Raw genomic sequence first — 70,509 nt, forward strand, 5'->3', positions numbered from 1 at the left:
ATATTTCTGCAGCTTGATAGAAGGCCCCATCAGTCTTCTCTTCTCCAGCCTCAACAGGCCCAGTGCTCTCAGGCTTTCCTCAGATGAGAGATGCTCCAGTCCCTTCATCATCTTAGTGGCCCTTTGCTGGACTCACTCCAGTAGCTCCATGTCTCTCTCCTACTGTTGTCCAAAATCTGGCTTCTGTTACCCGGTGTGCAGGCAACCAACAGACACACAGGGTCGAGATATTTGTTTATTTCGTTTCTGCGCAGAGATGGGTGCTAGGTGGTAAATCCACAAAGCTAGCACACCTTCTCCCCCTCTCAGTCTTGATTTATACACACCTTTCAGGGGGTACTTTATGCAAATCTTTCTATTGGTTAGAGTTTCATTACATCAGGTAATCGCTCTGCGCTTGCGCTTTCACATTCTTGTTAATCAGCACAGGAAGCGAAGAAGAGGCAGTAACATCATTATCATGCCATTTCCATTCATTATTCATTTAGGGGTGTGTGGTTTAACATGTTAATAAGCCTTAACGAACCTAAGGTCACTTCTGGGTTATTCTGCCGTTTTTGTCTTTCCTACCCTTCACATTCTTCAAAGCGCTGTGGTTTCATCAAGGTTATTTAGCCGGAGTGGTTATCCTTTGCCGTACTGTTTTTCTCTCTCCCTTGTCCTTGAGTCTTGTTAACTATTTGCAAGGTTTTTTTCTCACAGTATTTCTCTAACAATACTGGGGAGCCCAGAGCTGGATGCAGTACTCCAGGTGTGGCCTCCCCAGGGCTGAGTAGAGGGGAAGAAGCACCTACTTCAGTGCACTGGCAGCGCTCCTCCTAATGCAGCCCAGGCCTCCATTGTCCTTCTCTGGCACAAGGGTACCATGCTGGCTTACAGTCGGTTGGCTCTCCACCAGCACTCCCAGGTCCTTCTCCGCAGAGCTGCTTTCCAGCAGCTTTGTACTGTGCTGCTGCATGGGGTTATTGCTCCCGAGGTGCAGGAGTCGCTACCTCCCTTTCTTGAACTTCACGAGCTTCCTCTCTTGCCATCTCTCCAGCCTGTCGAGGTCCCTCTGAACGGCAGCACAGCCCTCTGCTGTGTCAGCCACTCCTCCCTATTTTGTACTGTCAGCAGACTTGCTGAGGGTGCACTCTGTCCCCTCACCCAGGTCACCGAAGAATAAGCTGAACACTACTGGGCCCAGGATCGATGCCCGGCAGACCCTGCTAGCTAACGGCCTCCAACTAGACCTTGAACCACGCATCATCACAGGCCTCCGAGCTCGGCCATTCACACAGTTTTCAATGCATCTCACTGCCTGCTCGTCCAGCCCCTGTACCTCCACAGACCCCCAAAGGCCTCCAAACCCTGCCCCAAGGTCGTCACCGTATCCACACCTTCCCCCCAGAACCTCTCCCAAAGCTCCAAATGACCCCCAATTCTGTTCTTTTCTTGGAAAAGGAGTCAGGAATGGAGCTGGAACAAGGAACGTGACACTGCTTCCACTAACTGAAAGAAGTGATTGTAAAATCTCCTGCCCTAAAACTCCCGGACAAGGAAGGCCACTGTTCAGTAAGGATTTCCACACCTGCTGATTCTGTGCGAGCAGCACTGCTACCAGTGGCGGTAAGGGGAAAGTGATCGCCAGGAGCATCGGCCTGGCCTCCCCTTTGGGGCTAGAGCAGAAATTCTACGGCTGTGAGAAAGACACTTAGCAGCAGTCTGAGCAATAACCGTCTTCAAGACTTTTACCTTTCAACGCACCGTTGCAACCCAGTCTGCTCAATTCCCCCTAAAGCCGCTAACGTCAGGGGAATGAACAGGCAGCAGAGTATCATCCATCCAAGTGGCAGAGTAGGCACCGATCTTAACGAGCAGGGGGTTACTGTGCCCATGTTACAAGAAGCAGATCTTCCTGTGCATGTCTGAATTGAAGGGCAGAGCACAGCTATGCCAAAAAAAGTGGGCGCAGGAGGCTTCTGCGAGATGACTATCTCGTGGCTCCCTTGTCTAACTTCCCTCTTGCAGCAAACCCAAATGTCACCATAGCTTCAGAAGGGGGGGTCGGCGGAAGCGGTGTTTGTGGCTTGTGTATTCTCATGTACCTTGCTTGTGTTCGTCTTTGTGTTTTTTTTGTTTTGCCTCACGCTTTTGCAGGGCCGTGGCTTTGACTATGCCTCCATCAACAAGCACTGGCTGACAAAGTTATAATGCTACAACGGAGACTCTTAGGCACGACCGAGGAGCTCAGAGATGCAGCCCGCCAGAAGAACATGGCCCAGGAGTGGGGGCTAGCCTTGAGCTATAAGCACAGACGCATATGGCTCGTTCTGTCAGACACGCGGAGGCTTTCTCTGGTGGCAGAGCTTTTAGCTTGGCTTGACACCCTGTAGCGGTAGTATTTTTGTATTTATAAATTGAGTTAATCGTAGGCATTCAGAACATCAGGCAACAACTGCATGCTGCTGTGAAGAACTAGAGGCTACCACCCTCAGGCCTTTGTAAGTTCTCGTGGGTCAAGAGCGGCCAGCAGAGCCCAAGTGCCTCTGGAAAGGTTCTCTGCATGGTGCTGATGAGGAGCCTTCAGCCAAAGGCACGTTGGCAGCATCCTTACCGCACCTGTGAGTAGTAAGGCACAATTTGTGGGCCAGCAAAGGAGAGGGGGAGCAGTGACGGGTAGCCCAGGCAATATGGCCTTGTTATGGCTAGCAGGGCCACATGGCCGGTGTGAGGCCTCTCCTGCCTGTTTGGAGCTTTGTTTTGGTCTGTTTGCCTGAAATAAGCAGTAATCCCTGAACAACAATTTTCATGCCCGGGTGACTAACTTGTCACTAACCCGTCTCTGCTCTGCTTCCCTTGGTCTAACTGCGTAATGCACTACCAATACGTTGGGACCCCAGCATAAAATGACCTGCAGCAGTGCTTTGGAAAAATGCTCAGAAATGATCCTCAACCGGTGACCTGGGCAGTTGGCTTCCTTTGCAGATTAAACCTCTGAGGGTCAGCAACTCAAAGACAAGCAGCTCAACCCGTTTTGTTGATTCCCGTGATGCTGTTTCAAGGAAGAGAGCAAGTACAGAAGGGGTCTGGAAAGGGGAGCAAGCAGGAAAGAAACGAGCAGTGGAAAAGCTCAGCGTCATGACGACTGAAGTTGTTAAAGGCTGAGAAGATTGGGGATCGGAAAGGCGATAATGCACAGGCAGTAGTAAAATACTGTCACTGAACACAGCGTTCCTCCGCAGTCTGGGTCTCTGCATGCACCCTCGCTCTCACGGACGCAGACACAAGGGGAGCTGTGGGGATATGGGCACGCAGGCCCACAAGCAGACTTTGGGCATGTTGGTGGGGCAACAGCTCTGCGCGCTCAGCAGGTGAGTGGGGATGGAGTGTGGGGACGGTTGTTATGAGCTTTCTGCTCTGGGGCAAACAGGGACAGAAGGGAAAGGGAGGAAGGTCTGAGAGAATGCGGAGTGTGAGGTGTTTGTCCCCCCACAATGCTCCTGAGCTAAGGCTACCTCCTCCTCCTCCTCCTTCTCCTCCTCTGGGGGTTTACACAGCGATGCCTACGCACTGTACCCATGGCACTGGTACCCCACTGGGATGGGAAGTTGCCATTTGGACTCTATTCTCCTTGCTGTAGGCAAGAGGAGTGCAGTGTTCTCTCAGACCAACACCAGATACCTGCAAACCTTGACCCAGGGCCCTCCAAACACTGCCCCAAAGTTCTCGCTGGCCCTCCAGTCCTGCTCAGGAGTCTCCAAAGATCCATGAACAACGGTGGTGTTGTTTTTGCTGTTTGGATCTCTGAAGTGACTTGTGCCTCGGTGCCTGATAGGGCAGTGCTGATTGCATGGCTGCTGTTGGTGGTTGTGAGGTCACTTTGACAGCAGCACCTGACAGAGCAATTTTGATCATATGCTGCTTTTAGGGGTTGTGAGGTCACCTGTGCCTCAGTGCCTGATCAGACAATGCTATGTCCCGGCTACTTTCTGCGCTTGTGAGGTCCCTTTTGCCTGAGGCCCTATTACCAATGCTATGGCCATTGCTGCTGGTGGTACTTGAGTCTGATAGGCCAGTGCTGTAAGTAGGATTGTGAGGTCACTTGTGTCACAGTGCCTTCGTGTCAAATGCCAGAGCCCTGACTGCTGTTCGTGGTTGGGAGCTTACTTCTTCCTAAGGCCCTGATACATCATTGCCAGGTGCATGGCTGATGTTTGGGATCGTATGGTCACTTTTCATTGCCTTACAGACCTCTGCTCAGACCCTGGCTGCTGGGAGTGATTGTGAGGTCACTTGTACAGTGGTGCCTCCTAGGGCAGTGCTGGTGGTGGTCTTGCTGTTTGGATCTCCAAAGTGACTTGTGCCTCAGTGCACTGAAGGGATTGATTGCACGGACTCCTGATAGGTTCTGATCAGAAGACGTTTATCCCTATCAGAAGGCAAAATATATGTATCGATACAGCAAGCACGAGTTGTGCACGAGACATACACAGCGCAGTGATTGGATATACAGCGACAAGCACGTGCTCCAGCTACTAAAACGATTGGTTATATCCCTTGATACAATTTTCTCACAAGCAGACACCACGGTTATCTGCTTGGCTCATATTCTGCATTCTTGTTCTGTTTCTCACAGCACACCTGCTTCTAGTCTCAGTTGAAGGACAGGTCGCCTAGCTCAGTGTCTAACAAACCCCACAGTGCATGATAGGGCAGCGCTGATCGCATGGCTGCTGTTTGTGGTTGTGAGGTGAACTGTGCCTCTGTGGCAATGGAGGCACATACAGGGCAATGATAGGCCTCATGGCCTCATAGGCTGGCACTATTGATATGATGGATGTTTTCCTTGGGTGGTCACTTCTGCCTTGGCCCTACTTCCCCGTGTTATTGGCATTCCTGCTGTTAGTGTTTTTATGTCACTTGTGCCTCAGTGCTGAATATGCCAGTGGTGGTCATGTTGTTGCTGGCTGCATCTATAAGACACTTGTTCCTCAGTGCCTGATAGGCCACTGTGAGGTGCACAGCTGTTGTTTGTTCTTGTGAGGTCACTTCTGCCTGAGGACCTTGTAGGCCAGACCCTGACATATGGATGTGGCTCTGAGGTCTCCTGTGCCTCAGTGCCTGATGGGCCAGTGCTGGTCACATGAGCGCTGTTTGTGCTTGTGAGGCTGTTTGTGGCTGTGAGGTCTCCTGTGCCTCAGTGCCTGATGGGCCAGTGCTGGTCACATGAGCGCTGTTTGTGCTTGTGAGGTCACTTTTGCCACAGTGCCTAATAGGTCAGTGCTAGGCCCATGGCTACTGGTGGTGGGTGTAAAGTCCCTTTTACACTGGTGACTGATCGGCCAGTGCTAGTCATTTGGTTACTGTTTGTGCTTTGAGGTCACTTCTGCCTCTGTGCCTGGGAGGCCACTGGTGGTCACATGGCTGTTGTTTGTTCTTTTGAGATCACTTCCCATGCCTCATAGGGCAGTGACTGTCATGTGGCTGCTGTTAGTGGTTGTGAGGTCACTTGTGCCTTTGTGCGTGATGGGCCAGTGCCAGGCACACATCTGATGTTTGCGCTTCTAAGGTCACTCCTGCCTGATGACCTGATAGCCCCATGGTAGCCCCATGGCTGCTCTTTGTGGTTGCATGGTCACTTGTGCACCAGTACCAGATAGGCCAGCGGCAGGCCCATGGATATTTTTCATGTTTTTGGATCACTTGTGCACCAGTGACTGATAGGCCAGTGCCAGGCACACAGCTGTAGTTTCTGCCTTTGAGGTCACTTCTGCCTGATGCCCTCATAGGCCAGTGATAGGCCTGTGGCTAGTGTTTGTGGTATGAGGTCACTTGTGTAGCAGTGACTGACAGGCCAGTGTTAGGCCCTGGATGCTATTTGTATTTTTTTCCTTAGTGCCCGATAGACTAGTGCTAGGTGCAGAGCTGCTGGTTTTGGATGTGATGTTGCTTATGCCTCTACCTGATAGGCTAGTGCTAGGCATGTGGCTGCTCTGTGTGCTGGGCGGTCACCTCTGTCTCAGTGTCTGATAGGCTTGTGTTAGGCTCATGGCTGATGTTTTTGCTTGCGAGGTCGTTTGTGTACCAGTAACTTCTATGAATGATGAATGTGCTAGGCCGGTGGCTGCTGTTTCTGGGTATGTGTTCTCTTGTGCCTGACAGGGCAGCACTGGACAGCTAGTTGATTTCTGTAGTGGTGAGATCACTTGTGCCTCGATTCTTGATAAGGCCAGTGCTAGGTACTTGGCTGCCATTTTTGGTTGTGAGATCACTTGTGTTCCTTTGCCTGATAGGACAGTGCTGGTGACATAGTTGATGCTTCTGTTTGTGAGGTCACTTCTACCTGAGGCCCTAATGGCCAGTGCTATGGCCGTGGCTGCTGGTTTTGATTGTGAGGTCACTTGTGCCTCAGTGCCTGACTAGCCAGTGCTGCTCAGGTGGCTGGTGTTTGTGGCTGTGACGTCAGTTGTTCACCAGTGCTGCATGGGCCCGTCGTGGGCCTATGGCTGCTGTTTGTGCTTGTGAGGTCACTTGTGCCTCAGTGCTTAATAGGCCAGTACTAGGCCGACGGCTGCTATTTGTTGCTGTGAGATCATTTCTGCCTGAGGCCATGCTAAGGCACTGCTGGTCTTGTGGCTGATGCTTGTGGCGGTGACGTCACGTCTGCCAGAGGCCCATGGATGTGTTTCTGCTTGTGAGATCTCTTCCTCCTCAGTGCCTGATGGGCATGTGGGTGCTGTTTGTGGTTGTGAGGTCACTTGTGCCCCACTGACTGGTAGCCAGTACTGTGAGGTCACTTGTGCCTTAGTACGTGATTGGCCAGTGCCGGGCACACAGCTATAGTATGTGGTTCTAAGGTCACTTCTGCCTGAGGACCTGATAAGCCAGTGATGATTGTGTGACTGTTGTTTGTTGTTCTGAGGACACTTGAGCCACAATGCATCATAGGCCAGCACTGGTCACATGGATGATAAGTGTTGATGTGAGGTGCCTTGTGCCTCAGTGCCTGATAGGCCATTAGCAAGTACGTGGCTTTTAAGCTGACTTCATAGAATCATAGAATCAGTAAGGTTGGAAGGGACCTCTTGGAGATCATCTAGTCCAACCACCCTGCTCAAGCGGGGTCACCTACAGCATGCTAGGCAGGGTTGCATCCAGGCAGGATTTGAATATCTCCAGAGAAGGAGACTCCACAACCTCTCTGGGCAACCTGATCTAGGGCTCTGTCACTCTCACAGTGAAGAAATTCCTCCTCATGTTCAGGTGGAACTTCCTGTGCTTCAATTTCTGCCCATTGCCTCTTGTCCTTTTGCATAGGACAACCGAAAAGAGTTTGTCCCCATCCCGTTGACACCTTCCCTTCAGGTACTTGTAGACACTGATAAGCTTCCCCCCTCAGTCTTCTCTTCCCCAGGCTAAACAGGCCCAGCTCTCACAGCCTTTCCTCATAGGGCAGGTGCTCCAGTCCTCTGATCACCCTCGTAGCCCTACACTGGACTCTCTCCAGTAGCTCAATGTCTCTCTTGTAGTGAGGAGCCCAGAACTGGATGCAGTACTCGAGATGAAGCCTCACCAGGGCTGAGTAGAGGGGCAGGATCACCTCCCTCCACCTGCCAGCAACACTCTTCCTAATGCACCCCAGGAGACCATTGGCCTTCCTGGCCACACGGGCACATTGCCGGCTCCTGGTCAACATGTCATCCACCACAACTCCCAGGTCCTTCTCTGCAGGGCTGCTTTCCAGCAGGTCAGCCCCCAGCTTGTACTGGTGCATGTGGTTATTTTTCCCTCGGTGCAGGACTCTGCACTTTCCCTGGTTGCACGTCAGGAGGTTCCTCTCCGCCCAGCTCTCCAGCCTGTCCAGGTCTCCCTGAATGGCAGCACAGCCCTCAGGTGCATCAGCCACTCCTCCCAGCTTGTTATCATCAGCAAACATGCTGAGAAGGCACTCTGGCCCTTCCTGCAGGTCATTGATGAATAAGTGGAACAGGATGGGAGCCAGTACTGAGCCCTGGGGGACTCCACTAGACACAGGCCTCCAACTGCACTCCGCGCCACTGATGACAACCCCCTGAGCTCTACCTTTCAGCCAGTTCTCAATCCACCTCACAGTCCACTTGTCTAACCCACACTTCCTGAGCTGGCCTAGGAGGATGTTGTGAGAGACAGCGTCGAAAGTCTTGCTGAAGTCAAGGTGCACAACGTCCACTGCTCTCCCCTCATCTACCCAGGCAGTCATTCCCTCATAGAAAGCTATCAAGATTGGTTAAGCAGGAGTTCCTCTTGGTGAATCCATGCTGACTACTCCTGATCCCCTTCTTTTCCTCCATAGGCCTGGAGATGACATCCAGAATGAGCTGTTCCCTCACCTTTCCAGGGATGGAGGTGAGGCCAATGATGACTGACCTGGGCTTTCCGAGGGCAAGGTGAAGTAAGGAAAGAGCAGCCCTCCGTGAGCAAATGCTGCTAGCTGCAGTAGTTGTGTGCCAGGCACTACCTTGGCCTGCTTTGGCCTGTGCTGGGGGGAAATGGCTAGAGTGGGCTGAGCAATGCAGAGGAGGTTTCCCTGTTTGGCTGAGGACCAACAGTGCCTTCTTCCTTCTGCCAGACTGGTGAGGGGAACTCCCAGACACCTGTGTTGCTGGATCATCCAGCAGCTAGCAAGGCTGCTGAGGAGGGAGAATCAGTTTCATCAGATGCCTGCCACGGCTTTCTTTGTCAAAGTGGCAAGCCAGCTCCAAACAGCCTCAGTTGTGGGAGCACTGTGCCCAGAGACCTGTTGGGAAAGGGACACTGAGGCAAGGCACAGGGCCAGGCTAATGCAGCTGGCTGCTGCTGGGCCTTCAGGCAGCAACCTTCCTCCATGCAGAGGCCCTAGCGTGCTCAGGGCCCCCTTGGAGATCTCTGCCCTGCACCGCAGCCTCTGTGCCCAAGTCTTGGATGTATGTAGAGCCCTGGCTCTGGCCACTGAACCCTGATGAGAAATCAGCACCCAAGGCCCTTCTGGCCAGGGGGTTTTGACCTTGCTTCACAACAAAAACGTTGTGTCTTTCCCACAGGCAAGGAAAATGCAGAGCCTCCTCCCAGAAGTCACGGACTGGCTGCAGGATGTTCGCAGGGACATGCACGTGCCTGCTGTTGCTGCGAAACATCCTCAGCTACCTGGAGCAACATTCTCAACTACCTGGAGCAGAAGGGCTCCAACCTGATTGCCCTGCAGCTGGCAGAGAAGCTTCTGCCACAGCTTGATGGCGTAAGGCTCATGGGAGGGCTGTCGCTTTCTGTCATCCTCATCTATATGGGGGCCCTGATGGAGCCACAGAAATTTCCCTCTGCCTAGAGGCAGAGGGACACAAGCCCAAGGAAGACTGTCTTGCTGCTGCTGCCAATCCTCATTCTCCAAGCTGCCTCTGCAGAGGCTTGTCACCAGCTCTGACCTTTGGCCAGAGAGGTGGGAAAGTTGTGCCTGGAGAGCATGAGGCCTTGCAATGGAAAACCCTCTCCTCATGCCCACTTCTGGGAGTTAGTGCTAAGGCCTCCCCTCCTCTCCAACCTCCCTCCCCCCACCCCCCAAAAGACAGCACAGTGTGAGAGCTCTCCATCTTCCTCTTCAAAGACTTGATGGAGATTGTGGTGGGGAAGAACAAAAGGTGGATGAAGCAGCATGTGTGGAGGAGCCTGGTCCCACTCTTCCTCCATATGAGTTAGCAGATCCAGAGAGTGGCCCAGGTATGGAGCAGTGATGTTGGGAAGCAATGTTGACATTCCTTGGGTGGGCATGAGCACCATGGCCAGGAGTGCTCCAAGTGTCCCCTTGAATGCATGTCAGCGTGCGGTCTAACTTCCTGTGTCCCGAAGGACACGGCAGAGCTGCCCCTGCTATCACTGAGGGACAGATGGGGATCTCTGCATCTTCTCATCCAAGCTGCATCTTCCCATTCTGGGCTGGGAAAATCTCCAAGCCTTGCCAAGATGAGGGCACGCAGGGTGTCCTTCTCCAGCTGTGGTGGTATCTTCCGGTCTCCGCTGCTTTGTAGGCCTCTCAGGAAGCCCTGTGTGGTCCCCAGGGTGCAGGATCCAGGCATGGGGTGAGAGACTGAAGAACCTTCTGTTAGCCTATCTGCATGGGCAAGGAGGGCACTGAAACTCTGGCTCACCAATGAACCTCTTGGCTGCCTCCCGCAACGATGCCTCGGGGTTCTCCAAGTGTGGCCAGCTCTGGTGCAGATACTGCTCTGGTCTGCTCCTGTCCCTCAGCAGCTGGAGACAGCACAGGGCAGCTCTGCCCTGTCCTTCGGGACACAGCCTTGCCCAAGGGGAGGAGACTGCATGGCCAGACTGGAAAGACCAGATGGGAACTCTGCTGCTGGGAGCTTGGTGGGGACTATGAGGAATGACAGGATGTGTTTGCCTAGGGCTCACTGGGCAGCAAATGATGCAGAAGAAGGAGAAGGTGCAGGAGATCTGCCATGGTGAGTGAAAGGACCTGGGAAGTGAGCTCTAGCTCCATGCCCTGCCCCAAGCAAGGAGGAAGACCTTGTATCCCTGTGTGGGGAGGCAAGGCAAGGATATCTGGGGGTCACCTGCAGCATTCCAGACTTGCAGCTTGCAGCTGATCCACTTCTGTCCCCTGCTCACTCTCCACCCTGGGGGGGGGGGAGCTAGGTGGGCATGGCCCCATTTGTGGGGGGCTTCCTGGGATCTCTGTAAATATGGGAGCCTGCTATCTGCTCTGTTCCTTTCTCTCTCAGACCTCCAGCTCCTGGAAACTGACATGGAACCCTCAGTGCATTGCCTGGTGATACAGACCACCCTGAACCTAAAACTCCAAGGAAGGCAACTCCATCGAGGTTCAGCTTTGGAGCACTGGGTCCCTGGCTCCAGAGAGCATGGGGGAGGTGTCACCCTCCCACCAGGAGGTGACTCTATTTGAGCAGAGCCATTGATGCAGCTGTGCCAATGCCAGAGTGCTGCACACCACAGACATGAAGGTGTGCTGGAAGGTCTGGGCCATTGCTGGCATCTCCCCCAGCCACAGGACAGCTTGACAACTCACACACATCCTGCCCCGTTATTGTGCTACCAGTTCATCACTTTGTTGTGCTTTCTTCAAAGACAGAGCCCTGTTTCTTCATCCCAAGTGAGTGTTATTTCTGTAGGAAGACAAAGGTGAGGGGGAAAACTTCCTGCATGAATCAGGATTGTGGTGGATGTGGCAGGATGTCCTCTCTTTCCAGCATCCCAAGACAATGCAGAGCAGACTGACACACTCTGGTTTTGCTGTAAAGCGCCAGTTGCTCTGCTGGACTGGAAAACACAAGGGAAAAGGAAGAAAAGTTTGAGCCTCTGCTGCCTTCTCCAGTCACCCCATGGCAAGAGCAGCTCCTGCTTTCCTCAGGGCCTGCACATCCTGTGGAAAGACAGGGGTGGCGTATGCCATGTGGCTGTCTTTCTATCACCACTCTCTACACTGCGCTCTCCCTGAAGCTGCACGTGTTTTGTCTGGAGCGCTCTGCACTGAGCCTGACGGAAACAGGGGCAGAGCACAGTGGGAAGGTCCTGCAGTGAGGCTGGATCCTCTTTTAAAAAAACGTCCCATTATGCCATAGGGCACAAGCGGATCTTTCACCAACTGGCCTCTATCTCGGTGCTGTTGAGGAGACAGGAAGCTGTGAGAGATTCTGCTGTGAAAATTAATGGCTTCTTCTGCCACTTGCTGCACAAGAAAGGGCACAGGGCCTGCCTGCAGCCAGGACACTCTGGGATTTTTGCCTTTTCCTGAGGGCTTCTTTACATTTGCATGACCCCTCTGATGTAGGTGGTGCTCAATGCTTGAACCTCAGCCACTGAGAGGAGACTAAACAAATGGCTCCACAAGTTACAGTCATAAGCAAGACCCAAAGTTTCTTAGAGCATTCAAGGGTGCCATGGAGAGCCGCTCTGGACAAAGCCATGATGGGAGCCACAAGTCCAAGTGCCCCTGCCCAAGGATGGGCAAGAAGTTGCAAATGGCTATTTCATGCCATGAATCCCACTCTTTGCCTGCAGGTTATTGTGCAGCCAGGGGGTCATTCACCCCCTGCTGCTGCCCATTTTCCTCTCCAGTCTCGGAGGGACCACACCTGATAAGCTCATCTTGCCAATACGTACGTACTTCGCAAATAAATGAATATCCTCCAGCTTCCCGTGTTTTTCACAGATCCTCACACACCCTTGTCTATGCCTCTCGTCCCAGTGCAAAGCCGCCTGATATTTCCCCCCAGCCATCAGAGAGCCTATCTGAACTCTCTGGTCCAACCTCTCTCCCGAAGGCTCTCTGCCCCTGGTCCTCTGACTGCCTAAACTGCATGTTTCCTAAATCGATCGCAGGATCCTTTCTGGACGCACAGAGCGAAGCTTCCTCTTTGTCCGCCTCTAAGTCTTCGCAGATAGAAGCGCAAGGGAGGCACTTGCTCTCGGTTTGCCCCACTCATGGGAAGCAGCACTCTGCGTGCCCAGAATGCTTCCCGCTGTATGCTGCCTCATGCGGGGTGGCTTCTGAACACACAGGCATGCCCAACAACAAACTGCGAGGAGCCTTTGCCTAAGAGTGAGGGAAGTGGCTGCGTGTCTGCCCTCGGCAGGCAGAAGCACTCCTGCTGGGCCCAGAGCGCTTGCCTTAGCGCCCTGCTTTCTTTGGAGGCTGGTTGCGTCCAGCAGCACACACAGCGGGAAGGTGCACACGAGCCAGCTCTAAGACTCGATAGATAGAAGCGCAAGGGAGACACCTCCTCTCGCTTTGTCCCGGGCATGCAAACAAGCACGCTGCGTGCCCACAATACTTCCCGCTCTCTCCTGCCTGCCACGGGGCTGCTTCGGAGCACAATGGCACACCTACAAGCAAGCTGAGATGGGCTTTGCCTAAGAGTCAGGGAAGTGGCGAGCGGAACAAGGGATGTGCTGCACATTTTCCCTCGGCAGGCATATTCACTCCTGGTACACTTAGTCGTCTTGCCTTAGCGCCCTACTTTCTTTGGAGGCTGGTTCTGTACAGCAGCACGCACAGCGGGAAGCTGTGTACTGGCCACCTCCAAGTCTTGGCAGACAGAAGCGCAAGTGAGGTACCTGCTCTCAGTTTGTCCCGGGCATGCAAACAAGCACGCTGCGTGCCCAGAATACTTCCCGCTCTCTCCTGCCTGCCACGGGGCTGCTTCGGAGCACGGAGGCATGCCAAAGAGCAAGTTGAGATGGCCTTTGCCTAAGAGTCAGGGAAGTGGCGAGCGGAACAAGGGATGTGCTGCACATTTTCCCTCGCAGGCAGATTCCCTCCTGGTGCGCTTAGTTGTCTTGCCTTAGCGCCCTGCTTTCTTTTGAGGCTGATTGCGGACAGCAGCACGCACAGCGGGAAGCTTCCTGCTTGTCCGCCTTTAAGTCTCGGCAGATAGAAGCGCAAGGGAGGCACTTGCTCTCGGTTTGCCCCGCGCATGGGAAGCGGCACTCTGCGTGCCCAGAATGCTTCCCGCTGTATGCTGCCTCATGCGGGGTGGCTTCTGAACACACAGGCATGCCCAACAACAAACTGCGAGGAGCCTTTGCCTAAGAGTGAGGGAAGTGGCTGCGTGTCTGCCCTCGGCAGGCAGAAGCACTCCTGCTGGGCCCAGAGCGCTTGCCTTAGCGCCCTGCTTTCTTTGGAGGCTGCTTGCGTCCAGCAGCACACACAGCGGGAAGCTTCCTGCTTGTCCACCTCCAAGACTCAGTAGATAGAAGCGCAAGGGAGGCACCCGCTCTTGCTTTGTCCCGGGCATACAAACAAGCACGCTGCGTGCCCACAATACTTCCCGCTCTCTCCTGCCTGCCATGGGGCTGCTTCGGAGCACGGAGGCATGCCAAAGGGAGGAGGACAAAGGGAGGAAGGAGGACAAAGGGAGGAAGGAGGACAAAAAGGGAAGAAGGAGGACAAAAAGGGAGGAAGGAGGACAAAAAGGGAGGAAGGAGGACAAAAAGGGAGGGAGGAGGACAAAGAGGAAAGAAAACCTCCACATAGTCACTGCCAAGTAACAGAAACTCACCCTGGAGAGACACATCCTAGGATTTGTCCAGAGGCTGCAAAACAAGGCCGTTGGAAAAATGCTCCCCGGACAGTGCCACCCAGAAGCCAGAACTGCTCCCTAAGCCTGCACATTTCAGCTTAAAAACCTCTCCCTTTCAGGGCAAGGAAACGCAGCTGACCCTAAGGAGACAGCGCGCTGCGGCCACGTCAGGCGCCCCGCACACAGGCCGCCTCTCGCAGCAGAGCTCAGGCCCGAGTCGCACAAACACGAACCCCTTGGCAAGAGGAGCTGCTCGGCTCCCCCCACAACACCACGAGTCCCAGCTCTTCCTCTGCTACGTTTTGGCCCGCGAGCTGACTCACAGCTCTGCTCAACGGACGCCGAAGGCTGCCCTCGCTTCTGCCAGCAGACTGCCTCGAGCACCGCTCTGGGCTGGTCGCGCCGTAAGAGGATGACGACAATCAACGTGACAGCGCACGAACAGCTGAGCTGCCACGAGCACGTGCTATCCACAAATGCCCTGAGACTACCATTTCCCACAGGCTTCCAGGAATAACTTCCCGCGTGGCGGAGGCACAAGACGCGCTTGGCCTCACCTCAGCACGGCATCCGTTTGCCGAGGTCACCAGCCACAGCCGCCCTCGGACGCTGCGCGGCAAACGCACGGCTGCAGTGGGCCGAGCTCCGCAGGCAGCGTTCACTGCCCTTCTCCACGGTGCCCACGGCCCCTTGGAGCTGGCACCCTCCTCCCACCGGGGCCAAAGGCAGAGGCCCGGACAGGGCAGGAAGCGAGGAGGAACCCTCACCCCACCCCACCCCCTAGAAGAAACCAGCCCCAAAAAACAAACTCATCGAAACAAAGATTTTTTTTTATTTAAGAAAAAAGAGCAACTCGGATGCAGCACACCCAAACCCCACTCTTTTGAGAAGCGCCTTGACCTCAACCAAACTCCCAGAAAACAGGGAGAATCTTCTTTGATTCTCAGGTGCAGTCAGCCGTGCCACAGCAACAGTCCGCACACACATCATACTCCTGCTTCAAACAGGTCTCTAGCAAAGGACCTACTGCAAGGACTATGCCGCAATACTGCACTCGCATCCCTGCCTACACACACACAGCAGCCGCTTCCCTGGACACACACACAGCAAACCCCCACGCTGCACAGTGCCTCCAACGCTCTGGGCTTTCTGCAGCACAGGCAGGATTTCCAAGCTCCTCCTCACTCTGTCAGCACGTGGAAAACCGTACCTTCCTGGCGGCATCCTCCTGACCTCACGACACGCAAAGGAGAGCAACGCTTCAACATTTCATCTCTACGGCCAACATTTATTATCTGCCCCACGCGTTCCGCTGCACGCGAGCCAGGACATTGCACACGAACCACGTAGAAATGCTCCGGGCGGATCCCGTACGCCTTCTGCAGGATTCTCATGAAAATCACGTGGGAGACTTCAGGCTGCGAAAGCAAAGACACAAACCAACGTGTCACCCGCACCGCGCAGGGCTCCCGGGCCGCCCGGAAAAGCAGCACCGCCGCTACCGCCCCGAGGCGAGGGAGCCGCGCGGCACCGCTCCGCCGCGCTCCGCAACCCGAGCGGCGGCACCGCGCACTCTGACAGCTGCGGGGCACCGGCCCCCCCCGCCCGCCCGCGCCGCGGGGGGCCAAAGCCCGCGCGTTGCCTCAGCGCCTGCCCCGCCCCGCCGCGCCGCGCCGCACCTTCGGGCTGGGGAACAGGTCGCCCTTGGCCAGGCTGCGGGCTTCGGAGCCGGCCCGGACGTGGCCGCGGAGGCAGGTAGCGATGTCGGCGGGGCTGCAGCGCCGGAACGTCAGCACCTCCACTGCAGAGCCGCCAACCGCCGCCGCCCTTTGAACCCGGCGCCGGCCCCGCCCCGCCCAGTCGTCACTTCCTCCACGCCCGGACCAATCCCCGCGCTCCGCCCCGCCCCCGCAGCCAATCAGCGGCAGCCGTGCGTGGCGGGACCGCCCCCCGGCCCCGGCCCCCTCCACGCGCTGCGAGGTCCCGGCAGCAGCAGGAGCAGCACGCCTGCCCGGCGATCCCGGGCTCTCCAGCCAGCTGCTTCTCCAGCCTGGAGAGCGCTCCTGCACGCTCCGGGCACCTGGGGAGGCACGCAGTGAGCCCCAGGGAGCAGCTCCGCGCGGTGGGATTCAACTCCGCACCCTGGCACGCGTCCCACCCTGCTTCTCCTCACCCGTCTCTCCCCCTTCTGTGCTCCTCCTGGAGAACCTCCAGGGGAGTTCCCATCGCTCTTCTTTTCACCCACTCATCTTTTGGCAACAAGTCTCCGGGGAAAGGCTCCCATGACCCTGGCCCAAAGGATCTCCGGTGGCCCCCCGACACCGCACCGTGCCCAGCGGCAGCATTACCTCATCTGGAGAAAGAGCGCCGTGAAGAGCGTGCCTGGAAGCTCCCGGTCCAGGTCGGGCTTCTCCAGCTCCGTGCACTGCAGAGGGAAATAAATGAATGAGTGAATAAAGCCGGCTCGCAGAGGCTCTCTCCGCAGAGATCTCCTCTCCCAGGGAGCCGGGGCAGCACCTACCAACGTCGACAGAGAGGGCAGATTTCCCAGGCTGAGGTGCAGACAGGACAGGGCCTGGGCCAGTTCTGCCACGGTTAACGCCCCTCCTCCTCCAAAGGGCTCAACGCCGGAGCTAAGCTGGACGGCCGCCCGCCCGCCCGCTCTCCAGCCGCTCCTCCTGGCGGCCCAGCTCCTGGCAGCACTGCACGTATTCCAGGTAGGACGCGAGGATCTAGAAAGGTCCAGACAGCAGAATGCACAAGACTGGATCTCGCCAGGGTGACTCTCGGGCCTAGAGGGCCACAAACCCCACCGCCACTTTCGCCCTTCTCTTTCACTCGCACGCCTCCCACAGCCACAGCCTGCCCAAGGGTGACAGTCACGACACAAATCCAATGAGAGGAGCAGCCCAGAAGAACAGCAAGCCCCGTCTCCTGGGAGCTCGCAGAGAGAAGCCCCGGGACGGGGACATCCCCGTCCTGTTTGGCCTCTCCTTGCCGGGGCAGACCCTGCGGCTGCTCTTGCCGGGCCGGGGGAAAGGAGCCGTGTCGGACGCGCGGCCGCCTGCTGCGGCTGCTGCGGCGCGGAGAAGGCACTCACGTGACTCGTGTCCTCGGACTCCTCGGCCGCGTTGACCCTCATGAGCGCTGCGAGGAGCGAGAGCCTCCGGCCGCTGGAAGTGTTCTCCAGGCTGAAGAGCTGCCGCAGCAAGGAAAGGCAGCGGCTCTGCTGGAACAGCCAGGGCAGCCTCTCCGTCCTGCCACGCAAGAGAAACTGCTGAGCCGCAGCCGCGAGCCGCGCGGGGCCGAGTCCGGCAGGGCCGGGAAGGCGCGGGGCCCACGAGGCGGCTGGGGCGGGCAGGGCTGCAGGGGCGGATGCAGGAGCACTGAGAAGCACCCCGGGGAAAGGTGACTGCTCGCAAGGACGCGACGGCACTACAGCCCGCGCCGCCCAGCAAAGCCGGGCACCGGCAGCAGAAGGGGTGCTGTGCGGCAGGCTGGCACCCGGCTGCGAGCCCTGAGCTCCCTCCTCCTCGCCCCTCGCCTCTGCTTCCCCCCGGGCCCACCGCCTGCTCCCTCCTGCACACTCCCTTTCCCTCTGCAGCCCGTGCTCCCCGCTAACACCCCTCTGCTCTCACCCGCGCCGTCCCCCTCGAGACGACACAGCCCGCCTCCCCCGACAGCAGCCCCCAGCGCCCTGCGCAGCGTCGCCCTCGCCAGGACCTGACTCTAGCCCTAAGCCTAGGCAGCTGGCGGCCGAGGGGCTCAGCACCAGCAAGGAAAGGGCTCTTTCTGCCCTTCTCTTCCCCCTGAGCTCCTTACCCCGCCTCTGCGGGAGGGCACGAGCCTCTGCTCTTCTGGTGAGAGGCGTGCGCCGACTGCTCCAGCAGGAGCTGAAAGAAGGCGCCAGCCGAGGTGCCTGGGAATTTCCGGCCCAGCAGGCTCAGCGCCTTCCTGAGGGTCGTCTTGGCCAGCTCCACGCGTCCCACGTTGTAGCACACCTGCCCAGGAGAAGGCTTCTTCAGGCGGTGCCCGAGGGCTCCGACTGAGCTCCCACCACATTTCCCGCCCCTGCCCGGAGCGAGGCCGAGGGCCTTGACCGGCTGGGGCCGGAGGACGCGGCGGTCGCAGGCAGGGCTGCTCACTGCGGCCGGGCCTCAAACTGCCAGAGGTGTTCCCCCCGCCGCCCCCGCCGGCTGCCCCACGCCACCACGGCATCCCGCTCCTCCCGCCCCGAGAGCCCTCACGGCCGCCCTGCCGCTTTACCTCCCCTTGCAGGCTCAGGAAGGTGGCTTCTTCAAAGCAGGCCGGCACCGGGGCTTTCTGAGCCGCCGAGCTCCTCAGGGACTCTGCTTTGCGCAGGCTCGTGAAGGCCTTGGAGCAAGCGCACGGAGAGCGGGTGAGCGGTGCTGCGGAGCCCGCCTCCAGGCCCAGCACTCCCACCCGCCTGCACAGCTCCCCGCAGAGGCCGTGCCCCTGCCCCTGCCGATGCCACCCCAGCGCACGCCGCGGGCACGAGCGCTCCTCCGCACCGCCTCCCTGCTGGGGCGCCTCGCGCGAAGGTCCCGCTCCCCTGCCCCGCGGCTCTTGCCCCGGGACAGGCAAGCAGGAGGAAAACCCTGGCTCCGACCCCAGCCCTTCGCCCCCAAGGGCACACAGAGGCCGGTCCTAGTGCAGGGGGGAAATGGGCTTGACCTGGGCAAGGCCACCGAGAGGCCTCCCCGTGCAGCGGCCTCTGGCACGCAGGACAACTCACCAGGTAGTTGTCGGAGACGTGCAAGCAGGCAGTCGCGCTCTCCAGCAGGTAGTAGAGGGCTCTGGCATCGTTGCCCATTGCCGTGTGGTGGTGAGCCAGGGGCACGAGCACCAGCTCCACGACGGCCTTGCACTCGCAGGAGTGCGCGGCCCCGGGCATCCCTCTGCTCTGGCCGGGCACCACAGGCACCTGCTCCGCCTGCGCCAGAAACCGCTCTGCCTCCCTACGCCGAGACGAGGGCACGGAGAAAGAAGAGACACGCTAGCACCCGCGCACTGCCCTGGCCGCCCGCACTAACACCGCGCAAGAGCGCGGCACACGGCCGTGTGCACGGCTGCCTCGCGCGGCTGCGCTGCGTTTCACAGCCTCCCCAGGCGTGGAGAGCGCTGCCCAGTTATTCTCGCTGCCCCACGCGGCAGCAGCCGCGCTCTCGCCCGGCTCCAAGCAAAGCCTGTGCTACTCCTAACACAGGGCTTTGGGGCACGGCGCCTCTTCTTCCTCTGTGTAATAAATTGTAACTCTTTGTTCATTGTTTAGAAGGAGGAATAAGCCGATGGAGGGGGAGGAGGAGGTTTTACAACAATCAGGGTTGAGACATGGTGTCAGGCAAATAAATTATGGTAAGCACAAAAGCTTATATGACCCCTTGTGGAACCGGTGTCGGGGCCCTAGCTATCTTGCAGGACTATGAAGAGCTGAAGTAAGCAACAAGCTGCTCAGAGGTTTTGAAGGTAAAAGGATAAAAAAAGGATAAGCAGGCGCCTGTAATTTTCTCAGAGAACAGCATCCCAAAAGGGAGTCAACACAACAGATAAGCAAACCCCTGTGATCACTCACAAGGAGACAAACCAAAATAAAGAGACAGAAGACGACCACGGCCTTCCTCTCCACGACCACCAGAGAGCTTCAGACGACCCCCCCAGCAACTCACACATGCGCGGGACGCACCGGGAGATTACAATGCAGACTATAAAAAGGGGACTGTGTGTGAAGGAGGCGCGCGCCGTTGGCGGAGCTGAGACTCCCCGGCCGCCCAGCGCTGTTTTGCTTGTGGCTGCTTACTTAATTAAATAAATTGTTCACATGATTTAACAAACTCTCTGTATGAATTGACCTTCAAGAGAGTAACTTATGACACGCAACTGCCCCTGCGACGGCGCCGCTTCAGGAGCAGCAGCCGCTTCCCGCGCAGCGCCGCCGCCCCACCACACGCCCGGCTGGGTCGGGTCGCGCCGGGCGCTGCCGCGCAGGCGCGTGCGCGGCAGCGGCAGCCGGGGCGGGGGCGGGGCCTGCCCGGGAAGGTGCCGCGAGGGGCGTGGCCAGCGCAGCCGCCGTGCTGCGGGGCAGAGGTCGAGGAAGAGAGCAACCATTGGCTGCGGTGCCGCTCTCTGATTGGTGCTCTCCCTGGGGAGGCGGGGCTGGCAGGCTTCCCGCTCGCGGGAGGTGGGGGCAGCGCGCGGGGCTGCTCCGGCTGCGGCGGGATGGTGCTGCGGGGCGGCGCGGAGCCCGGCGGCGGCGGCGGCGGCTGGGGGGGGCAGTGAGCACTGGGGCCAGGCGGCAGCGGGAGGTGGGGGGGGGGAGGGGGTGGTGGGTCACGGCGGGGACTGGGCGGTGGCTGGCGGCGCGGCGTCCTGCAGGGACGATGGCTCCTCGCTGTCCTCCCTCAAGCGCCTGGAGCGCTCGCAGCGCACGGAGCGGCTGGACACACTGTTCGGCTTCGAGCGGCCCACGGAGCCTGGCGAGCGCACGGGCTGGCTCATCAACATGCACCCGGTAGGACTGGGCCGGGGGGGGATGTCACCGGCGGGGGGTGTCACCCACAGGCACCTGGTAGGACTAGGGGGGACAACGATGGGGGGGGTCACCGACATGCACCTTGTAGGACGGAGGGCGAATGTCACTGACGAGAGGGGGAGATGTCTCCGACAGGCACCCGGTAGGACCTGGGTGTGAGGGGAGGTGTCACCAATAGACACCCAGTAGGACTGGGGCAGGGGAGGTGTCACCGACAGGCACCCGGTAGGACTGGGGTAGGAGGGGGCGGGGGGGGTCGTGTGTCGTAACAGGCCATGTGCATGTGCAGACAGAGGTGCTGGACGAGGAGCGGCGGCTGGTGAGCGCTGTGGACTACTACTTCATCCCGGAGGATGGGAGCCGCTTCGAGGTGCATCCCGTTCCTCCAGCGCAGCGCTGGTGCCCGGGCTGGGCGTCCTGCCTGCCCCCACCGGTTTGGCTGTTCTGGGCCCCAGGCATCACCCACAAGGCAGCAGCACTGTCTGCCCTACCCTGGGTCCCCGCGGGACCCTTGGGGGCCAATGTGGGTGCTGCAGAGATGCAGGGATGTGTATGTGGCGCACAAATGCCAGCAACGCGCAGCAAGGGCAGTGCACGGAAGCAAGTGCCCGTTGCTTCCGTTGGGAACCATTGGGTTGGTTTCTCTCCTTGGCTGCAGGGTCGCACAATGTTCACCGGTTTTGATTTCTCCTGGGTGGCCCTGCCCTATAAGCCGTATTTCTACATCGCTACCCAGAAGGCGAGTATGGACTTGGAAGCTGCGCACTGGCAAGTGGGGTCTTGAGTAAACTAGTGGCCGAGGTCCCAGAGACAAGGGCAGGTTTGACTTGAAGGGTCCCCCAGTAAGCTGAGAGGCCTTGTGACCAACCATCTTCTAGGACACTAGTACCAGAACCTCTTGTGAGCCTGTCTTCTCCTCTGGAAAAGTGTCTGGCTTTGTTGCTCATTCTCCAGTTTCTTTGCAGGGCTGTGAACAAGAAGTGTCATCCTTCCTCTCCAAGAAGTTTCAAGGGAACATTTCAGAGCTAGAAACTGTCCCCAAAGAAGATTTGGATCTGGTCAGTATTCCTCTGCATGCTGTACTATTGAATAACCCTAATCTTTCTTTCTTTCTTTCTTTCTTTCGAGCTCAAGTGGAGTAGAAAGGGGCTAAGCAGTAAAGGGAAGCAGTATGCTTACCTTTAATCTTCAAGCACTGTTTGCATTGCATATCATGAATAGGCTAATTATTGCTTATTGATAGTAGTTGCTTGTTATAGTAATAGTAAATAAAATATATGTTCTGCTCCAGCACATAGTCTTTTTCACAGGATGCTCAAGAAACTTCCTGAGCTAGAAATGGTTGGAGATTAAGAGTGTTGTGGCAGAGGGGGATACTATACATTTACTCTTTCTTGGGTGTGTACTGGTGATTGCGCTTGGAAACAGACAACAAGACAAGATGGCCCTTGGTGTGAACTGGCATAGCTCATATGTTCTTCGCTGTCTTACGTGCTTGCTAGCATCTCTTCTCACTCCTAGTCTTTCCATCCAATTACTACCTCTTCTTTGGCCAGTTCTTCCATGTGTGCCAGTATAATTTGCATTTCCAACGCTTTCTTACTGTTAGCAGTCTTCCCCTTTCCCTCATTACTCTTTTCCACCCTTAGCTGGCACTGTCTTGTTGCTTTGTAGCCAAATCACTTGGTGGGTCTTAAGCAGAACTACATTAAGTTATCCTTCCACGTGGTGGAGGACTTGGTGAAGGTGCGGAAGGAGATCTCTCCTGCTGTGAGGAAAAACAGAGAGCGAGACCAGGCGAGCGATGTCTATACGTCTATGCTGTCAAGGAAAGAGGTCTCCTTAGGATGGTTGGCCCATGGGCTTCTTAGGATTCCCCTAGTCACACAGACTAAAAAGTACAAATGAGAATTCCAATCTTCTCTTTGGTTTCCTACACCTGATGTCTGATTTCAGTTGAACCATTTCAAAGGAAGAGGAATCTAGTGAAGTGAGCACTTCCTGCCCAACTGAGAGGTGTACATCATTTGTTCCAGGTGATTCCTGGGGTGCCCAACTATTCTTAAACTCGTTGTTATGCTTTATAAATCCAATGCCATAAGAAACCTTTATTATAAAGGCATAGAGGTAATAAGTGTTTTTTGCCTGCGCAATGTTTCCTCACGTGCTGTCAATCCTGATGACTCTCTTTCTCGAAGGGGGTTGTTGCATTAAAGAGAAGCTTTTGTTATTCCGTTCTCTCCTGTTAATGAATTTTGCTGTTTGGTTATCAGTGGGTACCACTGTTGCTACCTTGTCTCCTACAGTCAAGGCTGCTGGGTCTGAGATGTGCATAAACCTACTTAGGTAAATTAGTTGTTAATCTAATGAGAACTGCTCGTTAAATCATACTCTAAAGCTGATTTGAGTTTAATGTATTTGGTCATATTCAGGATCCGGTTGTTCTCGCCTTTGACATTGAAACTACCAAACTCCCTTTGAAGTTTCCTGATGCAGAGACAGACCGGATCATGATGATCTCCTACGTGGTTGATGGGCAGGTAATGGAACAACAGTTCTTTTCTTCATGCTTTGGAGCAAAATGCTAGACAGCAAACGAGCATGTCACCTTTGGCGGTCTGGTCCCTGGCTTGCTTTGTTGCTAGTTGCTTGGTCTATATGTAATGGCTGTGGAAATAAAATTGAAGTCTAGTCTGAATGATGCATAAGGATTTCCTCGTTTTGTATGTTGGAGAACGCAGCTAAGGCTACTGGTGCCCCTTTGAGGGGCAGTAGTAATTTGGAGAGTATAGTCCTTAAGTTGTCTCCCTTTTGGCACCCTTTAGGTGATTGTAAGCAATTGTTCAGAAGGTGACCTCCAAAGAGCCGTTCCCACTTGACAAAAGCTCTACCTATCAAGCTGTGCAAGGATTATCGCATCGATGGAAGACTATTTCATCCTTTAGGCAGTGTGTTCCGGTTGTTCAGGAACGTGTCCCTGGTGTAGCAGGGATCTGAGTCCTCAGTAACTCTTCCTTTGTCAACTCTCTAGGGCTATCTGATCACAAACAAGGAGATTGTCTGTGAGGATATTGAGGACTTTGAATTTACTCCGAAGCCGGAGTGTGAGGGTCCATCCTGTGTCTAATGAACCAGATGAGGTAAGTAGGTTCTACTTGGGAAATCAGGCTGCTTTTTATCTGCCTTAGTCTCTTGTAGGCCAAAGAGAGCTTATCACCCAATAGAGTGTATCTTTGGGGAGCACAGCGGACAGTCACGGTGCTGGTGATGCTTTCATTTCATGGTGTGACGATGAGGCAGATCAGATTCTAGCTAGGTCAAGAGCAGAGGGGAAGGACTGCATCAATTGTATTATATCCAGTGCCTGCCTGCAGGAGGTGAATTTGCTGAGTGTTTGTGTTTGTGGGGGAGACGTTTTTTGTTTTGTTTTTTTTTTTTAATCCTCTGTTGCATACTAGGCTCATTTAATGCAGAGGCGGTTTGAACATGTCCAGGAGACCAAACCTACTATCATTGTCACATACGATGGAGACTTCTTTGACTGGTAAGATCAGGAATGAAAACTAACCTGGTTTCTAAAAGGAAATGTTGTCTAGGCCATGAGGTGAGATTGGGTACCAGCCTGTATGTCCTTTGTCTGGAGGTCACATAGCGGCCACATGCGTTCTTATCTACGCAGACTATCCAGCCAGTTTGGGAACCTGTTTACATCCTGATTATGTGCTCTTTATCTGGAGTGCTGGGCTGAGTCTTGGATTGCCAGCCTGCAGAGGACTGTCGAAGAGGGGGAGGTGGAATTCAGAACTTTTTTTTTTTTTTCCTGAGCAGAGCTCTGTTTATTGGCTTTGAAATACGAACTTCTATAGAGTCTCATCAGTTGGTCCTGGGATTGCTGAGCTACTTCTAGATTGTTGTTGATTTGGCAATGTTTGTACACTGATGACCTCAGTAACTGGAGAACAGGCAAAGTGTCAAAAGAGAACTGCAGAACAATAGGGAGACCAGAGCAGCCAAGCCTTTGGGGAGCGAGGGAAACTCGATCATAATGTTCTGCCTCCTGGTATAGGATGTAAGCAAGCAGCTTCCTTCTTGCAGTAGCTCTGCCCTACAGGGAGTTTTCCCTGTGGCCAGCTCTCATGGGTAAGGTCTGGAGCAAAGGAGAATTCACAAGAAAAATTCCTCATTAAGTAGCTTACAAGAAAGCAATCCTGAAACCCTTGGGGTGGGGAGGGGGTGGAGGAAAGGGACTGCTTTATTTCTTCTCTTCTGCATTGTCTCTCTCCACAGGCCTTTTGTGGAAGCAAGAGCAGCAGCTCATGGAATTAATATGTATCAGGAGATTGGATTTCAGAAGGGCAGCCAGGGAGAGTACAAAGCCCCGCAGTGCATCCACATGGATTGTCTGAGGTACCGAATGCTGCGTCTGTACCGTATAATGCATCTTTATCTGTTAAATTTGTATAAAATGCCTACAGTTGATGTATTTGAATACTGTCCCTTTTCCATCTCTGTGCACTGCTATCATGGGTTACATCTTATTAGGAAAGGACTAGCACCCCCATCTTTGGTTGTGCTGCTTCTACTCCATACTCCGTTGTGTGCCATTATGTACAGAAGTTACGTCTTGCCCACACTAGCCTGAACGACTAACTCTGTTTATAGAGTCTGCTGGTGGCTGTCATTGGGAGTTTGAGAACTGTCCTGGATAGCAGGTAAAAGGACAGGATAAGACCAAACCGTTGTAGTGGGCACAGGGCCATATTCTAACCCAACAGCCTGCCTAGCACAGAGAGGAAAAGAAAGGGTGCGTGTGTGTGTGTGTGTGTGTGTGTGTGTGTGTACAGGAGAGGGCTGTCTGTCTTGGTAGTTGTGACTTGAATGTTTTTTCACATTGGACCAGTGTCCAGACTCTGGAAAACAACTGCCTCTCTTTGCAGTCCTGCTGATACCTCCTCCTGTGTTTAAACGTTTATCTTTGAAGTCTCTGAAGTATGAGGGTTGAGAAAAATCTGAGCAATAGAAATGATTTGAATAGCAGAATTTGTACGAGTCAGGATTTAAGAGCATGGGTAGATATGCAGACTGTCTAAAGCTGTGCAGCTTCTTATTCCACTGCACTTGGATGTTCTGCTCTCACCTTTCCCTGTTAGAGTAATCCAGATCTTTTTGTACGTAGCAGCCCTTTCTGAAGTGCAGGGCTGTCTCTTCGTAGACTGGCATTTTCATTATTCTGTCTAGGTGGGTGAAGAGAGAGAGTTACCTGCCGGTGGGAAGTCACAACCTGAAAGCAGCAGCGAAAGCAAAACTGGGTTACGATGCAGTGGAGCTGGACCCTGAAGAGATGTGCCGGATGGCTATGGAGGAGCCTCAGGTATTCCCACCCGGTGCTGTATCTCTGGGCATCTGCAGTATTAGAGAACCATTGAGTTAGAGCTTTGTGAAATCCTTCAAGTTAATGCAGTGTCTTTGAGAAGTTGTCAGTGTATCTTGCTGAATTTCAGAGACCTGAAAGAACTTAAGCTTAGGGAAGAATAGAATTTCCTTGATGTGTTTCTGGCATTGGCGTTGCACTGTATATTTGTGTTATTTACACTTCTGCAAAACGGTAGTACTCGGGGCATTGCAACGGAGCAGTACTTTGCTAGTGTCCAGGAGACACCTTAATGAGGTTTCTGCCGAAGCCCTGGAGATCTCTGTAGGCCAAGAGTGGCCTCCTGACCACTCCGGAGTGGCATCTGTGCGGATATGTGGCAGTGAGCTCATCTTCCCCATTTCTGCTAATTTGGAGCTGGCTTATGTAATTCGGGTTAAAGCAGAATGTCGTCTTAAGCCAGCTGATAACTCTTTACATGCTGGGATGTTTGTATGCAGAAATATACCTTTTGCATCTTCCTGCTGATTTCAACCTTTCATTGTTTCCCGTTGTACGTGTTAACTGCTGTATTAAATGTGACTGGGATTGATTTGTCTTTCTCCTCAACAGACTCTGGCCACCTGTTCGGTGTCTGATGCAGTTGCTACCTATTACATGTATATGAAGTATGTGCACCCTTTCATTTTCGCGTTGTGCACCATCCTTCCCATGGAGCCTGATGAGGTGAGTGCATGCCTGAAACAATTTCTTTTCTGGGCAGAGAGCTGCATGCTTCACGCAACAGTGACACATTGGCAATAGAACTAATTTCTACAGTTTGGATAGTTTTTCCCAAGGAAAGGAGGGAAAGTAGTCTCCAAATGCGCTTCCTTTCTGCAGTACAGCAGTCATAGCTGTTTTTCCATAGACCAGTTATGGGTAGCCTAAGTGAAGGAGTTGGTTTTGTTTCCTTACTGTGCTCCTTCTTGCCTTGGGCTTCAATACTGCCTGAATAAACACATCATGTTGGGCACCAAATCAGACATTTAAGTTCAATGATGTGGTGATAAGGCCAGCCTAATTCCAGCAGCACCCTTTACAGCGCTTCTTTCTAAGTCCAGTTTTTGATGTCTGTCTTTTACAGGTGTTAAGAAAAGAAAGGTTCTGGGACACTGTGTGAGGCATTGCTGATGGTTCAGGCCTATCACGCCAACATCATCTTCCGCAACAAGCAGGAGCAGGAGTTCAACAAACTTACAGATGATGGCCACGTGCTGGACTCGGAGACGTATGTAGGAGGCCAGGTGGAAGCTCTGGAACCTGGGGTTTTTCACAGTGACATCCCTTGCCGCTTTAAAAAGGTAAGGACACAATCAAGGTGTTGTGACAGAGGCTTTAAAATGGTAATGCAATGATGCTCTTTCTCTTCTTTCTGGAGAACATGGCAGTAGGGAATAACCCTCCAACTGGAATTACCATCCTCTGTTCTTTTGGGGGATACGCAATAGCAATACCTGTTATAAAACTGATACCTAATTTATGGCTTGAGTGTATGAACCTGCTTAGAGTTTAGGTGGGAAGGGTTGGAGAAGTTGCTCTTCATGACCTCAGCCTGGCTATTGGGTAAAGACAGTGTTACAGCAAGGAGAGTGGTTCATTGCTTTTGTGTGGGTTTGTTTACTTTGTTTATTGGTTGGTTGAGGGTTTTTTTTTGGTTTTTGGTTTTCTTTGAGCGAGTGGTTGTTGGCAGAGATGACTCTGTTTTTGTCTCATCAGGATTATATCTTTGTCCTTCTCCCACTCAAGCCAAGCTTCTTTTGGCCTCTTTTACCTGTTTCTGGTTGGTGCTACTGTCTAGATTGTAAGTTTTAGAGGCAACTTCTCTCTTTGCTGTGTGATACACCACACCTCAGTGCTGCTTATTTTAGTGGCCTTAATCTCGTGAATGATCTTAAGGGAACGTGCACTGTGAATTTAGAAGGACCTTAAATCTAAATCCTTGGCCCCTTAGAGCCTTAGATGTGTGAGCAGCTGACTGCTAGGTCAGCCCCATAAGTGTTGCACTCTGGAACATGCATGCAATCTTCTCTTCTTGTTAGCTGCCCTATATAGCCTCCTTTGCAGGAGAACTCCAAGGGCCGGGGAGCAGCCACCATCTCTTCTCTGCTTTGTGTTTTGCCTTAGTGCCAGTGGTGTAGACTTTTGTGAGTTGTAGGGTTCTTAGCAGAAAGCCACCGTCCTTCAGTTCTAGAGAGCTCAAGTTGGCTGTGGAGGTCAGGCCAGCTAATTGGCCAACATTATCTGCCTGCTCACATCGGAGCTGATCAGTGAACGAAGGGGCATTTCAAGATGCCATTCAGCTGACCTGTTTCAGCCATCTGCCCTTCAGATGAGATGAATTGCTCTCTACCCATACTGAGACATGCTCTGCTAAGTAGTGAGCCTGTTTTCAAAGATCGCCGAAGCTACGCTGGAGCATGGATAATCTTGCAGAAGCTGTCACCCCCTGCCCCCCTTCCCTGGGCAGTGTGCGAGGATGGGTGTCAGGGCTAGAAGAGGTCTCGGTATCATTCCTGTATCCTTGCAGAATCCTTCTGCCTTTAACTTCCGGGTGCAGCATGTGGAGAAGATGCTCCGGCATGCTGTCGAAGAGGAAGAAGGTTTGCCGTTGGATCAAGTCACCAACTTCCAGGAGGTCTGTTGTCCTGCCTCAGCCTGCAGGGCCAGAGGCATGACTGGGCTTTCCAGGGAGAGCAGAACTGTGAGGGTGGAGTTGCAGCACATTTCTTTAGGCAAGCCTGGGTCCTGTGCACACATATTGGTGTTGTATAACAACTTTCTTCAGCTTTGAGTTCTGCCCCATGTACATCTGTGCCTTATTTCCCATATTAATAAAGAACTGGCATAGGCTGGAGGCAAGGCTGATTTTTCTCATCCTGAATATGTCTGGTGAGACACCACATGTTAAAGATGCCTGTTTAGACTCATTTTATACTCCATGGAGAGAGACAGGAGAAACTTATCTGTAGACATTTGCAGTGTAGCTGAAACCTACCTTGGAGGTCCAAAAGAAAACCTTAAAGATTGGTGGCTAAAGAAGACTCGCCGCTGCCACTCTTCTTAATCCTATTCCTTTAGTTTTTCATACTCTTCCTCTGTTCCCCAGAATCAGTGGCAGGTGTTTCTGTGCATGTCGGAAGTAAAGGATCAAATATAGTGCGTATGTGACTGCATCATTAATTCCTTCTTGTTTGAATTTTACTTTTTTACATCTCCCCGGAGGCTTGTGATGAAATCAAAGTCAAGCTGAATTCCTTGAAGGATGTTCCTAATGGAATTGAATGCCCCCTTATCTACCATTTAGATGTAGGGGCCATGTACCCCAACATCATTCTGACCAACAGGTTGCAGGTGGGTAACCTCAGTCCAGTCAGGAAGGTGTTTTCTGTTTTGTCTTGCAGATGGTCTAGGAGGTCCCTCCGATTTGATCCCCTTAGCGGCAAACAATAAACTTTCTGCCCTGGACAGGGGGATAAAATAAGGCTCGGTTTGAAATCCAGTCAGGCTGTTACAGTTGCCAGGTGTACAGAGCCGAAAGGTCTGTCCAAGGTAGAGCAATAGCTTTAGCTGGCTTCTTCCAAAGAATAGTCATTGTTCTTGCTGTAACTTGTGTTCTGAAAAGCTTCTAGAAAGGAAAACTTACTGAACGTCACCTCTGTGATGTTCACATTTGTGTTCTTCTAGTACCCAACATCGATTCCTTCTGGCATATGTCACTGGAGACAGTTCTGTTTTCTCTAACATGGGTGTGTCTGACCTGTGTCCAGCCCTCAGCAGTGGTGGATGAGGCCACGTGTGCTGCCTGTGACTTGAACAAGCCAGGTGCTAATCGTCAGCGCCGGATGACTTGGCAGTGGAGAGGAGAATTGAGTAAGTGTAATTCTGCTGTCTGCTTTGTCAAGTTCCCTGTTGCATTGCAGCATGGATAGAGCTTGCAGTGTGAGCTGAAGACACAGAGACCGCTTCCTGTTCCTCCCCTGGAAAGCTCCTAGTTGCTGTTCCTTTGCAGTGCCTGCAAGCCGCAGCAAGTATCACCGCATCCAGCAACGACTGGAGCCTGAGAAGTTTCCTCCTCTGTATCCAGATGGAGCACCCCGGGCGTTCCACGAGCTTTGCCGTGAAGAGCAGGCCAAGTATGAGAAGAAGCAACTGGCAGGTGAAAATAAATGGCATTATCTGGAGCAGGTTTTTGCTGCCTAGACTACAAACACATCATTAATTACTTGTCTCTCAGGTCTGGGGCTACTTAGTTCTTGCTGGCTCAGACTGAATTTGATCTCAGTTTCATGCTGCAACAGTTTTCCCCTAGGATCCCAACCAATTCCTGTACGTTTTTTGAGGAGGAGGCAAGTGCTGTTTTTTGTCTCAGTGTTTCTCTTTTCTCACTGAGAGTCATGTATTTGAGCTGAGACACATGAAAGGTGATATTTTGTTTGGGGTTTTTTGTTGTTGTTCTTTAATGAGCACTCATTAAGCATGTCAGTGAAACACATGTGTCGATATCCTTTCACTTTTTGCTCCTAAAGTGGTACTGCTCAGCAGAAGCATCTAGCTAGTGGGGGCTCTGAGCAGAGCCTGAATTTGTGGATGAGCCCTCATGGGCAATTTATTTCCCACACACACCTCTGCATCTCTATAGAGAGGTGCTGTTTCTCCCCATATTAGTATCTTCCTCCCCTTGCCTGTGTAGCAGGTCTGCTTCCTTTCTTTCCTAGGTATGATGTTTATTTGCATTGATGGAATTTTTCTCAGACTGGTGCCTTGAAAGCTTCAGATCTGTGGATCTGTGTGGTTTGCCCGATGCCATTGTGTTCATCCTTCCCATCCATAGTGGGGCACTGATCTCTGAGAAAGCTTTCTCTGTTTATTCCCTTTACTAGATTATTGCCGCAAGGCTTATGAGCAGATCCACGTCACCAAGGTGGAGGAGCGTGTCACCACCATCTGCCAGCGAGAGAACTCTTTCTATGTAGACACTGTACGAGCTTTCAGAGACCGTCGCTGTGAGTTCAAGGGGCTGCATGAGGTACTGGGCTTGAATTTCTGTTTTATTTGTGCTGCCAAAGCTAGAAGGTCCTCACCTCTCACTGAAAACTTGAACCCTAAAGGATCATTTTGCTCAATCTGTATGGTCAGTAAGAAATATTAGCTTTCCTGACAGCTCTGGTGCAAGTGCAGGTTTTTCCCCTGCTGAATCCTAAACAGCTGCTGCCACAGTGGTTCCTAGCTCTCTGATGCAATCACTTTCAGTGCTAGGAAAGAAAACAGCTGGGTTTTTTTTGGCTTTTACTGGATCTAGAAAATCCTCAGCTCAACTATTTTGTGATCTGGTTTGTGTTCAGTGTAGGGTACTTTTCAAACAGAAAGATGAGACAAGCAGAGAAACAATTGATCTTAGGCTAAGAAGTGATTGATTCTAGGAGAAAGAAGCAGCATGTTCTAGTTCTCAAATGTTTGGAGTCTTATGGCAGAGGGAGGAGACTGAAATGTAATTGCTAATATGTTGAAAGAAATGACAAGACGCTGGGACTCTGTCTCTGGAAGAGTTTAATAAAGAGCTATTTGCTTTGCAGTTATTGCTAGTTCTGTCGTGAATCACGGAGGTGGCTGGGAGGCCTCTTCTGCTGAAATGGTTCTGCTGTTAGTCTCGATCTAATCTCTTGCTGCAAGCATTTAGTTCTTGCCAGCACAATAGGTGGTGTGACAGAATTGATGTAGGATGGCAGTTCTGCTGGGATTAGGTAATTCTAACTATGGGTGTGAGTTACAGTTGATGCTGCAAGATTCTTCCATAATATAGCATAATGCCTATGCCCAACGCTTCCCCCTCAAATGCAAAAGAAAGAGCAGAAAGAAAGAGGAATTATCTTAATAACTGATACTGTTCTAGGATCACAGTGTCATATTAGGATTGAGGTGGGGGGAATATCTGGCTATTGGTACTGCCTGTAGTGGAATGTGGGGTTGTCCTGACTCTGCCTCTTGCCATCAGGTGTGGAAGAAAAAGCTGTCTGCGGCTGTGGAGACAGGCGATGCCTCTGAAGCGAAGCGCTGCAAGAATATGGAAATCCTCTATGACTCCCTGCAGCTGGCACACAAGTGTGTCCTCAATTCTTTCTATGGCTATGTCATGCGTAAAGGGTGAGTCTCACCTGTGGTCGTTGCTGGAGTCCTCCAGCAAGGAGTGTTGTAAACCAGAGCTGTTCTAGTGAGGCTCTCACCTTCTTAATGTGCTTCCGAAGCACAAGGGGGATGATAGGTGATCCCTGTAACACTTTTTTTTGTTCCTACTAATGACTTCTTATTTATTAGTCCCCTTAGCAGGGACTTTTGCTAAACAAGGCCCTGTAGCATTGACAATGAATGGCAGGGTTTGTCTATAGGTGATTCTTCAGGGTGTGCGGTTTCCTGAAGTATCACAGGGAAGGAAAAGGAAAATGATCTCCTGAGGGCTGCTGTGATTGTCTTTTTTGCCCTGAGACTCTATTTTCTGTACGACCTGATGCACTTCCCCGCAGCTGTGCTTAAGAGGTAGCACTGCAGCCTTTTGACTGTCCCTCCTCCATTCACAGAGCTTGCTGGTACTCTGTGGAAATGGCTGGGATTGTGTGCTTCACTGGAGCAAATATGATCACACAGGCTAGGGAGCTGATTGAGCAGTTTGGGTGAGTATGTGCTGAGCTGAGGAAGAAAGGTTCTCCTGTATGTAGTGTGAGCAGATGGGTAAGGGCAGAATTTGACTGGCAGAGAAGAGGAGCAGTGGGATAGATGTGGGATTAATCAGTGGAAGCTCTGGTGTTCTGGAGATTCAGGTTTCTGACATTGCCATGGCTTATTAATGCAACTGGTGTTGTATGACTAGGACTTCCTTTGCAGAAAGGACACTGCCTCTGCCTGACTTGTGGACAGAGAACAATTCTTTGGCATATTTTCCAATCTCTTCCTGATGGTGATTTTTTTTCTTCCGTTCTTAGGAGACCTCTAGAACTGGATAGAGATGGGATTTGGTGTGTCCTTCCCAACAGCTTCCCGGAAAACTTTGTCATCGAGTCAACCAATGCAAAGAAGCCGAAGGTGACAATCTGCTACCCAGGTGCCATGCTGAACATCCCCGTGAAGGTGAGTCTGGCATCTGTACCAGCCAGCTGTACAGTCTGGTAAAAACAGTGAAAGGGAAGAAAATGTTTTAGCCTTCTGTAGGCCTGCAAGCCAATCAGGCAGTTCTTGTGAAGGGAGTAGCTCTACTGGCAGTGGAGTATGCATCTTTGTTCTCGGAGTTGGCTTCAGCCCAGAGGACAGCCTGTCTTTTGTCTCTGGTCCCCTGTGTAATGAGCAGGACGTTGGGGCTGACAGCTTTGCTTGCTACACAGCTACTCTCTGCCCTGCACAGCCCATAGCTCAAACTGGCGTTTGAGTGGAAGGAGAGACTCTGATAGAGCAGAGAGGGTATAGTGTAAGAGACCAGGGTTGGTGTCTGCTTCTGTACATAGACTGCCTGAAGCAGTAGGAGTCAAGACAACAAGGTCCCATGCTGTGCTTGCTCAGACATTTATGGCTATGAGCCAAAAGAAGTGACTTTAGAGTCTCCTGCACTTTTCTTCAGGTCCCGTGTTTGAGTCCTACCTGCTAAATTGTTCTGTAGGTTTCCAAGGAGTTGCTTGGTCACAAGGAATCAGGATACTTTATTCTCTGCTAAGATAGGGTAATTTATGCTCCCTCAGGGGAGCAGGGATTGATCTTTCCCATCATCCAGAAGGAAGAAAGGCCATCAGTGATCCCTTCAGACAGGATGATGTATCTGGGGGCTATCTGCTCGTATAATCAGCCGAGCTGTTGAGTGAGGCTATTCTGTTGGGGCTGTGCCGGCAGGAAGGCTTCACAAATGATGAGTACCAGGAGCTGGCGGACCCAGCCTCTCTCACCTATGCCACACGCTCAGAGAACAGCATTTTCTTTGAAGTGGATGGGCCCTACTTGGCCATGATCCTCCCAGCGTCCAAGGAGGAGGGCAAGAAGCTGAAGAAAAGGTAAGAGTTCAAAGCTTGAAAAATCACCACTTCCCCAAGGGAAGGGATTGAGGGTCCTTTTCCTTGACTACATTTGAGGCGTGTTAGTCCTTGCCCCGTGTTGCCAGTCCTCTGGAGCTGGCAGCATGTTTGGTTTGCTTGTTGCTGCGTACCACCGAGATCATGCTGTCTTTAAACGGCAAGTTCCTTGCATGAGATCAGTCTTTGAATCCAGCTATGCCCTGGCCTTAATTGACACACTCTGACAGTAAATTTCTGAAGATAACAGTAAAACAGCACTTCTCAAACTTTCTGATTAGTCATGGTCTCCCTGTTTGGTTCTGAGATGCGCAGGCAAACTTTGATTTTTCTTTCTATCTTTTCTCTTTAAATTCACTAATCTCTGTCTGTCCCTCTCTCAAGTTTACAGACCTCTAGTAATACTTTTCCCAGAGGTTTCCACTTTAATCCCCATCTAGGGGAAGGAGTGGATCTTGCCAGTGCCATCATGGTATAGAAAAGCAATTGCACTTGACTTCACTGACTTTCTCATGCAGCCTGCTTAAATACGAGCACGAGCAATCACGAGAGGACTGCCCACAGACCTGGGTCTGGGTTCAGAAAATACTGTCACTGTCCTCCAGCACTCTCTGTTCGTACAAGACTATGTTTGTTTCTGCTTGAATGTCTCTGTTGGATGAACTCCAGCATCCACTGTGAGTGCCTTTGCATGCCAAGGGAGTCTGTCACAGAAGTCAAGAGGATGTCAAGCACTGAATGAACTCTGCTCATAGGAGTCTTATCTCAGGGGCCCTCGATTTTTTCCTGTGATTCTTGGGATGTCAGCAAGTGCACTTATTTCTTGCTCACTCTGCAAGTGGAAAGAGCAGTAGTGTGGAGCTGGCTGGCAGGTACCGCTGCCAGCTGAGGAAGAAAAGACTGCCTGGAGGAGGGGTGACAAAGCAATGTACGCTTGAGTCTCACCTCTGTTCCACTGAAGCTTCCTGTGATGGTTGTATTGAGCCATACAAATAATTGGCAGGCATGTGAAATCCAAGAAACACGACAGAAAAAAAGAGGGCAGTGTGTTGTCATAGTTGTTTCGATAGCGATGTCCAGTTTCCTCTGAGTCCATTTTGCCAGCGTCCCCTCCTGTTTTCCAAACCAAGCTTCATTCTCCTGTATAAGGCTTTTCCTAGTATTTCACTCCACTTCTCTACTCCTCTAACCCTGACTCTCGCTTCTTGCCCTTTATTTGTATGCATTTAAGAACATTTTGCCAGTTAGAATTGGCAAGTTGGGGGCAGAGGCTGATGTGCTTTTGCAGCTGGAGGTGAAGTAGTTCATGATGTTATTGTCTCTAGCTGTGTAAATATGCCTAGATCATACTAGTACAGAGCCCCACAGCTTGGATTAATTTACCTGGTGGCTGCCTGGTTTGGCAATACTAGAAGTACTTTGGCAGGAGGGTAGTAAGCAGCATCCTGGGAGATGTGTTCCTTGGCACAGAGCTTGTGCAAAAGCTGGTTTATATCCTAGGTATGCAGTCTTCAATGAAGATGGATCCTTGGCTGAACTGAAAGGGTTTGAGGTGAAGCAATGGGGAGAGCTGCAGTTGGTGAAGATATTCCAGTCTTCTGTATTTGAGGCCTTTCTGAAAGGCACCACACTGGAGGAGGTCTCTGCCTCTGTAGCCAAGGTGGCTGATTACTGGTTGGATGTACTGTAGAGCAAGGTGAGTGTAGGGTTTGCAGGATATGCATCCCCTGCATGTTTGTCTTGCCAGGTTGGGGCCAGAGAAGGTCAAAGCTACCCTAACACTGTAGGGAGGATGGACTTTGTCGAGAATGGTTGGTCCGTTGTGCCTCTGATGACTGTTTGTATGTAATTTCTGCCTCTTTGATTCTCTAGGGCTGCTCTTTAGGGTCTTTTAGCACCAGACCTGTTGTTACAGCACTTTTGTCAGCTGTTACAGCTTAATTGTGGGTAAGCGTTGTCCTCCAGTCACCTCTTTCACAGAGGTAGCGTGGTGGCCCTCTTGCACCAAGGACTTTCTCTAGAGCCACTCACTGAGACAGAAGATGGCAGAACCATTTGCCTGCAGAATCTTTTCTGAGGAGGCCAGAAGAGATTAGCTTTAAAATAACCAGCAAGAGCAGAGACAATGCCAGAAAACAGAGCCTCAAACCGGGGAGCAGGAGAGATGAAAAGCCGGAGCGACTGCTCTGCTTGGGAGTTTATTGGGAGCACTTCCCCTTTGTATTTTGCATCTGGCACTACAGAGCTGGGCCCACTAAAAGTTTGCCGTACAACATCATTTCAAAGTATTGCATTCACAGCAGGAGTTTTGATGCAGACCTCATGTCCATGATCTCTATGTTCCATAGGTCATGTTGGCAACTGGAGCAGAGATTGCTCACAAACTCCTCATAAAGACAGCCATATCAATCGGTTTAAATGTTCCATGTATATAATAGCAATGAGGTTTGATCATTAGGTTCCTGATAGTGTTTTCTTTTCCTTGTTCCTTTTTTCAGGCTGCCAACATGCCTGATTGAGAGCTGTTTGAGCTGATCTCAGAGAACTGTTCCATGTCTCACAAGCTAGAAGACTCCGGGGAGTGTACAGACAAAAGAAAATGAATGAGCTCTTCACTTCTGAAGACAAGAGACAGGTAATAAGAGTGAGAGAAAGGAGCTGGCTGTGCTGGTGGGCCTCTCTTGCTGATACTGTGTCCTCAGCACCCAAAACTTCCTGCTGTCGTTTCTCTCAGGTCCTTGCTAACCAGCACCAGGGGGGAACACCGAGCTCCCAGATTGGAGACGTAGAGGATTTGGGGGCTGCTAAGCCCCTTCAGCCATTGGTTCCAGTTGCAAATAAACGGAAGCGGGTCCGTACGGCAGAGGAAAGCCAGCAGATGTTCCAGTATCTGGAACTGTCACAGTCCTGGCGAGAGATCCTGGACCCACCTGCTGCCATGGGCACTACTAAGGTAAGTGAAGTAGACTGGGCAGGAGGAATCCAGGAAACATCCTAGGAGTATGATCATCTGCCTAGCTAGCTAGGGAACAGGGCGTAGCAAGCTGTATGTTTATTGAAACCATCTGCGCTTCTATGACTGAAAACTACAAAGGGAAATGTTACCGGGAGAGTCCCACTAGCAGAGAAAGTCAGGCCAATGGCAACTTTACAGCTATGCCAGTAACATGATCAGGATCTGAAGGTGGAAGGGCTCGGCTTTAGATTGCTTGATCCTCATGTGTAGGAGATGCGTGCTAATTTCTGTGGTTCCTGTTCATGTACTCTCTCTCTGATTAGGAAGAACAACTGGTCTGGCTGTGCTACCACAAGAAGAAATGGGAGCTGCAGGCTCGGCAGCACCAGGAGCATCGGAAGAAGCGGCGCCCGGAGGATGGTGGAGTGATGACAGGCGGAGGCATAATCCGTGATACCCTCTCCAAAGGACTGAGCAACTACGTGTACAGGACGGCACGCGGCATCCTGGACTTGCCCTGGCAGATTGTGCAGGTACCAGGCAGCAAGGCAGGCCCACTCTTAACCCCTCACAGAGGCCTGTTCAGTGCCCTGTGCCTCATGTTTGCAATACCTGTAGTCAAACCTTGAACTTCAGGGACAGCTAACCTCAATCCTACTTTAGTTTTACCTCCTTCAAGGTCATGTGGGACTGCATAGCCTCAGGCTCAGAGAAGCTTTGTAAGGAAATGAGGTCCTCAAATGATCGTGCTTGATTGCAAATCTGGGACTTCTATGTAGAGCCTGTGTGGGGTAAGCTCAGCTGAGGAGCTGGGCAAGTGTGCCTTGAATCCTAGATTTAGTCAATGCGAGCATGAAGAAGTTGATGGTACAATCCAAGCATTTTCTTAATTTCTTGTTATGCTTGGTTGCCTCTGCTATCTGAGACCCAGCCTCTTGTTGTGACACTTCTCATCTTCCAGAAAAGTCTTGTTTGGTTTAAGGTCACATGCAGCCTTTGACTCTGTGTGTAACCATGAGCTGGAGATGGGACACCTAATCCAGCATGTCCAAATGCTTTGGCTAAAGTCAGACAATGGCATGAATTTGTTAGCTAATGCTAGCCCAAAGCTAAGAGATGTGTTTGAGCCTTTACCAGGTGTCCTCTTCCCTTCAGAAGCACAATGCAATGTGCTGCCTGCAGATCAGTCAGAGCTGTCTTCATTCATGCTCTGACGTTTCCTCTGGCAGAACAATTTTTTTCACTGTACCTGTAGGACAATAGCAGGACGTGGAGATGCCAGAGCTGAGAGCAATGAATCTTTGGGTCCACTGCTGTCTTTGTGGTCACCAATTGCTCCTTATTTGGAGAACAAAGTCAGAGGTAGTAAAGCCTTTGAAGATCCCAGAAGTGCTCCATGGTGTGTATGTAAGAGCTAAGAATGGGTTGCATCTCTCCAGCAAAGCTAACTTAAATCACCCTGTCCTGCAGATTGCTGAGAGCAGCCAGGCAGGCTTGTTGAGGCTGTGGGCAGTGATCGGAAGCGACCTGCACTGTATCAGACTGAGCATCCCAAGAGTATTCTATGTCAATCAGCGTGTTGCAAAACCGGAGGAGGGAGCTGTCTACAGGAAGGTGGGGGTCATGTTTTTGACCCTGCTGCTTCTACAAGGGAAAACAGCTGGTTGAATTCATGTAAGTTGCTCCAGCCACTGCGGGCAGATACTACGGGCAGTTTGCCTCACAAGACCTCCCTGTCCAGCCCTGCTAATGCGCCTTAATGCAGTCCCTTTTGCCTGCTGCTAATCTCAGCCTGACCAGAAAGCAGGTTGACAGTTACTGCAATGTGGACAAAGCATAAATCCCGCTAACTGCCTTAGGAATGACCAGCACCGGCAGCTAGATTGCTTCCTGAGTCAGCATGTTTCTGGAAACATAAGGCTGGCTCAAACTACAACTCCTTGCTGCCCTTTAAGATTCCCCTGCTGTTGGGAGGAGCACAGCCTGAAGCAAGGTGCCCTGCTGAGTGTGTCTGTTTTCCTGGCAGGTGAACTGGATCTTGCCCCACTCAAACTTGGTTTACAATCTCTACGACTACTCAGTCCCTGAAGACATGTACCAAGAGCACATCAATGAAATCAATGCAGACCTGTCTGCTCCAGACGTTGAGGGAGTGTATGAGACTCAGGTAATGCTTCCAGGTGCTCGTTTTCCTTCCTCATCCTTTAAGGAGTTCTGAGTGGTAGCTGACTGGTCTGTGTACCAATGGCACAGGTAGAGGCATGGGAGCTCAAAATGAAACAAGTTAGTAAGACGCTAAAACGAAAGACCCTCTCGAGTAGCTTTCTCAGAAATGTGCCCAGTTTTATATGAGCAAAGATACTTGTTTGGTTTCCAACCCCTTAGGGGAAAGAGGTTTAGATTTATTTGAAATTAGGAGACTCTGGGAAAAGATGGCACTTGAATGGGAAGAGTGAGTTTCCTCTAAACCAAACCAGAACCGTCTTGCTAGCAGTTGAACTGCAAAGGTATGGGAGTTCTTTCGAGTAAAGATGAGGAAAACCCCAGCATGTGGCATGTACATAGGCCAGGGTGCAGTGATAAAACCTCTGTATTCCAGAAGGAAGGATAGGATACCACTTTTTAAAGTTCAGAAAGAGCAAAGAAGAACCTAAACTGTATTCAGTAGTAGACATACGAAAGCAGTGAGACCAAGATTAAATGTACTAGCGCTTCTAATGCTGTAAGTCTGAAATGAAGATGGGCAGCTGGGATGCCTGCTTTTAATGAAGATATTGATTCGTTAAGCAGTTCAAAACTTGGTGGCTTGAGAATTATCTGAGTGTCCCTGTCACTACAGGTGCTGTTACTATTCTGAGCCCTGATCCAGCTGGGTTGCGTGTGCATGGTCAGCAGGCAGCTTGTCAGACACCTCACAGGGCGAGAGGCTGACACTTTTGACACTGAACACCTGGAAATGCGCTCTCTGGCTCAGTTTACTTAGCTGGAGCCAGGTAAGGCACCCTAGGAGAAGGCTTGTCTGTGTACCCAGGACCAAATAGCTTGAAGATACTATTGATGCTGCATGTTTGCTCTGTGTCTCTAGGAAGTATTCGCCACATCTACCTCTACCAGAGCTCCCAGGGCAACAAAGCTCTCTTTGGCCTTTTCATCCCCTCTCAGCGCAAAGCTGCAGTGTTTGTGCTGGACACGGTAAGAGTAGGGCTTAAAGGCTTGGGAGGGAACACAAGGGGATCAGGCAGCGGTTTGGAGCTGAGCGGTTTCTTTGCACAGACACAGATCTCTATTGCTGTGCAGCAGGGATTCTCGTATTTTGAAGTGTACCAAGCAGGTCTCTTCCTCAACTGTCACGTGAAGCATTGTGATGTGTAGAGGAAAGAGCTTCCTTGAAATTTGCAGCCTGGAGCCTGTCTCTTTTGAACCCTGTTCCCTCTGCTCAGGTTTGCATTTGGTACAGGTACGCAGCAGCCAGATGCCAAACCTCACCAACATGTACTCATCGGAGCGCAGTGCTGTGCTGGAAAAAGTGGGCGAAGAACTACTGCTTCCAGACAAGCACACCTTTGAAGTGCGTGCTGAGACCAACCTCAAGACAGTCTACAGAGCCATTCAGCGGCTCCTGCAGGGCTGCAAGGTATGAGCTGAGGGCATGAGGAAGGTCCCCACTGAGACCTTGTCAGCGCAGGTACCTGGGAGGAGGAAAACATTGCATGGAAGGCCTTGGTCCAGCAGTTCAAGCAGCCTCTAAGCATAGCTCTCTGCACACAGCTAGTGCTCCAAAGTTGAAGGGTAAAAATGGATGTTGCCTGCGGGCTCTGGCTTGCCTGGGGTGAGCTTACATAGCGCAATGCAAGCAGTGAGGCTAGATCATACCCCCAAACCCCAGCTCTCAGTTGTGGAGTTGGTTATTCAGTGGGAGGTGCTTCAAGAGACTCTGAGTACACTGTCTCTACTGTGTGGAGGACCAGGGACCACTACAGGAATGGGGCATGTGAGCACTCATTCACACAGCTGGTTTCCTGCTGAGCAGAGGTGCCGGCTGAAGGGATGTAGCAGGGCATGTCCTCTCCTCCTTTGTGTAGGATGAGCGCCGGGGCCCCACACTTCTTGCTGTGCAGTCTAACTGGGACCTGAAACGACTGGCAAGTGGGATTCCCATCATCGAGGAGTTTCCTTTGGTCCCTGTCCGAGTAACAGATGCCGTCAGCTATTCAGTCCTGGACTGGCAGCGCCGTGCAGCCTGCCGCGTGATCCGCCACTGCCTCAACTTGGACACGTGCCTATCCCAGGCTTTTGAGGAGGGCAGGTGCCTGAGGTGGCCACATTCCCCTAGAGAGGTTACTTTGTTGGGTGGGAAAGGGAGATTGCGGGAGCCTGAGGCCAAGATGAGGCCAGATGCTTTCACCTTCTGTGCTTTTGCCCTTGTTGGGACAAGCAAATATGATGCTGGCACGGTTCTTCTGTTGATGTGTTTACGCCGATGACTGTACCTCTTTCCTTTCCTCAGATATTACCACATCCCCATTGGGAATCTCCCTGATGACATGTCTACCTTTTGGTTCTGACCTGTTTTTCTCCCGCCACCTCCGTCGCCACAACCATTTGCTGTGGCTTTCACCGACGGCCCGCCCAGAGCTGGGGGGTAAAGAGGCTGATGATAACCGTTTAGTTATGGAGTTTGACAAGAGAGCCTCAGTGGAGATAAGCAACCCTGGCTGCTACTCCACAGGTAGGATAGCACTGAGTGGGAGCAGAGCTAAGTGCTCCTCCATGAGCTCAGGAGAAGGATGGCTGCAGTGGCAGAAGAGTATCTGAGCAGTTCTGCAGTTGCTGACAGCTTCAGAAGTTGAGCAATGATGATCTGGACAGGATATATGCAATTGGCATCTCCTGGGGATAGAAGGTCCTGTATGCAATAGAAGAAAATGCAGGTAGGCATTTAAATACAGATTATTTCCTAGTTTGTGGCCTCTCATAGCAGCATTCAGAAGATCACTTCTGGTGGTCGCTAGGATGAATCTTTCTGTGATGCAAAACAAGCTGACTGATAGTTCTTCTGAGCACCTCTGCTGCAGTTTCCAGAAAAAGCTGGTGGCCCCTGGAGCGGAAGTAGATCCAAGTTTTGTTGGAAGGTGCTATGCTGTTTAGCTGTGCAGTGAATGGGGCCATCCATACATAGCATCACAGCCAGAGAGGGGAGAGGTCTGGCCATGTGCCAAAAGTGTCCTTTAAAGCCTGTAATACAAGGTGTGTGGCAGTCTGGAGAGCAGCACGGTTTCCCATGCTGCTGCAGTACCATATAGGCTTTCACCATTTCCTGATATGAATATCTTGATGTTGCACTCGGTAGATGCAGCAAGACCTGTAAAAAAGAGCTCTTACAACTTGTGGAAAGTCCTGGCAAGTGGGTGCATTCATCATACCTGGAGAGGGGATTGTGTCCTTGCTGGTTCTCTGCCCTGCTTGCCCGTTGACAGGTTGTGTTTGTTCACAGTGTGTCTGGAGCCGGATATTCAGAGCTTGGCTGTAAACACAGTGTTACAGTCCCATCACATCAATGACATGGAAGAAGGTTCCAGCGTGAGTATCAGTTTTGATGTGATCCAGCAGGCGTCTCTAGAATACTATGATGTGTAGGCTCCTAAGACAGGCATCTTGACACAAGAGGCAGTTGAAGCGTGGGTATGATTCCTCTGCAGCCCTTAGTTCTGCTAATGACTGCTCTGCAGCCTTCTGTACTGAGTCCATTTGCTGAAGCATGGTTGGATGTGAGAAGTGAACTGCACTCTTGCTAACATCGCCTGCTCCTCATTGCCTCCCATGGAGAAGGTTATTAGCTAGGGAAGATGCCAACATTGTGTGTGACTGCAGTCTCTTGCCTCCAGCATCCACTCAAAGGAGATCTTTCACTCTCTGACTATTTCCTTCTGCCGCTGCTGGGAATTCCTGCTCTGGATGGATCCAGCAAATTACGAAGGTATCAAGGGAAGAGTGCGTTCTAGCGTCCACTCTGGGGAGGTAAGAGATGGGAAGTGCTCAGTCCTGCAGAGACAGGGGTGCAGTGGGTTGAGTTGAGCAGGGAGCTATTGGTTTGGATATAGGGAACTGCTACGACATCACCAACCGAAAGCCTGGGCATGGCTTGTGCTCCATTCCAGCAGGACTCTAGCAAGAGTCAAGTATTGGATGAGGACAGTGAGGAAGAGGAGGACAAGGAAGAAGAGGAGGAGGATGGAGAAGCAAATGTGGAGGACTTGCTAGAGAATAGTTGGAACATCGTGCAGTTTCTCCGCCAGGCTGCCTCCTGTCAGAACTGCTTCCTCAGGATTGTGTTGGGTGAGTGCAGTCTGCTGCTCGCCTGGTCCTACTTTGAATGTTTCCTCTGGTGATTAGAGCTATCCCCACCCTGCTGCTGCCCAAACCATATGCACAGCATTCCCCACAGCTTCTTGAAGCTCTCTGTGCTACTGAGAAGGTTCTGATGTTGATCCAAAGAACCCCTTACAGTCAAAGATTGCACTGTGCTGGATGTGATACAGAAGGAACCACCTCCATGTCTGTAAATATCATTGTTTGGGTGGTTTCAGCACCAGTGTGAACTCTCTCAGAGTGGGGAAGAAGGTCACTAGTTCCTGATTAGTCATTGGTGCCCCAGGAGAGTCGACAAGCACAGTCGCGTTTGTGCCACTCTCCCATCGTGGACTGCATCTGGAGCTTTTCTTACGTGTCTCTGCAGCCTACATTGTGGCTGTGTACCACAGCATGAAGGAGGAGTGAGGAGCTGCAGCACAATGCCCCTCGGAGCGCTCCCATCAAGAGGAGGGCCACGAGCCAGGTGTCCCAGGAGGCATTGGGAGAGACGGGAGCTATGCCTGGTGAGTACAGTTAGCGACAGTTAGGCATGGGAGAGCTGTGAGCAGCACTGCTGGGCCAGTCCTGCAGCAGGAAGAGAGCTGCCCACCTTGCTGTCCCCATATGCTTCCATATGGCTCAAGAGCTCTCTCTGCTCCTCCTCTCCAGGCGTGATCACTTTCTCACAGGATTATGTGACCAACGAGCTCACGCAGAGCTTCTTCACCGTCACTCAGAAGATCCAGAAGAAGATGGCTGGTTCCCATAATGCCACTGAGCCCTCAGACATGTTCTCAGTGCTACCTGGCTCCTACTTGCCACTCAACAACCCAGCTCTAGAGTTCATCAAATACGTCTACAAGGTTAGTGGGGTGGGCTGTGCTTTCTTCTTTTTTTTTTCTTCTTCTTTTTTTTTTTTTTTAAGAATCTGTTGCAATTCTACAATCAGTTTGTTTTGCCCAGCTAGCACTCGCATCAGAGTGAGTCCCCGTGAGGACCGTCTTCTCTGCTGGTGGCCTTACCTAACACTGTCTCCTGTAGGTGTTGTCCCTGGATGCCAGTATAACTAACCAAGTAAACAAACTGCGCCGGGACCTGCTGCGCCTCATTGAGGTGGGTGAGTTCTCAGAAGAAGCCCAGTTTCAGGACCCTTGCTGCTCCTACATGCTCCCTGAAGTCATCTGCAGGAAGTGCAATTTTTGCAGGGACTTGGACCTGTGCAAGGACCCTGCCCTCTTGCAGGTACAGCCTTCCTTTCCCAGGAAATCCCCTTTGCCCTGGCTGCATGCATTAAGTCCCTCTTGGGGACACCAGAGGCCCTAGCATGGTTGTGCTCTCGGCCTGTCATTCACTCACATGTTGTCCATCTTTCTCTCTCTCTCAGTCCTTTTGCTTTGAAGGTCTGCTTGGTTCCATGACAGCGATAAACCTCCCTTCAAGGTTATTTTCTGCTCATCCCCTTTCCTAGCTGCCTGTGACAGTTTGAGGTGTGCTGGTGCTTTGGCTGATGCTTTATCCCCTCCCGAAATTGGTTATGGCTTCCTGGCACTCGGGGCTCTCTGAATGCTCTTGTTAGGCTGCGAGGGCTGAGGCTGCACCATGCTTTCTCTTGGGAAGAGTCACACTTGTGTTCATCTCCCTTCTCTCTGCCCCTCGGATGGGTCAGTGCTGCCCAGTTGGGTATGCTCCAACTGCCAGGCCCAGTATGACTCGGATTCCATTGAAATGGCACTGGTGGAAGCGCTGCAGAAGAAGCTAATGGCCTACCTGCTGCAGGACTTGATGAGTGCTGGGTGGCCGTGCTGCGGGAGCCTGCCCTTGATGTGGCAGGCTGCAGCAGGAGGGCTGAAGCTGCTCTCTGCTCCTTGAAACCGAGCAGCCCAACCTTACTTCTCTGACTGATGTGATGCAGTGGAGATATGATGAGGAGAGTTTGCCTCAAGCGCTCCCCACTTCTTCTCAGCACATAGCTGCAGCCTTTTGCTGGCTGGCTGAGGCTTGACCCATTGACCTGATGTCAGTGGTGTCTCCCCAGAGAGCCCTGTCAAAGGACTGAGCTGCTCAGCCTTGTCTGCTATCCCAGCTAAAACTCCTTTGCCTCTAGGTGTGCAAGAAGTGTCATGGTGTGAAGGAGACACCTATGCCTGTGTACTGCAGTTGTGCTGGAGATTTTGCCCTCACCATTTCTTCCCAGGTATGTGTGCATCTTGCCACCAGATGCAGCCTCCTGCCAGCAGCTCCTCTGTAATAGCCAGTGAAAAACCCAGTGATAACTTGTCCCTTTCAGCCCATCTGGCACAAGTTCATCTCTCTGTGCTTTCTGGCTGTTTATTCGTTGCTTTGTGCTCAACCCAGGCAGTCCTGCCTGACCAGCTTGCAGAACTTCTCCTGGCCTGGCCTTCTCCCCCCTGTCCCCTCCAGCTTCCATCTTCCCTGGCTCATGCATGAGGTGTGCTGGGCAGCCCTCCCTCACTGGTATCTTCCCCCTCAGATCTTCATGGAGCACATCAACATCTTCCAGAGCATTGCTTGGCACTACAGTGTGGCCTATCTGCTGGAAACTATTGAGTGGCTGCTCCGTACAAACCACCAGCTCCAGCAGTGATGTGATGAACTTGTCCTGCTGTCTTTTTTTGTTGCTGTGTCAGCTCTGGGTACTTGCTCTCACCTCTGCTGAAGAGCATTTGTGCTCTGTGATAGATCTCGGAGAAGCCACATATCCATCTTGCACTGTGTGGGGGCGCTAAGCGGTGTTGGGGCAGTCCTGGTCACAGCCTGGTGCTGTGCTGGGGGAATTAAGAAGGTGCCTAGGGCTGGAACTGCTCTCTATGGGGGAGAGGGGACTGCATTTGCCAGAGCCCTGCAGAAGCCCAGTTTGGGATGGGAGTTTGTGCTGTAGGCAGCACCCTGTGTGCATGAATCTCTGTGATTTTAATGTGGAGTTTTAGACAATTAAATGTGTCACAGACAATGCATCTGGTTCTTTGGGTAGAGGAGCACGTGCTATGGCCCACACACAGCAGGGAGCTGTAGGCACCCTGGAAACGAGCATTCTCTGAGCCATGGGGCAGGATTCCTAGAGGGAGGAGAAAGCCAGACTCTTCTTGTTGGGCTGGAAGGGGAGCAAGGGAGCTGTCCCACTTGGGTGCTAAAGCTTCAAGTTGACAGCAGTGAGTCATAGGGTGGGGGGCTGCTCACTGAAATCCCAGCACAGGTGTGATGAAACCCAGGAGGCCAGTGCTTAGCTGAGGCCAGTGCTTAGTGCATGTCCTCCATCTGCATCCCCACCCTCCAGCCTGTGGGAGAGCCTTCAAGACATGGCTTGGGGTCTTCCCTTGCCCGGTGTGACAAGACCCCTTTCCCCCAAACTTCTGCCCGGGCTGAGCTATGCTGGGGGAGGATGTGCTGAGCTGAGCTGCTGTAACCTGAGAGCCAGAAAATAATCAGGTTATGCCTGGGTGAGTTACTGCCAGGTACCTGCTGTGAATTGCTTTTGGGCATAGGCTCAGAGAGCTGCAGCCTCAGGGCAGGGTTGGTGTTGGCAGAGGTCCATGCACCAGGCTGGCAGGGGTTGGGGGGGACTTGTCCTCCTCCCCTACTGCTGCAGTGCAGGGCAAGCAGGTGCTTGTACTCATGTTCCCTACCACCCGGGCTCCGGGGCAAGAGCATCCATGCCCTGGCACTGCAGCAGGGTGCAGCTTTTAGGGTGGAGGGTAGAACGATGCACATGTCTATCTCTCACCCCGCTAGCCATGACGCTGCACTGTCACCCTCCCCCTCCCCCCAGCACATGCTGCAGCAATCAGGCCCCAGGCAGCAAGGCTGGGTGGTTGCAGTTTATTGGGTACTGGCTGCTTGGCTAGTGCAGGACTTGCTCTAGTCCTCAGTACGGCTCCAGGGCCACCACCACTGCTGCAGCTCCATCTGTGGCAGCTTTGCAGGGGCACAGGGGATGAGCAGGGCAGGCCTACTCGAGATGTCCCCACCCCTGCCCCCAGGACCCTGGGTGCCCGCAGCCAGGAGCTGCTCCAGGATGGGGCTACCAGCGCTCCAAGCCAGCCAGAAAATGGTAATGCCCATTCCCGGTGTGCTGAAGCAGAGCCAGTAGTCAGGCACTGCCTTCTGCTCCAGAGCAAAAGCTCCCGAAAGCCCCCACAGGAGCCAGTCAGGGCACCACGGGTCTGCCCTGCCACTGGGGCTTTTCTTGACCCCCAGCCTCTCACAGCAGCTGGCAGCCATGGGGCAGGACCTGCCTGGAGCTGCTTGAAGCATGGCTGAGGGAAGGGAGGGGGCCGTGGCTCTTGGTGGCCAGCAGCAGCAGCCGGCAAGGTGCCCGGTGCATCCTGGCCAGGCACAGGGATCATTGCGTGGGAAAAGCAGGTAGCTCAGAGTCGAGCAGGGCCTGGACGGAGGAAGTGTTATTGCTGCCTGGCACAGTGGCTCCTTCCAGCTGTGGTTGTACGTGGTGGGGGAGGGACAAGCGGTCGGTCCCTGCGGGACAGACTCTCTGGAGGCTGGAGAGCCCTGAGGTGCTGTATGTTGTGGAGCAGCCTCTGAGGCACCTTCCGCCTGCCGCGGGGGTGAGAGATGGCTGGAGGGGCCAGATGCCCTGGCAGCCCCAGCCACATGCTGCTGCCCAGCCTGCAGCCGTGCCCAGGCACCCTGCCCTGCCTTGCTGGCAGCGTGGCCACTGCTCTGTCCCAGAGGACCAAACCTCCAGGGCCAGGATCTAGGGTGGTGCCTGCTCAAATTTCCTGCTGCTGTACACCTGGTCCTTGTTCATGCAGCTCAGCAGGATCCAGTCCCAGAGGAAGGAGCCCTGGAAGGTGAGAGAGGGAGGTCAGTGCTGGGAGTGCGCAGCTGGGCCGAGCCCCCGGCACCAATACTCACCATTCCCAGCGAGGTCAGAGCCACGGCCAGGTTGATGACAGTGGGGATCAGGCTAAACTTCCCTGCTGGGCAGAAAGGATGGGATCAGTAATCACTGCCCAGCCCAGGTTGCCTCCTGCCTGGGCCTGCATTCACTCTGGGTTGGGCACAAGGAATGAGACTGAGCAGAGACCTCCCTCTGCCCAAGCCACAGTGTGGACAACCTGCCCAAGCAGCAGCACACACTATGAGGTCTTGCATTTCCTTCCAGCACACTTTGCACACTTTGCCAAAGGTTCTAATTTGAGGCACCTGGGATTCCCCCATTCCTCTGCAAGGCTGAGCAGAAGAGGCCTGGCTGTGTTCATCCCAGCTCTGAGGCAGCAGTGGAGAAGAGCTGCTTTTCCAGGACGGTCCTAGCACCACGGCAGCATATTATGCACATATGCACCCCAGTAGCACATGGACCATGCAAAATCCTACCTGGCCCTGCACGATGACATCAATATGGATCCCACAGGCCTTGATCAACACTCGTGTGTGGGTCCCGTTCCATTTGTAATACTTCGCAGACCTCCTGGGGAGACAGGTAGAAGGGCCCAGTGATGGGGACCAGCCACAGCAGGACCAGGGAGGGCAGGAGGAGGATGCAGGACTGCAAGTGCCACTGCCTGGGACAGTGGTCTTGGGATCGGGGCAGTGGAAGGAGTAGTGGGGGTTGCAGTCGGTTTCAGGCAGGCCCAGGTTACAGTTCCAGTTGATGACCACCCCACCCTGCAGCAGAAACCAGCAGGCCTAGCACAGCACCAGCACACCATGGACACAGTGACCCCAGGGCACAGCACTACTGTGCACACAGCTTGGCCATGGGCATGATAAGCCAGCAAGCAAGCAGGGCATTTCCCCCCACTCAGGCGTTAGCACAGCTGTCATCCTCATCACCAGCTGGGAAAGGCCGGGAATGCCACCATACTGGGGCACACGGCCCTGCCAGGGAAGCCAGCAGCACTGCTTGCAAGGCTGCTTACCCAGGGGAGCTCTGCCCCAGCAGTGGGCTTTCCAGCTGAGTTGGGAAAGTTGCTCTGCATCAGGGAGCATTCGCAGATGCAGAGTGGGGGGCCTCTAGGGTCTGCAGGGTGCTGGGGCTGAGCAGGGGATGCAGAACCTGGAGGGAGGATGGAACAGTGCTGAGTTCCTTCCCTGGATGGGAATTATCTACTCCCAAAAGGGCAGCAGAGGCAGCAGGGCCGGATGGGGCTGGAGACCAAATGCTGGGTGCACTGCCCTCCCCTGGCAATGTCATGGTATTTCCCAAAGTGTGTGAATGAGTCCCCACCGCTGGGCGAGCAAACCTGCCAGTCCTGGCAGTGATACAGGCACACCTGCAGTCTATGCTTTGCTGCCAGCTGGCCTCCTGCTCTCCAGCCTCTGCACAGGGTCCTCGTAAGAGAGACCCTGGGCCTGGGAGCCTTGCAGGGCTCTGCATGCGCAAGGTGGGCAGAAAGGACTGCTCAGGGGCTGCAGTGGATGTGCTGTGCTCCGAGCTGTTGAGGCTGGCTAAGCTGCCACTGCCCTCAGCCCATCCCAGCTAGCCCCTGCAGCATACTGGCAGGGCAGCAGGGCCAGGGACCTGCCTCCAGCTGCCTCTGAGTCTCAACAGTGCCAGTGTGTGAGTGATGATCCCATGGAGCCAAGCACTAGAGCAGGTGCTGAAGGAACGCCCTGTGCCCAGCCAGCAAGACCTTGGGCCCTCTGGGAGGACCATCCTCCCAGGACATGACACCTTCTCTGCCAGCTCCCTTAAGTTCTCTCCCGCCTGCTCCATGAAGATGGGGCAGCAAAGGGCAGAGGTGGTGTTGAAGGTGCAGCTTTTCAAGTAACTGCTCTCAGCAGCTTGAATGTTGCCCCTGGGGAGACAAAGCCAGAGCCATGGCATAGAGCAGCACACCAATACGCCTCAATTTTCTTCCTAATATCGTGAAGCACCCAAACGAAACATTAAACCCCAGCTCTGCTCATTGGTATCCATGTCATCACTGATGGTCCCAGCTGATGAACGGTGAAGGGATTTCCTAGGAGAACTACATACCAGACGTGGATGCATGCAGGCACTCAGAAATGCACATGACTGACTAGGGGATGGCCTGCACAGCAGGAGGGTGGAGAGCAGGAAGAGGAGGAACCCTGGGGTACTTACCTGGCGAGATGCTGGCATTTTCAAAGGGATTCTTGTTCCCAAAGACTTTAACCGCTCCCTTTGCAAGGCCACATGCCCCATATCTACCCAGGTGTCAGCATTCCTGCTCCTTCTTTCTCAATAATTACCATCCTCATCATCACCACCTTCCTCAGTGGAGGCAGGGGCAAGCAAGAGTGAAGGATAGATGGATGGAGTAAGGGTTGAGAACTCCGTATCACAGAGACAGCAGCTGAGCACCAAAAAAACGTCCTGTCCCAGCAGGTTGAGGGAGGTGATTACTGCCCTCTCCTCAGCACTGGAGTGCTGTGTGTGGGTGTGGTCTCACCAGTACAAGAAAGACATGGACCTACTGGAGCAAGTCCAGCAATAATGATGAAGGGACTAGAAGCATCTCTCATGTAAGGAGAGGCTGAGAGAAATGGGACTGTTAAGTCTGGAGAAGAGAAGGCTCAGGGGCATCTTATCAATGTGTACAAATACCTGATGGGTAAGAGTAAAGAAGATGGAACCAGGCTCTTCTCAGTGGTGCCCCGTGATCATATGAGAGGCAATGGGCATAAACGAAATACAGTAATTGTGTCTGAACCTAAGAACAAACATTTTTTTTACAGTGAGGGTGATCAAACACTGCACCAGGTTGCCCAGAGAGGTTAGAGAGTCTCTATCCTCGGAGATACCAAAAACCCGAGTTGGCTTGGCCTAGAGCAACCTGTTGTAGGTGACCCCGCTTTAAGCAGCTGTTGAACAAGGCAATCTCCAGAGGTGCTTCCAACCTCCGTCATTCTGGGAGCAACTTAGGAACAGGGATCCCCTGTGAAAAGCCGGCATCTCCTCCAGCTGCCAAATGGCACTGCTCCTGCACAGCTCCACTCCTGCTTCTCCATCCTTCAGGCTTGTCCACATATTTCAACCACATCTTCCTGCTGTCAGTGAACACTCATTCCTCTGGTACCTAATTGTTACGGGAAATGGCTGTGTTATCCACCATTGCACTTTCAGGAAGGCATCTGACCCATCTTTGGTGCCTGTACCCAACACTCGCTTCCTCTGCTGGACACCAAGCCAGCATTTCAGAGCTCTTCTCGGTGCCGCCAGCACTGGGCACGCAGCGCCCTGTCTTCTGCCCTGTGAGGACGAACACACAACGCTGAACTTCCTGGCAAATGTGATCCTGCCCAGTGTGCAGTGCTGCACAGATCACTTGTCCCTGCACACGCCCAGCTCTCTGTGGTCCAACATGTCCATGTCGCCAGGGGTGCAGTCATGGTCGCAGCTGCATACAGCACTGCAAACTGCTAGCCCCTGCAGGGTCATGGGGGACATGATGAGAACAGGACATGTACCTGGTAGTCCTACGCTGTGGCTGCAGAGGGGACGGGGCACCCCATGTGCTTCCCCATCTGTGCATAGGTGCCAGCCCTTGCAAGCTGCCTGGGGTAAGCAGCCGTTAAGCGTGCCTGCGGTGGCCCTACTCTAGCATGGCTTTCCTTGGTGTGTCCTCCGGAGTAGACAGTCAACCCTCTTCTCCATTTCCTGGCATGGGAACTGAGCCAGGGGCAGCTGTACTCACTAGGATTCCCCACGTCTCTGCATCCGCCAGCAAGCTCCGCTCAGGCTCCACACATCTCCCCTCCTGTGATCCCTCATTCAGCAGCCCGCAAACAGTGCCCAAGCCAAGGCAGGCAGGCGGATCCCTGCCACAAACTGGTAGCGGCAGAGGAGAGCTACAGGCACCAACATCACGTCCACGTGCAGCTCCGCACTGTCTGTCCTGGGGTCTCTGCTGGCAGCTCCACACATCTCTGTAACCCGCCATCCTCTCCATTCCTCTTCCCAAGGCTCACCTCACCTCAGGGCAGGGCTCTATCGTCTGGGCAGGGCTGACCTGCACCCAGGCAAGGATGCGGAAGGTGCTCCCGCCCTACGAAGCAACCAGCAGAGATGATGCTATTTGTAGGAAGGCAGAGCTATTCTTTGACACAGGGACACGCAAGCGTATGCACATGGAGATGAGACCACATGCATTCTCATGGAGAGTCACGTGCAGCTGTGCACACATGCATTTGCACATGCACGCACACAGGGGGCACACACACACACACTGGGACAGTGCACACAGGTTCACACCTGTGCTCATACCACCACGTGCACATGCCTATTCACACAGGGACATGCAAGCCGTGACTTTGCACTGCTGTGGAAAGCACCCCTTGGCAGCACTTTGCTGAATCTGGAGCTGGTTCTGCAGGCAGCACACAGGGCAGAGCTGCTGTCCCACGTACCCAACAGGCTTGAGCCAACCTTTGCTCTTTGGAAACGACCAAATCCTGTCGAGAATGGCAGTGGCAGGGAAAAACTCCAGCGCTGTGTCCTCACACCAGGGTCACCACTATCCCCAAATCACCTGCCTCCTGAAAGCTCCGATCTGCTTCAGTGCAACAGCAAGAAGCATTCTGCCTTCAAAGTCATTTCTGCACGGGTTCTTGCTGCTTTTAATCACAGATTGCTGAAAGCCTGAGGTGGGCAGGAGGTTTGCAGGCCTCTAGTCCACCCCTCTGCTCTAGGCAGGGCTAACTCCACGTAAAGCAGGCTGCTCAGGACCTTGTCCAGCTCTGTTTTGAACCTCTCCAAGGACACAGGGCTCCCGCCTCTCTGCTGCCTCTCCCAGGGCTGCACCACTCTCAGGCACAAGAATAGTTTCCTTTCTACCAGTCCTAATCCCCCCAGGGGCACCTCAGGCCAGCTGCCTCTCGTGCCTTCACTGAGCACCTCTAAGAAGAGTCTGCCTCCATATCCTCCTCCGGGTGCTGGATCACTCTCTTAGATCCCCCTTCATTATCCTTTCCCGAGAGAGAACAAACACAGCTCCTTCAGCCTTTCCTCCTAGGTTGTGTTCTCCAGCCCTGACCACCTTCATGGGCTCTGCTGCACTTGCTCCAGCTTACTGGCAGCTCTCACGGTCCCTGCACAGGGCACTGCATTCCAGATGTGGCCTCACTGCTGCCACCGAGAGGGGATTCATCTGGCTCAACATCTCTGTGAGAAGACTGCTGGGGATAGTGGAAGGCTCCGAGACTCTCTGTGCGAGAGAGGCCATGAAGCAGGTCTGACACACTGGCCAGGTGATGCTGGGTGGCGGCTGCAAGCCATGTCCACGCTGGCAATGCTCGAGGCCAGCCCAAGCTCTTCCACAGACCAGCATGGTAATTTCAAAAGCACTGGGCCAAAACCACTGCAAACTCATCCTCTCTCTCATGGCACCCCTTGAAAAAGCTAAGATCCTGCCCCAGTGCACCAGGCCATCTCCACTCTGGCCACACAACAGGCCTGGGGCAGCTGCCACATCTGAAAGTGCCCCACCAAAGTCATGCGGTTGCCTCGAAAGACGAAAAGCTGAGAGAGTGCCTCTCCTCCACGACGGAGCCCAGCATCAAAGGCACGTTCTTCTTCCCGCTTCTCACTTGCGGAGTCTGGCAAGGTCCAATGTGTTTCCCGCAAGCTTTGGGGCAATACAAAGCTGATCTGCCCTCTGCTACAAAAAGCTGCAGCTGGTAATAATAGCCCTGGCAAACAAGGAGGTGAATGTCAGAGCCTCCCCTGACCTGATCTGAGAGTGCCCTCTCCCGCCCTGAACATCCAAAACCACAGAGGCCTGACGCTGCTTGTCAGGGCAGGCAGAGCATGGTGCACCTGCCTGGCTAAGGCCACAGGGCCCTGCCCGGTGCTACGTGCCAAGCTCCGCTGAGCCTGCCGCACAGCACTGCAAAGGTGACCTAACATGCAGTCCCAATGTGGCTGGGACGCAGCTATGGTTGCCTCATCGGGAGCCAAGGACAGTGCTGGGCCTGGAGGAGGGAACACAGGAGTCCCCATGCAGGCAGCGGGGACCACCACACACGACAGCTTCCTTTGCTGGGTCCATGTGGATGAAGGAGCAGCTGGGAAGCCCTTGCAGAAAGTCTGCTGCTCATCTACTGCTCCAAGAGGCCACCCAAAGCAAGCAAGACAAGAGAAGAGAGGGGAGAAAGGCGGGTCGGAGCCTCACCTCGGCTGTGTGTGTGTGTGTGTGGGGAGAGCGGAGGCGGGGGGGGCGGTTCTGGGCTATGTACACCCCGACATCCCACACCTTGCTTGGTGACTGTGTCATGCCCTTGACTTTGGTGAGGACAGAGCTCTGCGGGCTTGTCTCCCATTCCTGGTAGCCCTTGTGAAGGATGATAGGAAAAGGCGCTATCAGTGATCTCCTCGCCTCTGGGACCCAGAGTGCTGCATCTGTACTACGTGATACTTGGTGGGAACGGTCTGTGTTGCAACTTTTGTATCCATACTACATGATACTTGGTGGGAACGGTCCCTGCTGTAACTTTTGGGTGTCTAGAACACTACCGCTGTGTTAAGCAGAATACGAATAAGTAACTAACAAGGTCCTGGAAATCTGTGAGAAAGAACAGCGAACAGATCCGGTGGCTTCCAGCCACAGAATAGCCGTGCGAAACAGTCAACAAGAAGGTCTGAAGTTGAGGAGTAATGAAATAGCGAACCCCAAAGTCAATGTGGCCCCCAAAATAAATCTGCACACGCGCACAGTGTCATAGCCCGGTTATGCAACCGGGGCGGAGTTGGGCTAAACTCCCTGCGGTGCAGAGCAACCCTGCAAGCCCCACAACAGATCCTGCAGGCAGCAGGGTACCTGCGCTTCCTGACAGCACAGCTGCACGACAAAGCTCTCAGGCCACAGCCACGACTCACACGACACACACAGCAGAGCCAGCAGAGGTTACAAGCATTGCACTTTTATTACATGCAGAGAGAGCTGACAAGCGGCAGCTGCTTCCTGATGCAGCATCAAGCCCGGAGCCTTTGCAAACGCACATTGTTTTGCACAAGGCAGAACAGCCCAAGCATATGGAATGCATGGAAGTGCCTGAGCTTGCCCCAGGGCAGAGAGCGAGAGAGCTGCAGGGCACAGCTGGTGTCTTGGTGCTGCAAGAGCAGGCAAGCAGTGGCCTGAAAGGGCTCCGAGGAGCCCTGGGAGTGGGCCGTGCTCAGTGCTGCAGAGGAAGGCGAAAAACCCCCAGGCACTGCTGCCAATCTGTGCTGGGGGAAAATTCCTTCCTGACCCCAAAGCTGGCGATCGGCTGTTCCCTGCACATGTGAGCAAGGCCTGCCTCCCGGCCAGCCCTGGGACGCTTCTCACGCCCACCGGGGCACACCAGCGCTGCCCAGCTCCTTTCCTCTCTCTCTCAAACTGAAGCCACTTTAGGGGCTCCAGAGCATGGCAAAATTTAAGGTAAAAAAAAAAGAAAAGAAAAAAAAAAAGAAAGAAAGAAAAAAAGAAAGGAAGAAAAAAAAGCAAAAACCAGACCTGATAGAGCCTGGGGGGAAAAAACTCTTTCCTGGGCCCTGCAGGAGACCAGCTGGCCGGGTGCTCCAGAGTGTTGCCTGAGACCTATGACACTGATGATGAGCACTTGGAGCATCTTCGCATCGCATGGCCTGCATTTCCTGGGTGCTGCATGTGGCACCAAAGCAGATAGGCATGGGGATCTTTGGAAGGGTCTCCGGCTCCGAGAATGGATGCCCTTGCTCTTTGCGGGCCATCGAGTTAACTTTCTCCACTGATCTCCAGCTGAAAAGGCCTGGAGCCCTTGCGGAGCTTGAGGTGCGTGTGAGGGGTCTTCTCCCGCTCCCAAGGGCTTGCTCCGGTCTCTGAAAGACCAAAGTTACATCCGGCTTTGAATCCGAGCCTGCTCGGAGCACAGATTGGATCGGAGGGCCTCCAGCGAGCTCTTCCAACAGAAAACCTTCCACGATCGGATGGTGCACAAGGGCTGAATCAGCTGTGAGCTTCAGCGCGCTGCCTGCCCCTGAGCAAATGCCTGGGCACAGTCTGCGCTCGCACAAGAATGGCTGCTGACAGTGGTGGCAGGGGTCACTTCCATTTCCCACAGGAGGCATGCACAGGCCAGCTGTGCCCAGCAGCGCCACACGAGAACAGCAACAACAGCAGAAAGCCTGCTTGCCTTGGCCCCTTTGTGTCAGCTCAGCTGAGGCAGCTTAGAAGAGACCTGGAGCTGGCAGATGCTGACCTCCCTCTGCTCTCCTGAGAGTGAAAACACTGTGAAAACCTTGCTGTCACTTGGTATTGCTCTGTGCGTCTTTGGAGGAGTGCCAGGCAGAAGAGGAAGAGGATCCACAGTCTCTCTGAGGCTGAGGCAAGCCAAAGACCCAGTCTTAGAGCCGGTGCTGGAAGGGGTCAAGGGCTGCAGGAGGAAGGGGTTGGTCGTGCCTATTTGTGCTGGGGAAGAGGCAGCCGGCACAGGAGGCAGCATTAGGCAGTGTTAGGGAGTGAAGCAGCAGACATAGGCACTTTCCAAGCCTGCGAGGCACGGGGCACGGCAGGGAGTGCTCTGAGCACCAAAGCAGGGCAGAGAAGGTGCGAAGCAAGAGCTGGCAGTAAGGTCAGACGAAGGCCACAAAGAGGTCTCCATACCAAAGGGAGGTGCAGCTGCTGAGCACGTCCATCGTTTGGCGGCCTGAGGTGCAGGCAGCCGTGCCCCCGCAAGTCCTGCGACAACGTCGCGCTGGGTGGTTGTCGAGAGCCCTGCTGCCCTCGTGGCGGTGGGTGCGCCTGCGCCCAAGGACAGCGTGCAGAGAGCCTCGGCCCTGGGCGGCAGCCAGCTGCGAGCCGGCTGCGGAGCCTGGCAGAGCGGCAGGGGCGCGGGCGCCTTATAGCCCTGCTCGTGCCGCGAGCACTGTGACTGCGTTGCCGGGTCACAGTGCTGCGACATGGGGGCCCCGGGGCCGCGCTGCAGCCTCCCTGCCAGCCGTCTGCCGGCCCGGCGTCGGCGTGGCCCAAGGCCCCGGGGCTGCCGGCCCTGCTGCAGCCCCTGTGCCCAGCACCCCAGGGCAGCTGCGCCTCCTGCTGCGGGGCCGTGCCCGGGCCATGGCCCAGGACGCCTGCGGGCCCCTTGCTCTGTGTCAACGTGCCCCACGCTGCCCCAGGCTTGTCCCAGGTCACTGCAGAAAGGGCAAGAGTCCGCTCCCATGCTGCCATTGGGAAGTGGCATCCCTGAGCCATGGCACCGGCTCCCTAGGCCATGGCCTGTTGCTGAAGGGGCCAAACCTCTCAAGAGCACCCTCAGAGGTGTCCCGCCCAGAGCATCCCCTGGTGTCCAACGGGACCTCGAAGACGGGCCAGCCTTTTGGTGCATGTACCATCCTAGCAGAGGACTCTCCTCCCGAGGGCCACGACCCATCTTTGGTGCCCGTACCCAACACTCGCTTCCTCTGCTGGACACCAAGCCAGCATTTCAGAGCTCTTCTCGGTGCCGCCAGCACTGGGCACGAAGCGCCCTGTCTTCTGCCCTGTGAGGATGAACACACAACGCTGAACTTCCTGGCAAATGTGATCCTGCCCAGTGTGCAGTGCTGCACAGATCACTTGTCCCTGCACACGCCCAGCTCTCTGTGGTCCAACATGTCCATGTCGCCAGGGGTGCAGTCATGGTCGCAGCTGCATACAGCACTGCAAACTGCTAGCCCCTGCAGGGTCATGGGGGACATGATGAGAACAGGACATGCACCTGGTAGTCCTACGCTATGGCTGCAGAGGGGACGGGGCACCCCATGTGCTTCCCCATCTGTGCATAGGTGCCAGCCCTTGCAAGCTGCCTGCGGTAAGCAGCCGTTAAGCGTGCCTGCGGTGGCCCTACTCTAGCATGGCTTTCCTTGGTGTGTCCTCCGGAGTAGACAGTCAACCCTCTTCTCCATTTCCTTGCATGGGAACTGAGCCAGGGGCAGCTGTGCTCACTAGGATTCCCCACGTCTCTGCATCCGCCAGCAAGCTCCGCTCAGGCTCCACACATCTCCCCTCCTGTGATCCCTCATTCAGCAGCCCGCAAACAGTGCCCAAGCCAAGGCAGGCAGGCGGATCCCTGCCACAAACTGGTAGCGGCAGAGGAGAGCTACAGGCACCAACATCACGTCCACGTGCAGCTCCGCACTGTCTGTCCTGGGGTCTCTGCTGGCAGCTCCACACATCTCTGTAACCCGCCATCCTCTCCATTCCTCTTCCCAAGGCCCACCTCACCTCAGGGCAGGGCTCTATCGTCTGGGCAGGGCTGACCTGCACCCAGGCAAGGATGCGGAAGGTGCTCCCGCCCTACGAAGCAACCAGCAGAGATGATGCTATTTGTAGGAAGGCAGAGCTATGCTTTGACACAGGGACACGCAAGCGTATGCACATGGAGATGAGACCACATGCATTCTCATGGAGAGTCACGTGCAGCTGTGCACACATGCATTTGCACATGCACGCACACAGGGGGCACACACACACACACTGGGACAGTGCACACAGGTTCACACCTGTGCTCATACCACCACGTGCACATGCCTATTCACACAGGGACATGCAAGCCGTGACTTTGCACTGCTGTGGAAAGCACCCCTTGGCAGCACTTTGCTGAATCTGGAGCTGGTTCTGCAGGCAGCACACAGGGCAGAGCTGCTGTCCCACGTACCCAACAGGCTTGAGCCAACCTTTGCTCTTTGGAAACGACCAAATCCTGTCGAGAATGGCAGTGGCAGGGAAAAACTCCAGCGCTGTGTCCTCACACCAGGGTCACCACTATCCCCAAATCACCTGCCTCCTGAAAGCTCCGATCTGCTTCAGTGCAACAGCAAGAAGCATTCTGCCTTCAAAGTCATTTCTGCACGGGTTCTTGCTGCTTTTAATCACAGATTGCTGAAAGCCTGAGGTGGGCAGGAGGTTTGCAGGCCTCTAGTCCACCCCTCTGCTCTAGGCAGGGCTAACTCCACGTAAAGCAGGCTGCTCAGGACCTTGTCCAGCTCTGTTTTGAACCTCTCCAAGGACACAGGGCTCCCGCCTCTCTGCTGCCTCTCCCAGGGCTGCACCACTCTCAGGCACAAGAATAGTTTCCTTTCTACCAGTCCTAATCCCCCCAGGGGCACCTCAGGCCAGCTGCCTCTCGTGCCTTCACTGAGCACCTCTAAGAAGAGTCTGCCTCCATATCCTCCTCCGGGTGCTGGATCACTCTCTTAGATCCCCCTTCATTATCCTTTCCCGAGAGAGAACAAACACAGCTCCTTCAGCCTTTCCTCCTAGGTTGTGTTCTCCAGCCCTGACCACCTTCATGGGCTCTGCTGCACTTGCTCCAGCTTACTGGCAGCTCTCACGGTCCCTGCACAGGGCACTGCATTCCAGATGTGGCCTCACTGCTGCCACCGAGAGGGGATTCATCTGGCTCAACATCTCTGTGAGAAGACTGCTGGGGATAGTGGAAGGCTCCGAGACTCTCTGTGCGAGAGAGGCCATGAAGCAGGTCTGACACACTGGCCAGGTGATGCTGGGTGGCGGCTGCAAGCCATGTCCACGCTGGCAATGCTCGAGGCCAGCCCAAGCTCTTCCACAGACCAGCATGGTAATTTCAAAAGCACTGGGCCAAAACCACTGCAAACTCATCCTCTCTCTCATGGCACCCCTTGAAAAAGCTAAGATCCTGCCCCAGTGCACCAGGCCATCTCCACTCTGGCCACACAACAGGCCTGGGGCAGCTGCCACATCTGAAAGTGCCCCACCAAAGTCATGCGGTTGCCTCGAAAGACGAAAAGCTGAGAGAGTGCCTCTCCTCCACGACGGAGCCCAGCATCAAAGGCACGTTCTTCTTCCCGCTTCTCACTTGCGGAGTCTGGCAAGGTCCAATGTGTTTCCCGCAAGCTTTGGGGCAATACAAAGCTGATCTGCCCTCTGCTACAAAAAGCTGCAGCTGGTAATAATAGCCCTGGCAAACAAGGAGGTGAATGTCAGAGCCTCCCCTGACCTGATCTGAGAGTGCCCTCTCCCGCCCTGAACATCCAAAACCACAGAGGCCTGACGCTGCTTGTCAGGGCAGGCAGAGCATGTCGCACCTGCCTGGCTAAGGCCACAGGGCCCTGCCCGGTGCTACGTGCCAAGCTCCGCTGAGCCTGCCGCACAGCACTGCAAAGGTGACCTAACATGCAGTCCCAATGTGGCTGGGACGCAGCTATGGTTGCCTCATCGGGAGCCAAGGACAGTGCTGGGCCTGGAGGAGGGAACACAGGAGTCCCCATGCAGGCAGCGGGGACCACCACACACGACAGCTTCCTTTGCTGGGTCCATGTGGATGAAGGAGCAGCTGGGAAGCCCTTGCAGAAAGTCTGCTGCTCATCTACTGCTCCAAGAGGCCACCCAAAGCAAGCAAGACAAGAGAAGAGAGGGGAGAAAGGCGGGTCGGAGCCTCACCTCGGCTGTGTGTGTGTGTGTGGGGAGAGCGGAGGCGGGGGGGCGGTTCTGGGCTATGTACACCCCGACATCCCACACCTTGCTTGGTGACTGTGTCACGCCCTTGACTTTGGTGAGGACAGAGCTCTGCGGGCTTGTCTCCCATTCCTGGTAGCCCTTGTGAAGGATGACAGGAAAAGGCGCTATCAGTGATCTCCTCGCCTCTGGGACCCAGAGTGCTGCATCTGTACTACGTGATACTTGGTGGGAACGGTCTGTGTTGCAACTTTTGTATCCATACTACATGATACTTGGTGGGAACGGTCCCTGCTGTAACTTTTGGGTGTCTAGAACACTACCGCTGTGTTAAGCAGAATACGAATAAGTAACTAACAAGGTCCTGGAAATCTGTGAGAAAGAACAGCGAACAGATCCGGTGGCTTCCAGCCACAGAATAGCCGTGCGAAACAGTCAACAAGAAGGTCTGAAGTTGAGGAGTAATGAAATAGCGAACCCCAAAGTCAATGTGGCCCCCAAAATAAATCTGCACACGCGCACAGTGTCATAGCCCGGTTATGCAACCGGGGCGGAGTTGGGCTAAACTCCCTGCGGTGCAGAGCAATCCTGCAAGCCCCACAACAGATCCTGCAGGCAGCAGGGTACCTGCACTTCCTGACAGCACAGCTGCACGACAAAGCTCTCAGGCCACAGCCACGACTCACACGACACACACAGCAGAGGTTACAAGCATTGCACTTTTATTACATGCAGAGAGAGCTGACAAGTGGCAGCTGCTTCCTGATGCAGCATCAAGCCCGGAGCCTTTGCAAACGCACATTGTTTTGCACAAGGCAGAACAGCCCAAGCATATGGAATGCATGGAAGTGCCTGAGCTTGCCCCAGGGCAGAGAGCGAGAGAGCTGCAGGGCACAGCTGGTGTCTTGGTGCTGCAAGAGCAGGCAAGCAGTGGCCTGAAAGGGCTCCGAGGAGCCCTGGGAGTGGGCCGTGCTCAGTGCTGCAGAGGAAGGCGAAAAACCCCCAGGCACTGCTGCCAATCTGTGCTGGGGGAAAATTCCTTCCTGACCCCAAAGCTGGCGATCGGCTGTTCCCTGCACATGTGAGCAAGGCCTGCCTCCCGGCCAGCCCTGGGACGCTTCTCACGCCCACCGGGGCACACCAGCGCTGCCCAGCTCCTTTCCTCTCTCTCTCAAACTGAAGCCACTTTAGGGGCTCCAGAGCATGGCAAAATTTAACGTAAAAAAAAAAGAAAAGAAAAAAAAAAAGAAAGAAAGAAAAAAAGAAAGGAAGAAAAAAAAGCAAAAACCAGACCTGATAGAGCCTGGGGGGAAAAAACTCTTTCCTGGGCCCTGCAGGAGACCAGCTGGCCGGGTGCTCCAGAGTGTTGCCTGAGACCTATGACACTGATGATGAGCACTTGGAGCATCTTCGCATCGCATGGCCTGCATTTCCTGGGTGCTGCATGTGGCACCAAAGCAGATAGGCATGGGGATCTTTGGAAGGGTCTCCGGCTCCGAGAATGGATGCCCTTGCTCTTTGCGGGCCATCGAGTTAACTTTCTCCACTGATCTCCAGCTGAAAAGGCCTGGAGCCCTTGCGGAGCTTGAGGTGCGTGTGAGGGGTCTTCTCCCGCTCCCAAGGGCTTGCTCCGGTCTCTGAAAGACCAAAGTTACATCCGGCTTTGAATCCGAGCCTGCTCGGAGCACAGATTGGATCGGAGGGCCTCCAGCGAGCTCTTCCAACAGAAAACCTTCCACGATCGGATGGTGCACAAGGGCTGAATCAGCTGTGAGCTTCAGCGCGCTGCCTGCCCCTGAGCAAATGCCTGGGCACAGTCTGCGCTCGCACAAGAATGGCTGCTGACAGTGGTGGCAGGGGTCACTTCCATTTCCCACAGGAGGCATGCACAGGCCAGCTGTGCCCAGCAGCGCCACACGAGAACAGCAACAACAGCAGAAAGCCTGCTTGCCTTGGCCCCTTTGTGTCAGCTCAGCTGAGGCAGCTTAGAAGAGACCTGGAGCTGGCAGATGCTGACCTCCCTCTGCTCTCCTGAGAGTGAAAACACTGTGAAAACCTTGCTGTCACTTGGTATTGCTCTGTGCGTCTTTGGAGGAGTGCCAGGCAGAAGAGGAAGAGGATCCACAGTCTCTCTGAGGCTGAGGCAAGCCAAAGACCCAGTCTTAGAGCCGGTGCTGGAAGGGGTCAAGGGCTGCAGGAGGAAGGGGTTGGTCGTGCCTATTTGTGCTGGGGAAGAGGCAGCCGGCACAGGAGGCAGCATTAGGCAGTGTTAGGGAGTGAAGCAGCAGACATAGGCACTTTCCAAGCCTGCGAGGCACGGGGCACGGCAGGGAGTGCTCTGAGCACCAAAGCAGGGCAGAGAAGGTGCGAAGCAAGAGCTGGCAGTAAGGTCAGACGAAGGCCACAAAGAGGTCTCCATACCAAAGGGAGGTGCAGCTGCTGAGCACGTCCATCGTTTGGCGGCCTGAGGTGCAGGCAGCCGTGCCCCCGCAAGTCCTGCGACAACGTCGCGCTGGGTGGTTGTCGAGAGCCCTGCTGCCCTCGTGGCGGTGGGTGCGCCTGCGCCCAAGGACAGCGTGCAGAGAGCCTCGGCCCTGGGCGGCAGCCAGCTGCGAGCCGGCTGCGGAGCCTGGCAGAGCGGCAGGGGCGCGGGCGCCTTATAGCCCTGCTCGTGCCGCGAGCACTGTGACTGCGTTGCCGGGTCACAGTGCTGCGACATGGGGGCCCCGGGGCCGCGCTGCAGCCTCCCTGCCAGCCGTCTGCCGGCCCGGCGTCGGCGTGGCCCAAGGCCCCGGGGCTGCCGGCCCTGCTGCAGCCCCTGTGCCCAGCACCCCAGGGCAGCTGCGCCTCCTGCTGCGGGGCCGTGCCCGGGCCATGGCCCAGGACGCCTGCGGGCCCCTTGCTCTGTGTCAACGTGCCCCACGCTGCCCCAGGCTTGTCCCAGGTCACTGCAGAAAGGGCAAGAGTCCGCTCCCATGCTGCCATTGGGAAGTGGCATCCCTGAGCCATGGCACCGGCTCCCTAGGCCATGGCCTGTTGCTGAAGGGGCCAAACCTCTCAAGAGCACCCTCAGAGGTGTCCCGCCCAGAGCATCCCCTGGTGTCCAACGGGACCTCGAAGACGGGCCAGCCTTTTGGTGCATGTACCATCCTAGCAGAGGACTCTCCTCCCGAGGGCCACGACCCATCTTTGGTGCCCGTACCCAACACTCGCTTCCTCTGCTGGACACCAAGCCAGCATTTCAGAGCTCTTCTCGGTGCCGCCAGCACTGGGCACGAAGCGCCCTGTCTTCTGCCCTGTGAGGATGAACACACAACGCTGAACTTCCTGGCAAATGTGATCCTGCCCAGTGTGCAGTGCTGCACAGATCACTTGTCCCTGCACACGCCCAGCTCTCTGTGGTCCAACATGTCCATGTCGCCAGGGGTGCAGTCATGGTCGCAGCTGCATACAGCACTGCAAACTGCTAGCCCCTGCAGGGTCATGGGGGACATGATGAGAACAGGACATGCACCTGGTAGTCCTACGCTATGGCTGCAGAGGGGACGGGGCACCCCATGTGCTTCCCCATCTGTGCATAGGTGCCAGCCCTTGCAAGCTGCCTGCGGTAAGCAGCCGTTAAGCGTGCCTGCGGTGGCCCTACTCTAGCATGGCTTTCCTTGGTGTGTCCTCCGGAGTAGACAGTCAACCCTCTTCTCCATTTCCTTGCATGGGAACTGAGCCAGGGGCAGCTGTGCTCACTAGGATTCCCCACGTCTCTGCATCCGCCAGCAAGCTCCGCTCAGGCTCCACACATCTCCCCTCCTGTGATCCCTCATTCAGCAGCCCGCAAACAGTGCCCAAGCCAAGGCAGGCAGGCGGATCCCTGCCACAAACTGGTAGCGGCAGAGGAGAGCTACAGGCACCAACATCACGTCCACGTGCAGCTCCGCACTGTCTGTCCTGGGGTCTCTGCTGGCAGCTCCACACATCTCTGTAACCCGCCATCCTCTCCATTCCTCTTCCCAAGGCCCACCTCACCTCAGGGCAGGGCTCTATCGTCTGGGCAGGGCTGACCTGCACCCAGGCAAGGATGCGGAAGGTGCTCCCGCCCTACGAAGCAACCAGCAGAGATGATGCTATTTGTAGGAAGGCAGAGCTATGCTTTGACACAGGGACACGCAAGCGTATGCACATGGAGATGAGACCACATGCATTCTCATGGAGAGTCACGTGCAGCTGTGCACACATGCATTTGCACATGCACGCACACAGGGGGCACACACACACACACTGGGACAGTGCACACAGGTTCACACCTGTGCTCATACCACCACGTGCACATGCCTATTCACACAGGGACATGCAAGCCGTGACTTTGCACTGCTGTGGAAAGCACCCCTTGGCAGCACTTTGCTGAATCTGGAGCTGGTTCTGCAGGCAGCACACAGGGCAGAGCTGCTGTCCCACGTACCCAACAGGCTTGAGCCAACCTTTGCTCTTTGGAAACGACCAAATCCTGTCGAGAATGGCAGTGGCAGGGAAAAACTCCAGCGCTGTGTCCTCACACCAGGGTCACCACTATCCCCAAATCACCTGCCTCCTGAAAGCTCCGATCTGCTTCAGTGCAACAGCAAGAAGCATTCTGCCTTCAAAGTCATTTCTGCACGGGTTCTTGCTGCTTTTAATCACAGATTGCTGAAAGCCTGAGGTGGGCAGGAGGTTTGCAGGCCTCTAGTCCACCCCTCTGCTCTAGGCAGGGCTAACTCCACGTAAAGCAGGCTGCTCAGGACCTTGTCCAGCTCTGTTTTGAACCTCTCCAAGGACACAGGGCTCCCGCCTCTCTGCTGCCTCTCCCAGGGCTGCACCACTCTCAGGCACAAGAATAGTTTCCTTTCTACCAGTCCTAATCCCCCCAGGGGCACCTCAGGCCAGCTGCCTCTCGTGCCTTCACTGAGCACCTCTAAGAAGAGTCTGCCTCCATATCCTCCTCCGGGTGCTGGATCACTCTCTTAGATCCCCCTTCATTATCCTTTCCCGAGAGAGAACAAACACAGCTCCTTCAGCCTTTCCTCCTAGGTTGTGTTCTCCAGCCCTGACCACCTTCATGGGCTCTGCTGCACTTGCTCCAGCTTACTGGCAGCTCTCACGGTCCCTGCACAGGGCACTGCATTCCAGATGTGGCCTCACTGCTGCCACCGAGAGGGGATTCATCTGGCTCAACATCTCTGTGAGAAGACTGCTGGGGATAGTGGAAGGCTCCGAGACTCTCTGTGCGAGAGAGGCCATGAAGCAGGTCTGACACACTGGCCAGGTGATGCTGGGTGGCGGCTGCAAGCCATGTCCACGCTGGCAATGCTCGAGGCCAGCCCAAGCTCTTCCACAGACCAGCATGGTAATTTCAAAAGCACTGGGCCAAAACCACTGCAAACTCATCCTCTCTCTCATGGCACCCCTTGAAAAAGCTAAGATCCTGCCCCAGTGCACCAGGCCATCTCCACTCTGGCCACACAACAGGCCTGGGGCAGCTGCCACATCTGAAAGTGCCCCACCAAAGTCATGCGGTTGCCTCGAAAGACGAAAAGCTGAGAGAGTGCCTCTCCTCCACGACGGAGCCCAGCATCAAAGGCACGTTCTTCTTCCCGCTTCTCACTTGCGGAGTCTGGCAAGGTCCAATGTGTTTCCCGCAAGCTTTGGGGCAATACAAAGCTGATCTGCCCTCTGCTACAAAAAGCTGCAGCTGGTAATAATAGCCCTGGCAAACAAGGAGGTGAATGTCAGAGCCTCCCCTGACCTGATCTGAGAGTGCCCTCTCCCGCCCTGAACATCCAAAACCACAGAGGCCTGACGCTGCTTGTCAGGGCAGGCAGAGCATGTCGCACCTGCCTGGCTAAGGCCACAGGGCCCTGCCCGGTGCTACGTGCCAAGCTCCGCTGAGCCTGCCGCACAGCACTGCAAAGGTGACCTAACATGCAGTCCCAATGTGGCTGGGACGCAGCTATGGTTGCCTCATCGGGAGCCAAGGACAGTGCTGGGCCTGGAGGAGGGAACACAGGAGTCCCCATGCAGGCAGCGGGGACCACCACACACGACAGCTTCCTTTGCTGGGTCCATGTGGATGAAGGAGCAGCTGGGAAGCCCTTGCAGAAAGTCTGCTGCTCATCTACTGCTCCAAGAGGCCACCCAAAGCAAGCAAGACAAGAGAAGAGAGGGGAGAAAGGCGGGTCGGAGCCTCACCTCGGCTGTGTGTGTGTGTGTGGGGAGAGCGGAGGCGGGGGGGCGGTTCTGGGCTATGTACACCCCGACATCCCACACCTTGCTTGGTGACTGTGTCACGCCCTTGACTTTGGTGAGGACAGAGCTCTGCGGGCTTGTCTCCCATTCCTGGTAGCCCTTGTGAAGGATGACAGGAAAAGGCGCTATCAGTGATCTCCTCGCCTCTGGGACCCAGAGTGCTGCATCTGTACTACGTGATACTTGGTGGGAACGGTCTGTGTTGCAACTTTTGTATCCATACTACATGATACTTGGTGGGAACGGTCCCTGCTGTAACTTTTGGGTGTCTAGAACACTACCGCTGTGTTAAGCAGAATACGAATAAGTAACTAACAAGGTCCTGGAAATCTGTGAGAAAGAACAGCGAACAGATCCGGTGGCTTCCAGCCACAGAATAGCCGTGCGAAACAGTCAACAAGAAGGTCTGAAGTTGAGGAGTAATGAAATAGCGAACCCCAAAGTCAATGTGGCCCCCAAAATAAATCTGCACACGCGCACAGTGTCATAGCCCGGTTATGCAACCGGGGCGGAGTTGGGCTAAACTCCCTGCGGTGCAGAGCAATCCTGCAAGCCCCACAACAGATCCTGCAGGCAGCAGGGTACCTGCACTTCCTGACAGCACAGCTGCACGACAAAGCTCTCAGGCCACAGCCACGACTCACACGACACACACAGCAGAGGTTACAAGCATTGCACTTTTATTACATGCAGAGAGAGCTGACAAGTGGCAGCTGCTTCCTGATGCAGCATCAAGCCCGGAGCCTTTGCAAACGCACATTGTTTTGCACAAGGCAGAACAGCCCAAGCATATGGAATGCATGGAAGTGCCTGAGCTTGCCCCAGGGCAGAGAGCGAGAGAGCTGCAGGGCACAGCTGGTGTCTTGGTGCTGCAAGAGCAGGCAAGCAGTGGCCTGAAAGGGCTCCGAGGAGCCCTGGGAGTGGGCCGTGCTCAGTGCTGCAGAGGAAGGCGAAAAACCCCCAGGCACTGCTGCCAATCTGTGCTGGGGGAAAATTCCTTCCTGACCCCAAAGCTGGCGATCGGCTGTTCCCTGCACATGTGAGCAAGGCCTGCCTCCCGGCCAGCCCTGGGACGCTTCTCACGCCCACCGGGGCACACCAGCGCTGCCCAGCTCCTTTCCTCTCTCTCTCAAACTGAAGCCACTTTAGGGGCTCCAGAGCATGGCAAAATTTAACGTAAAAAAAAAAGAAAAGAAAAAAAAAAAGAAAGAAAGAAAAAAAGAAAGGAAGAAAAAAAAGCAAAAACCAGACCTGATAGAGCCTGGGGGGAAAAAACTCTTTCCTGGGCCCTGCAGGAGACCAGCTGGCCGGGTGCTCCAGAGTGTTGCCTGAGACCTATGACACTGATGATGAGCACTTGGAGCATCTTCGCATCGCATGGCCTGCATTTCCTGGGTGCTGCATGTGGCACCAAAGCAGATAGGCATGGGGATCTTTGGAAGGGTCTCCGGCTCCGAGAATGGATGCCCTTGCTCTTTGCGGGCCATCGAGTTAACTTTCTCCACTGATCTCCAGCTGAAAAGGCCTGGAGCCCTTGCGGAGCTTGAGGTGCGTGTGAGGGGTCTTCTCCCGCTCCCAAGGGCTTGCTCCGGTCTCTGAAAGACCAAAGTTACATCCGGCTTTGAATCCGAGCCTGCTCGGAGCACAGATTGGATCGGAGGGCCTCCAGCGAGCTCTTCCAACAGAAAACCTTCCACGATCGGATGGTGCACAAGGGCTGAATCAGCTGTGAGCTTCAGCGCGCTGCCTGCCCCTGAGCAAATGCCTGGGCACAGTCTGCGCTCGCACAAGAATGGCTGCTGACAGTGGTGGCAGGGGTCACTTCCATTTCCCACAGGAGGCATGCACAGGCCAGCTGTGCCCAGCAGCGCCACACGAGAACAGCAACAACAGCAGAAAGCCTGCTTGCCTTGGCCCCTTTGTGTCAGCTCAGCTGAGGCAGCTTAGAAGAGACCTGGAGCTGGCAGATGCTGACCTCCCTCTGCTCTCCTGAGAGTGAAAACACTGTGAAAACCTTGCTGTCACTTGGTATTGCTCTGTGCGTCTTTGGAGGAGTGCCAGGCAGAAGAGGAAGAGGATCCACAGTCTCTCTGAGGCTGAGGCAAGCCAAAGACCCAGTCTTAGAGCCGGTGCTGGAAGGGGTCAAGGGCTGCAGGAGGAAGGGGTTGGTCGTGCCTATTTGTGCTGGGGAAGAGGCAGCCGGCACAGGAGGCAGCATTAGGCAGTGTTAGGGAGTGAAGCAGCAGACATAGGCACTTTCCAAGCCTGCGAGGCACGGGGCACGGCAGGGAGTGCTCTGAGCACCAAAGCAGGGCAGAGAAGGTGCGAAGCAAGAGCTGGCAGTAAGGTCAGACGAAGGCCACAAAGAGGTCTCCATACCAAAGGGAGGTGCAGCTGCTGAGCACGTCCATCGTTTGGCGGCCTGAGGTGCAGGCAGCCGTGCCCCCGCAAGTCCTGCGACAACGTCGCGCTGGGTGGTTGTCGAGAGCCCTGCTGCCCTCGTGGCGGTGGGTGCGCCTGCGCCCAAGGACAGCGTGCAGAGAGCCTCGGCCCTGGGCGGCAGCCAGCTGCGAGCCGGCTGCGGAGCCTGGCAGAGCGGCAGGGGCGCGGGCGCCTTATAGCCCTGCTCGTGCCGCGAGCACTGTGACTGCGTTGCCGGGTCACAGTGCTGCGACATGGGGGCCCCGGGGCCGCGCTGCAGCCTCCCTGCCAGCCGTCTGCCGGCCCGGCGTCGGCGTGGCCCAAGGCCCCGGGGCTGCCGGCCCTGCTGCAGCCCCTGTGCCCAGCACCCCAGGGCAGCTGCGCCTCCTGCTGCGGGGCCGTGCCCGGGCCATGGCCCAGGACGCCTGCGGGCCCCTTGCTCTGTGTCAACGTGCCCCACGCTGCCCCAGGCTTGTCCCAGGTCACTGCAGAAAGGGCAAGAGTCCGCTCCCATGCTGCCATTGGGAAGTGGCATCCCTGAGCCATGGCACCGGCTCCCTAGGCCATGGCCTGTTGCTGAAGGGGCCAAACCTCTCAAGAGCACCCTCAGAGGTGTCCCGCCCAGAGCATCCCCTGGTGTCCAACGGGACCTCGAAGACGGGCCAGCCTTTTGGTGCATGTACCATCCTAGCAGAGGACTCTCCTCCCGAGGGCCACGACCCATCTTTGGTGCCCGTACCCAACACTCGCTTCCTCTGCTGGACACCAAGCCAGCATTTCAGAGCTCTTCTCGGTGCCGCCAGCACTGGGCACGAAGCGCCCTGTCTTCTGCCCTGTGAGGATGAACACACAACGCTGAACTTCCTGGCAAATGTGATCCTGCCCAGTGTGCAGTGCTGCACAGATCACTTGTCCCTGCACACGCCCAGCTCTCTGTGGTCCAACATGTCCATGTCGCCAGGGGTGCAGTCATGGTCGCAGCTGCATACAGCACTGCAAACTGCTAGCCCCTGCAGGGTCATGGGGGACATGATGAGAACAGGACATGCACCTGGTAGTCCTACGCTATGGCTGCAG

At 54.3% G+C, this 70,509-nt stretch overlaps 1 pseudogene; it reads left to right on the forward strand.

Annotated features, from left to right (window-relative positions):
* Window positions 1-19,938: 19,938 nt before the first annotated feature.
* On the forward strand, window positions 19,939-46,202 carry LOC134154322 (DNA polymerase epsilon catalytic subunit A-like; annotated as a pseudogene).
* The last annotated feature ends 24,307 nt before the right edge of the window (window positions 46,203-70,509 follow it).

This window comes from Rhea pennata, unplaced genomic scaffold, assembly GCF_028389875.1.
Source record: "Rhea pennata isolate bPtePen1 unplaced genomic scaffold, bPtePen1.pri scaffold_23_2, whole genome shotgun sequence".
NCBI classification, from domain to species: Eukaryota; Metazoa; Chordata; class Aves; order Rheiformes; family Rheidae; genus Rhea; species Rhea pennata.